Below are 72089 nucleotides of genomic sequence, written 5' to 3' on the forward strand. Positions count from 1 at the left end.
TTTTTTAACTCCTTTAACATATCATTCTGCATCTATGAAAGATTTTTTGAAGAATTATTTTAAGCTCATCCTCCCTCTCTTCTCCAGCTTTGCTGCTTCTCATTTCTTACTCTTTCCTGTCACCATTTCTCCTTACCAAGAAGTTGGGGGAAGGAGGGAAAATGACCACGTAAAGCTGTGTTAGTTTGTTGTAAACTCATTAAGCATTCATTATTTGGCTGGGTGCGGTGGCTCACACCTGTAATCTCAGCACTTTGGGAGGCCTAGCTGGGTGGATCACCTGAGGTTGAGAGTTCAAGACCAGCATGGCCAACATGGGGAGACCCCGTATCTACTAAAAATACAAAAATTAGCTTGGCGTGGTGATGCATGTCTGCAATCCCAGTTACTTGGGAGACTGAGGCAGGAGAATCACTTGAACCCGGGAGGCAGAGTTTGCAGTGAGCCAAGATCATGCCATTGCACTCCAGCCTGGGCAACAGAATGAGACTCTGTCTCAAAAACAACAACAACCTGGGCAACAGAGTGAGACTCTGTCTCAAAAACAACAACAACAACAACAACAACAACAACAAACATTCATTTTTTGAGTTAATTTTTGAATTTATTTCTTTGCATTCTGGGAAACTAGGTAGCTCATTTATTTAAATCTTCAAATCACAGTACTTTGTTTATATTCAACACGTTTTTGTATCCTGGGTTACATGCTATCTTGGTCTCTAAAGAGAGTTGAAGGAGGAAGGAGAAATAAAAAGGATGGAGAAGGTGGTCAGAGAGGTGTAAGGGCGTATGAAGAGGCAAAATTGCACCCAAATCCATGGAATTTTAGCTCAGTGTTACTTTCCCAGCAGAGCCTTGCTCTGTGCTTTTCTTTCTCTACTTCAACTATTAGTAAGAGAGGGTTAGTAAGATGCCTTTTCCTACTGGTTCTCTCTATGTACCATGTAAAATTTTATAATGACATAACAACTATCAGTGGAACATGGTGGCTCATGCTTGTAATACTAGCATTTTGGGAGGCTGAGGAGGAAAGATTACTTGAGGCCAGGAGTTCGAGACTAGTCACATAGTGAGACACCCATCTCTACCAATACTACTACTACTAGTACTCCTACTCCTACTACTATCAACTATAATTCACTGAACAGTTTCTAATACACCAGATTTTTTCCTTGAAGATATGTATTATTGGGAATCATAAAAACTGTGCAAGTCATTACCATCACATTTTATCAATGAGGAAACTGAGGTTCAGAGAGGTAAGTAGTTTGTGGTTCAGTCATTGGGTGACACAGATCCAAATTGAACAGACTGAACAGATTCCAAAACCAATTGTACATAATATTCCAGCTCTGTTGTCCCACCTAGAGGAGTGTCTACCTTGCTGGGAGTCTGGGACCAAGTAGGAAGAGATGAAGCCACTGTGGCAAGGACTTTAGGAAGAGATGTCTAGGGCCACATAGGTGCTTTCTCACTTAGCCTACAACTAGGGCCAGCACAAAAGCCCAGATTTTTTAAAATCAGAAGTTACTTTTTGAAGTATGTTTCAATATGGCCAAAGAAAAAGATCATCATGGTGAACTGAAACTAACAGGTATAATGTCACAGAGACAATTATTTTTGAGGTTTAATAACATATGTTAAGCTGCCATTTAAAAGAGATAGCAAGTCAGCCGGGCATGGTTGCTCACGCCTGTAATCCCAGCACTTTGGGAGGCCGAGGTGGATCTCCTGAGGTCAGGAGTTCGAGACCAGTCTAGCCAACATGGTGAAACCCCATCTCTACTAAAAAAAACCACAAAAAATTAGCTGGGTGTGGTGGCAGGTGCCTGCAATCCCCAGCTACTTGGGAGGCTGAGACAGGAGAATTGCTTGAACCTGGAGGCAGAGGTTGCAGTGAGCAGAGATCACGCCATTGCACTCCAGCCTGGGGGACAAGAGCAAGATTTTGTCTCAAAAAAAATAAATAAATAAAAATAAAAGAGGTACAAATCAAACACATTGAGAAATACATATAAAAAGTGGATCGCCTAGACTGAAGAGGAAGATACAAGAAAGTAGGCAGGAAAAAAATAACTACCTCCCTCAGAACAACTAGATTATAAAATACAATTACCTGAATACAAGTTTTGAGCAGTGATTTTTCACTGATACATTCTTAGAAACCAATTCAGTAGTTTTAAATAAAATATTTGAAAGTTCTCTCTATGAGACTGTACCACTAATAATCTACAATGCATGATGCTTATCATTACTATAAAAATTACAATTTTAAAAATGCCTTTCATCATTTTCATTTGCCCACTCTTATTAAATTAAATAAAGTTAATGGTCATTAGGAAATTTTCCTATACTACTGAATGCCTTAAAGCCTTCATTTGGAGAATACATGTTGGCCTAGAAGGAATGCATTCCAAAATTTTCCTTTCCATCATGGCGTGTGTCTGTTTATGTGTTGTGCCCTATATGTAACTACAAGTTTATTTTGTCCTGTCCAGAAGACGGGGAGGACGGTCCCAGCTGCAGGCTGTTCTGTGTGGGAAGAGAAAAAGGCTGATGCTTAAAGGCCCTCCAAAGGAATCTACTTAAGCCTCATACCAGATTTGGGAGGACTGGTTATACCTGCCTAAACCTGGCACAGGAAGAACAGCACTCAAGCAATTCCTACCTTGGGGTTAACTAGGAATACAAGTTTCACCTTGTGACTCTGGTGTAACTTTGGTTTATTTTTCTCTTAGTAACAGCTCAGCTTGCAAACGAAAGCACTGAGACGCAACTCAGTTACATGATTGAGGACTCAGGAAAATCAATTCTTACCTTCCACTCTTCCAAATGTAATGGTTGTATTCCAGTTTTACCATGCCCCATAAGCAAATGACTTGAGAGAGAGAGGTGGTTGGGGGCTGGGGGAGAAAAAGAAGAAGGAGAAGGAGAGGGAAGAAGAGGAGGAAGAACAGAGAGAAAGAAAGTGAGGGAAAAAAAAGAAACAAACAAACAAAAAAAGACAGGAAAAGTCTCTTAACCTTGAAGAGATTGGATATCCAGTGTCAGAAAATTTGGATTTTCTTGGGAGTACTTATTTTATTTATGGTGGTAAATAAAGCCCTCAAAGAAGGTTATTAATTTATCTGTCCTATTTAGTATATTAAATTATACTACTTCATATTCTAGTGGCCTGAAAAAGTTAATTTACCACTTGAATGGCATAAATGATGAATACTTACACCAAGTCCTGGAATTTTCCAATGCTCAACAAACATTTAGTACTTTTTGTTTAGGTCTCGCTTTTTTTTTTATTATTTATTATTATTCCTTTTTCTACGAAAAAGGAAAACAAAATTGTAGCATTCTGTTGGGGCTAACAGGACAGCTGTTGGCTAGGCTAAATGCCATCTTGGAGTAAGAGATACTTTAACTTAGGGCACTGGTGCTGAGGGATGGAGAGAATATCAGAAAAGAAAAACGCAGGGTGGAAGTGTTGAGAGGGAGGGAGATGATGTCAAAATCCATTGGCTTCCAGTGTTTCTGCTCTTTTTAGCTGGGGTGCAGTAACCTTCCATCTTACAACTTTGGGTTTCTTTAAACTTCATGCCTGCCCTCTCTACCAATGTTTTATGAGCTGTCATGTGGGACTAGAATGGGATTCTGAAAATTAAGACCTGATTTTTATTCCACCGGATATATCAGTTGCCTGGGGCAGTAAAATAATTTAGTTTTGAAATGAAATGTTATTCGTGGGAGAAAAGTGCACAACAATTTATTTAATTTAAACAATAGGATGAGGAGGAAGAGGCAGACACCCAAACTACATTTCATATGTAAAATAAGGTTTACATGACTTTTGGATGCTATAGAAATAAAATTTCTGTACTGAGGGGCATAATTATCCACATAAATCTTATATGAGGAACACAGACCAGTACAAAAGCAGCTGTACCTTTTGGTTATCTTGGAGGCAATATATAACCACATAAGGTAAAATTGGATGCTGCTTGCTTTCTCTAAAAGCTATGAGGATGTCTTTCTGTTCCAGAAATTGCTTAATGCAAGTAAATGAAAATATACTGAATACATGAGTAAATTCATAAACAGAAATACAAATGAAATTTCTAAAGTAGGTCCTGGTGAGCCCCAATTTTAAGAATTATTAGAAGACAATGCACCCAGAAACTAAGACACTAGCTTGAAGACTTTTTTCATTTCTTTTCTTTTCTTTTTTCTTTTTTTCTTTTTTTTTTTTTTTTTGTTGCTGATGTTGTTGTTGTTGTCGTTGTTTTGAAACAGTGTCTCACTCTTGCGCCTTGGCTGGTGTGAAGTGGCTCGATCTAGGCTCACTGAAGTCTCCATCTCCCAAGCTTAAGCGATCCTCCCCGCCTCAGCCTCAGGGAATGGATGGGACTGCAGGTGCACACCACCATACCCGGCTATTAATTTACTTTTGTATTTTTTGTAGAGACGAGGTTTCGCTATGGCTTCAAGATTTTAAAAGGCAACAATGACTCTTTTGAAATTGCCTACATTATCAAATGCCTGAAGTCAACCACAATGAATGGTGAGTCTGGTTTCTCCATGACACTAGCAATCCTCTGAAATAAAGGAAGTTAGAATTCCAGAACACGTTTGGGTCTCTGACTCTTCCTCGGTGGCTTCCAGGAGTTTAGGTCAGCCTGCAGGCCCGACGGGAACCCCCGACACCCCTCCACGCGGATTCTTTACATCTCCCTCCCTACCTTGTTTACGCCCTAGAGGGGAGGGAAATGAACAGTCAGTCAGGTGAGACCCAGCAGGGGGAGTGGTGAGCTGGTCCGAGGGCAGCCCGAATATGTCCCTGGGTGTGGGTATGGGTGTGGGGCAATTTGGGTGGGAGCAGCGTGGAGGCTCCCAGGATCAAGTCCTGCGCCTCTTTGGCGGGGTGTGTGCAGGAGGAGCGGGGATAAATAGGAGGCTCCCTCCTCCCGGCGACATTCACGGAGCCGGCCGGCCTCCCGCCCTGGGTGTTTCCCTGCCTTGTAGCCAGGGTGCCAGCCTGGGAAGTAGTTTCGTTTCCTTCTGGCTCCGGGATTAGTTTCCAGGCACCCTCTCAGGCGCCCGAGGCCCGGGAAGGGGGCGAAGAAGGAGGGAGACTTGTCTAGGGGCTGCCCGGCCCGGCAGAGAGGGGTTGATGGACCGGGCCGCCCGGGGCAGCGGCGCCAGCTCCCTGCCACTGCTCCTGGCCCTTGCCCTGGGTAAGTGGCCGTGCTGGGCACTGGAAACCAGGAGGAAAGTCTGGGGCTGGAGTCGCGGGGAGGGCGAACCCTGAACCGAGCTGGCATCTGGACAAGAGGGCGCGCTGGGGCTGGCAGGCGCGGGTTGGAGAACTTTGAAGGCTGGGAGAGCGCGAGGTTAAAGATCTGGCAATTGGGCACCTGGGGCTGCACCTGCTGGAGGCAGTCCCTAGACGCGTGAGAAGGCCCGAGGGCGGAAGCGATTCCGAGGTCCTCGCTGCCAGTGCTGCGAGCAGGCCGCCAGCTGCTGCCTTGTGCGCACAACAGAGGGCCTGGCGGCGCCGGCGGGCTGTCCACCGGGGTGAGGCGCTGTGCTCCCAAGTGAGGGGCGGGGGGGGGGGGGGAGGGGGGAGGGGAAGGCGGGGGCGAGCAGGGAAACCCACTAAAGAAGCTCACGTGGTAGTATAGACCAAGAAGCATATCCTGCAGGAGGCAGAAGAACGGGAACTCTTTGACTGAAGGTGTGATCATCTGGCCTTAGGGAAGAGTGCCAGCGGGAGGAGGAGTAGCAGGATGCCTAAAGCCCTCCAGAGGGTCTCTCCTGCCTCCTTAGGAGTCAGAACTCACAAAGCAGAGCTGGAACTTCAGATGCGGCTGGAAGCAGGCTTCCCCTTCCCCTCCACCGAGGGAAGGTAGTGAGAAGGCTTCTAAGTAGGAAAAAATCCCAACTCTTCAAAGCATGCTGTCTGCATCATGGTCATTTTGCGGGGCAGAGAAGGGAAGGGAAACCAGTAACATTTTCTAATCTTAGCTGGGCTGTAGACACATCTGGGTTTGGAGCATTTATGTGGTAGGAGGAGAGTCTCCACAGCTGAAGTGTCACCACGATATCACTCCTACCTTCAAGCCTGGGAAGGGGACACCACAAATGAAAAAGAATGGGAATTCCTCTTATTGAGGAAAAAGAGGGGGAGCCTAAATGAAAACTTTCATTTGACTGTGTCCTTGGAGTAAGAGAGGTGGCTAAAAAGGTACAGTGAACTTGCTTGGAGGTGGATCAGACTTAGGACCAAGGTTAGAGAAAATAAACTTATTTAACAAACCCTGAAGAGGAAGGAGTCAGTAACAATTTAGTGGTAGAGTGAATGTGTACATTCATGAAGAAGAGCAATGGGGCTGAGACTTAACCCTAGAAATAGTACTGATGCTTTTGCCAGCATTGCTTGCAAGTAGCTGACATTCTCTTCCTCCACCGTGTCTAAACTATCCAACAGTCAAAGTATTCCCTGAGAATCTGTCGTAGTCAGCAAGGTGCTGAGGTATGTAGCAATGGAGGTGGGGAAAGGGCTCATGAGATTCCTAAAATAAAACATGATTCCTGCCCTAGAACTTGCACTGAATTTGGAAATGCAAGCCCAGCAGGGTAACCTGTGGAAAAATTCATGGAATCAGAAAAGGGAGAAAGAGCTCAACAGCGGGGGCTGGAATAGTGGGGAAAGGCTGAATGGAGGACACGAATGCGTGCCTTGAGGCTTGGGTAGAGTTTGCAATAGTAGAGAGCAAAGAGGGAACAGAGACAAGGGAAAAAGCAATTAGTAAAGGGTTGGCGATGCGAATGAGCATGCTTTACTGGAAAGAGTAGAATTTCTGAGAGGCAGACAGATTATGAAGAACTGAAAAAGCCAGATTAGAATATTTGGAAAAGAATCAATAAGCTATTAAACACACACCATCACAGGGCTTGACTGGGAGTGATATGATGCAAACAATGGTTTAAAGGTGATAAATCTGTCAGTGAGGTGTGGTATAGGAAGCGGGGGCGCCTGTGGGCCAGAGGACCTGATTGTCTCATAGGTATAATCTGGGCATGAGCTACTTGGGGCCTAAATGAGGGTGATGTTTTAGCAGAAGTGTCATAGTAGAAATGACTATTGAAAGTCGATGGACATTCTTTCCCCTTTACTATCACAAAACTTGTCAAAAGACAGAAATGAAAATCAAAAAGCAAAACTCGAATCCAGTGCTATTGTACACTCAGGGTAACCTAAATGTACAACCGCCCTGTTAAATGATTGGCTTGGGAAATTGAATTTGGTCTCTAGATCCCCTTAAAGCTCTACTTCTTGCAAAATGCTAAAGAACGTAATTTGTTGGCATCGCTGTTTCCATTAAGTGGCCCTATTTCTGTCATACACACTTTACTTTTAAGTCCCCTTCCTAAATTATGTCACATGTTGTTCTATTTACTTTTTGAAAAGAATGTGAGCAATAAGATGCATGAGGCACTAGTGTGTGTGTGTGTGTGTGTGTGTGAGATGGTGGAAATGCGATGAGAATGGGCATTGAGCAGACATGAGCCCTGGTTCCAGCTCCGCCATTTCATGACTCCGAGATGTCTGTAAGTTACAACTTTCTGGGCATTGTTTTTCTAATTTGTAAAATGAAGAGGTTTCATTAGATGGTGATGCCCTTTCCATGTCACATTCTTTTCAAAAAGTAAACAAAATAACATGTGATTTAAATTAGAAATGGCTTATGTCTATTATAAATGTAGATGCTCCTTAAATACATCTCGCATTTAGTAGATGGATCTTTACAGGATAATTTCCATTCTAACATATGCAAATTAGGTACTACTTCCTTTGAGAAATTTTATAAAGACAGAAGTGGGGTTGGAGATATAAAAAGAAGGTATACCATAAGCAGATTATATGGTACAAATACATTTAATATAAATATAAATTACATGTTTATGTGTTATCGATATTCTTTATATGCATTAATTTGGTTTAATTTTCTAAAACTGTTTAAAGGCATTTTCTAAGTCAGTAGAAATCCTGAGCCATTTAATCTTACTTTCTCAAAAAATGAGATTTTCCAAAATGGGCTTGTATTTCTCTACTGTATTTTCTTTTTCTTTTTCTTTTTTTTTTCTTTTTTTGAGACAGAGTCTCACTCTTTCACTCAGGCTCAGTTACAGTGGCATGATCTCAGCTCACTGCAACCTCCGCCTCCAGGGCTCAAGTGACTCTCCTGTCTCAGCCTCTCGAGTAGCTGGGACAACAGGCACTCGCCACCACGCCTGGCTAATTTTTGTATTTTTTGAAGAGACGGGGTTTTGGCATGTTGGCCAGGCTGGTCTTAAACTCCTGGTCTCAAGAGATCGTAGCAGATAAATATTTGTTGCTGAATTAGGTAGGGAGAGATAGGACATTCAAGTGCAGAATGTCCTGTCTAGGGAGAGATAGGACACTCCAGTGCAGAGACGTTGCATTGCCTATAACAGGAAAAACCAATACTGGAAACCATTTCTTTTGACTTATTTAAAAAGCATGTAAGCTCATCCTAGCTGTCTCCTACACCTTTGCTTTCCCTACTGCCTACCCATACATCTGTGCCATCCCTGGCTCTGGCTATTCTCTGACAGATTCTTGGACTCCTGGCTCTTCCTTGCTTCCAGGAAACCCTGCTTCTCCTAGCTCAGGGCCAGGCTAGCCTGACTAATAATGTTCAGTTGGTATTGGTCAGACCAGGTGCTTTATTTTTGGACTGTGTCTGGCCTGTGTCACTCAGTGTCTATTCTGATTCTATTCTAGTCTGACTCTATCCTTGAATTTATGGGTGACTCCTGTATATTCTCCAGTCTGCTTAGTGCACCAACACCTAGGGGATGCTCCTTTGGGCAGATGGAGAAGGGGTGACATTGCTTCATAGTCTCCCTGATAGAACCCACATGGCAATTACTGAAAATGGGCAAAAAGAGCATATCTTGAGGCAGGGTCATGTAGTGGTCAAGCCTGTAGACTCTGAACCAGACCTTTGGGGCATGGCCCCCTGGTGCTGTGACTTGCTAGCTCTGAAACTTCGGGCAAGTCTCTTAAACCTCCTTGGCCCAGTTTACTCACCTGTAAAAGCTAATAGTAATAGGACCAATGCAATTATGTGAATTAAATGCAATACTATGTAAAGCCACTTAAAATGTGCCCCAAACATAGAATAAGCATGAGTTATTATAATAGACAGTAGGAAAGCACAGGACAAATCATTCATTGTTATCAATACCTCTTAAAATTTTTTGACATTTTGATTCTGGATACTTCCTGAATGTCATCAGGCTCTACTAATTAATGGGAAGACTTTCTGTTGCCTTCATTTCTCAAATTCCTGCTCCCGCTAGTTATGAAATAGGTAATAGATAAAAATCCTCAAAAAAGTTTTATTTTGACTGGGTTTGTCAAAAAGGAACAAATGTAAAAAATAAAGCTGCAAAAGTGAAATGCATATCTACTTTTGAAAAAATAAATGCCTCTACAGATTCTTCTTCCTCTGCCAATTTTGATCCTAATTTTATGCAATGAAGAGCTTTACTGCACTTGCCTAGCATTGATATCAGACACAAAAGTTAGACTGCACTAGCAGAGTAAAATAAAATATTTAGAAGGTAATTTTAATATTTTAGGAAATCTCATGAAAATCGGGTTGTCAGATTTATTTGAATTACATAAATAATTGCCTTAATTAAAAATAAATAAAACTGTCATTTTAGAAGAATGGATGATGATGCAATGTCAAAAGTTGTTTCTCTATATAAGAAAAATACATTAATTTAGGAAAGTTTTATTAGGGCAAAATAATTTTTTCAGATGCTCAAGAACAGATAGCCATGCATAAATATTTTTATTCTATAATGGTTGCCTTGTAACATTGAGAAAGTTGCTTAAACTCCTTTTGTGTAATTTTCTCACCTATAGAATGTTAATAAAGGTAACTATCATTTAGAGACACAGAATTATTTTGAGGATAAAATGAGAAAATGTAGAAAAAGATTTTAGAAGAATAATTGGCAAGTAATATTCAATGTATTATTACTATTTTAACTTTGTGAATATTCAGATAACTTTTCAATTATTTCATAGGTATTTGTCTAAAAAGAACTAGAATCAGTGTTTATTAAGCCAATTGGAGTGTTAGAGTTTGTACTTTGATCAAAGGAAACTGCCATAATAGTCACCACTATTATGGAGGCAAGCAAAGGAAAATAGGGCAGGAATTTGCCCACCATGGCCATGCTTTCAAAAGTGCTTTGAATTGTTTCCTTAGAATGTAAGCTCCACGATGGCAGGGATTGTTTACAGTTATAGCCCAGTTCTTATGTGTAGTAGGTGCTCAATAAATACTTGTTGACTGAATGAATGTCAGTGGGGATAGTCCAGGAATTCCTTCTAGGTCAGTAGCTTCTCAGAGTGTATCACAAAGATCTTGATGTGAACTTTTGTGTTTCCTCACGTACACACTCACATCCACTCCCTCTCTCCCGACACACACTTTCCTAGCTTTGATAATCAAAATGTAAGAATCGCTTTCTCCCAGAACTCAGTATCCTATTTTTAATGTCTTCAGATTTGCTAACGATGACTTACTTTTGATACACAGCTCCTTGCTAAGATGGCAGCTGACTCTGGTTTTGCCAAATAGGCAGACCAGGTATGAGTTTTGTTCATGAAAGTTGGTTGCTGACTATCGCAATTAGCAAAACATTGACATATCCAAATGCATAACTCTTTTGCTCATGGCACGGTGCTTGGCAGGTTGGTGAAAAGTACTATCATTATTTCTAAACATGTGATAGTGAGGAAGGCAGACCTAAAAATTTTTACCATGTTAAATTTTACCATTTTAAAGTATGTCTAATACTGTTTACAGTGTGTCTAAAACTGTATTAAACATTAATGAGAAAAGTCTAATTGTAGGCCATTGTCTTTCTAGAAAGACTTACATAGAATAGAAATGTTCATTCCAAATGAAACATTGTATAATAGTTCAATCCTTAAGGAAGTTTAAATTACATAGTACAGATTAAATATGATCTCAGAAAAGGATAATTTATTACAGGCTGGAATGATTAGGGGAAAATTCACTGATAGTGACAATTCTTCCTTGGTAGTGGTGAAGGAAAAAATGGGAGAAGAATTAAAAGGTGGACAAATTAATAGCTACCATTTTTTTATGTAGCACTAAGACTCAAATATCTCAAACAAAAAGTTAATTTTGTGCAGTTTTAAAGGAAATATTGTCTGGATAAGAATATGATTTCCAAAATGAGGGCATTAGTCGGAATCCTGAATTCTTGATACAGTTCTATCTCTGCAGGATATCCTAGGAATTGGAGGCAGGGGATTTTGTAATTTAGACAAATTCATGCTTTTTGTTACAAGATAGACTTAAAATATTACATGGTCTCCTATCTGGGGAATTTGTTAAAATACTCTGGAAATATCTAGACTTCCTTTTACCTTATTCCCTACAGCTGGGGGACAAGCTGTCCCCACCTTTTGTGTAAGGTCCAGATGAGTGGTTTGCTGGTTTGCTTCATGTTTCTTTTTCCCTGTTCCCTAATCATGTATTGCTAGGCTTTCTTAGGTTGGAGATGGCTCGTAATCAGGAGGTCCTCCAGGTCCATCTTAGAGTAGCAACAGCACCTGGGAAAAAAAAGACTTTACAGATGTGGGAACTAACACTGTGAAAGATTAAGTAGCTTCCCTAAAACATAGTATATGCCTAGAACTCAAATTCTGATCTTTTTGACTCCGTATGTGGTTTCAACCCTACCCTATCCTGCTTTTATGCTTATTGATCTTAGGCTGTGCCAGACCCCAGCTGATACTGGATCTGCAAAGAATCACACATAAGTTGGTCAAGAATGCTCACAAGTCAAATTTAAGAGGAAAGCAATTGGATTAAAATACGTATGTTTTATATTGCTCAAGATGGCTAGCCTTTACAGACATATTTATATCTTAAAAAAAATCTTAGTATTTCAACTGTATATCTAATTGTTATAATTTAAAGAAAAAATGAAAGACCTTTTTAGATGGTTGGAGGGAGATGCAATATTTAATCTTAATTCACATCAATTAAACAAGGTCAAATAACCATGAAATGCTTTCATTTATTCTCTACATTTTCTTTCCTGAGGATATGTAGTATGTTACTTACCTGACTCATAGACTAGAGGTATTAATTACAAAATGGGGATGGGAAGTTTAACAGTATTCATATTCAGCCTCCTTGTTTTAAAGTGATGAGCTAGTTGCATAACAGGATGAACTACTAATATAACATTTTCCTCTTTGCAAGATTGTGGATTTATTCACTTGTTTAACTTTATTTAGTTTTGAAGAGTTGCATAAGGAGTGCCTGACACATAGTAGGACCTCAAAATGTATTAATTAAATGAATGAATGAATGTAAGTGGCTATTGGTGGAAGATGCCCAGCCAGTAAAATGAGAACAGGTTAAGTAAAAAAAAAAAAAAAAATTATTTCTTGTTGGCAAAACACTGAGCCCAGATTCAGAGATGTGGTAGAAGGACAGGTTTCTCCATCCCTTGTTATATGGGACTTGCTGCTGGCAGTGCTAGAGATTCTTTCACAAAAGGCTTTTCTTTGTCCCATAGCATTTCTTCTATTTCTCATGTTTTGTATTGAGGATTCAGACTGCTACATGTTTGGTTCAGGGCAGATTTTACTGGTCGAAATGTAAACTTTTAAAATAAGTGTCTAAGTTGGGTAGGGAAGGGCAATGGACTCAGGACACTCTCCAGTGGTTTATTTAAAAATACCCTTGAATTCTGTGAGATGTCAGATGATTTTCTCTCTTGTGTGATTAGAATTGTTTTCAACAGAAATGGTTTTCATTAATGGCGAGTAATCAAATTGTTGTATTCATGGGTTTATATTTAGTATTAAAAAGAAAAACAAACTTTTGGCGGCTCCTATAGAAATGGAGATAGCTTTGCTTTGGAGGTTGACTGCAGCCTGAGTTGTTAGTGTTGAGAATCTCTAACTTATTTAGTATTACATATAACGATTTCATAACAATCCATTGTCTGAACTCTTTAGTGGTTAAATTTAAGCACATTACACACAGATCTTTGTTCTCTACTCTTTGGAGTGAGCTGCATGGTCCAGGCCATCCTAGAATAGGCGAGAACCACTTCCCTCTGTCTCCTGGTGCAGAAAGCCTGTAGCACCACCAAGAAATTGTCATCAGAGCTGAATTAAGCACTTTCAGGACACTCACACTTGACTTGTTCACGATCACCTTCCTACTGAAATGCCATCTGAGTTTCTGACACTCGACTGGTCTCATCTCTTAGAGTGACAGACACAGGATGTTACTACGTATTCAGGTATCTCCTTGACCTTCTCTATAGAATATCAACATAGTTACTTACATTTTGGGGAACCTTTATAATTGTAAAAGCATTTTAATACCCATTATCTCATTTGATCTTCACAATAAAAATAATAGCAGAACGGTTGTGTAATATGTGCCAGGCACTGTTCTAAGAGCATAATAATTCATTTCATCCACATAACATTCATCTAACACAGGAGCTAGGCTGATATCATTATTATTCCCATTTATAGAGTAGGATATGAAATACAAAGGGATTAAGCATCTTGCCCAAGGTTCTGGCTTTAGGAGAACTATATGTGTGAGGTGATGATAGTTTTTTCTTAGTCCTGATAAATTTACCACAGTGATATGAGATGATAACATTAGAGGAAGCTGAAAGTGGGTAAAGGGTGTGTGAGAATTCCCTGCACTTTGCAACTTTTCTGTAAATATAAAATTGTTCCAAAATAAAAAGTTTACTACAAAAAAAGACACTGCAGGAAATTCCAATTACTAGCCAGTTTGGCTATTCACCTGCTTAGAATGTAGGGCTTGACACATCAAAAATCTGGAAAGATCTCAAGTTAACAACCTAACATTACAACTAAAAGAACTAGAGAACCCATTCAGGATGATATTGGCTGTGGGTTTGTCATAGATAGCTCTTATTATTTTGAAATATGTCCCATCAATACCTAATTTATTGAGAGTTTTTAGCATGAAGGGTTGTTGAATTTTGTCAAAGGCTTTTTCTGCATCTATTGAGATAATCATGTGGTTTTTGTCTTTGGCTCTGTTTATATGCTGGATTACATTTATTGATTTGCGTATGTTGAACCAGCCTTGCATCCCAGGGATGAAGCCCACTTGATCATGGTGGATAAGCTTTTTGATGTGCTGCTGGATTCGGTTTGCCAGTATTTTATTGAGGATTTTTGCATCAATGTTCATCAAGGATATTGGTCTAAAATTCTCTTTTTTGGTTGTGTCTCTGCCAGGCTTTGGTATCAGAATGATGCTGGCCTCATAAAATGAGTTAGGGAGGATTCCCTCTTTTTCTATTGATTGGAACAGTTTCAGAAGGAATGGTACCAGTTCCTCCTTGTACCTCTGGTAGAATTCGGCTGTGAATCCATCTGGTCCTGGACTCTTTTTGGTTGGTAAACTATTGATTATTGCCACAATTTCAGCTCCTGTTATTGGTCTATTCAGAGATTCAACTTCTTCCTGGTTTAGTCTTGGGAGAGTGTATGTGTCGAGGAATGTATCCATTTCTTCTAGATTTTCTAGTTTATTTGCGTAGAGGTGTTTGTAGTATTCTCTGATGGTAGTTTGTATTTCTGTGGGATCGGTGGTGATATCCCCTTTATCATTTTTTATTGCGTCTATTTGATTCTTCTCTCTTTTTTTCTTTATTAGTCTTGCTAGCGGTCTATCAATTTTGTTGATCCTTTCAAAAAACCAGCTCCTGGATTCAACTGGAAGCATTCCCTTTGAAAACTGGCACAAGACAGGGATGCCCTCTCTCACCGCTCCTATTCAACATAGTGTTGGAAGTTCTGGCCAGGGCAATCAGGCAGGAGAAGGAAATAAAGGGTATTCAATTAGGAAAAGAGGAAGTCAAATTGTCCCTGTTTGCAGACGACATGATTGTTTATCTAGAAAACCCCATTGTCTCAGCCCAAAATCTCCTTAAGCTGATAAGCAACTTCAGCAAAGTCTCAGGATACAAAATCAATGTACAAAAATCACAAGCATTCTTATACACCAACAACAGACAAACAGAGAGCCAAATCATGAGTGAACTCCCATTCACAATTGCTTCAAAGAGAATAAAATACCTAGGAATCCAACTTACAAGGGATGTGAAGCACCTCTTCAAGGAGAACTACAAACCACTGCTCAAGGAAATAAAAGAGGATACAAACAAATGGAAGAACATTCCTTGCTCATGGGTAGGAAGAATCAATATCGTGAAAATGGCCATACTGCCCAAGGTAATTTACAGATTCAATGCCATCCCCATCAAGCTACCAATGACTTTCTTCACAGAATTGGAAAAAACTACTTTAAAGTTCATATGGAACCAAAAGAGAGCCCGCATCACCAAGTCAATCCTAAGCCAAAAGAACAAAGCTGGAGGCATCACACTACCTGACTTCAAACTATACTACAAGGATACAGTAACCAAAACAGCATGGTACTGGTACCAAAACAGAAATATAGATCAATGGAACAGAACAGAGCCCTCAGAAATAACGCCGCTTACCTACAACTATCTGATCTTTGACAAACCTGAGAAAAACAAGCAATGGGGAAAGGATTCCCTATTTAATAAATGGTGCTGGGAAAACTGGCTAGCCATATGTAGAAAGCTGAAACTGGATCCCTTCCTTACACCTTATACAAAAATCAATTCAAGATGGATTAAAGATTTAAACGTTAGACCTAAAACCATAAAAACCCTAGAAGAAAACCTAGGCATTACCATTCAGGACATAAGCGTGGGCAAGGACTTCATGTCCAAAACACCAAAAGCAATGGCAACAAAAGCCAAAATTGACAAATGGGATCTAATTAAACTAAAGAGCTTCTGCACAGCAAAAGAAACTACCATCAGAGTGAATAGGCAACCTACAACATGGGAGAAAATTTTCGCAACCTACTCATCTGACAAAGGGCTAATATCCAGAATCTACAGTGAACTCAAACAAATTTACAAGAAAAAAACAAACAACCCCATCAAAAAGTGGGCGAAGGACATGAACAGGCACTTCTCAAAAGAAGACATTTATGCAGCCAAAAAACACATGAAAAAATGCTCATCATCACTGGCCATCAGAGAAATGCAAATCAAAACCACTATGAGATATCATCTCACACCAGTTAGAATGGCAATCATTCAAAAGTCAGGAAACAACAGGTGCTGGAGAGGATGTGGAGAAATAGGAAGACTTTTACACTGTTGGTGGGACTGTAAACTAGTTCAACCATTGTGGAAGTCAGTGTGGCGATTCCTCAGGGATCTAGAACTAGAAATACCATTTGACCCAGCCATCCCATTACTGGGTATATACCCAAAGGACTATAAATCATGCTGCTATAAAGACACATGCACACGTATGTTTATTGCGGCATTATTCACAATAGCAAAGACTTGGAACCAACCCAAATGTCCAACAATGATAGACTGGATTAAGAAAATGTGGCACATATACACCATGGAATACTATGCAGCCATAAAAAATGATGAGTTCATATCCTTTGTAGGGACATGGATGAAATTGGAAACCATCATTCTCAGTAAACTATCGCAAGAACAAAAAACCAAACACCGCATATTCTCACTCATAGGTGGGAATTGAACAATGAGATCACATGGACACAGGAAGGGGAATATCATACTCTGGGGACTGTGGTGGGGAGGGGGGAGGGGGGAGGGATAGCATTGGGAGATATACCTAATGCTAGATGACGAGTTAGTGGGTGCAGCGCACCAGCATGGCACATGTATACATATGTAACTAACCTGCACAATGTGCACATGTACCCTAAAACTTAAAGTATAATAATAATAAAAAAAAAGAACTAGAGAACCAAGAGCAAACAAACCCCAAAGCTAGCAGAAGACAAAAAAATACCCAAGATCAGAGCTGAGCTGAAGGAGACAGAGACATGCAAAAACCTTCAAGAAATCAATAAATCCAGGAACTGGCATTTTGAAAAAATTAATAAAATAGACAGCTAGCTAGACTAATAAAGAAGAAAAGAGAGAAGAATCAAATAAACACAATCAGAAATGATAAGGGGGATATCACCACTGACCCACAGAAATACAAACAAACATCAGAGAATACTATAAACACCTCTATTAACATAAACTAGGAAATCTAAGATAAATGGATAAATTCCTGGACACATACACCTTCCCAAGACTAACTCAGGAAGAAATTGAATCCCTGAACAGACCAATAATGAGTTCTGAAATTGAACCAGTAATCAATAGCCTACCAACCAAAAAAAGCCCAGGACCTGACAGATTCATGGCTGAATTCTACCAGAGGTACAAAGAAGACTTGGTACCATTTCAACTGAAACTATTCCAGAAAATTAAAAAGGAGGGATTACTTCCTAACTCATTCTATGAGGCCAGCATCATCCTGATACCAAAACCTGGCAGAGATACAAAAACGAAAAAAGAAAACTTCAGGCCAATATCCTTGATGAACATTGATGCAAAAATCAACAAAAGACTGGCAAACCAAATCCAGCAGCATATCAAAAAGCTTATCCACCACGACCAAGTTGGCTTCATCTCTGGGATGCAAGGTTTGTTCAACATATGCAAATCAATAAATGTGATTCATCATATAAACAGAACTAAAGACAAAAACCACATGATTATCTCAATAGATGCAGAAAAGGCCTTTGATAAAATTCAACATCCCTTCGTGTTAAAAACTCTCAATAAACTAGGTATTGAAAGAACATACATCAAAACAGTAAGAGCCATATATGACAAACCCACAGCCAGTATCATACTGAATGGGCAAAAGCTGCAAGCATTCCCCTGAAAAAGCAGCAAAAGACAAGGATGCCATCTCTCACCACTTCTACCCAACATAGTATTGAATGTTCTGGCCAGGAAAGAGAAAGAAATAAAGAGTATGTAAGTAGGAAGAGAGGAAGTTGAATTATCTTTGTTTGCAGATGACAGGATCCTATATGTAGAAAACCCCATGTCTCAGCCCAAAAGCTTATTAAGCTGATAAGCAACTTCAGCAGGCTCAGGTTACAAAATCAATGGGCAAAAATCACTAGCATTCTTTTTTCTTTGTTTTTTTTTTTTTTTTTTTTTTTCGAGAGAATCTCTCTCTGTCAACCAGCCTGGAGTGCAGTGGCACTATCTCAGCTCACTGCAACCTCCGCCTCCCAGGTTCAAGCAATTCTCCTGCCTCAGCCTCCAGAGTAGCTGGGATTATAGGTGCCTGCCACCATGCCCAGCTAATTTTTGTATTTTAGTAGAGACAGGGTTTCATCATGTTGGCCAGGCTCGTCTCGAACTCCTGACCTCAAGTGATCCATCTGCCTTGGCCTCCCAAAGTGCAGGGATTACAGGAGTAAGCCACCATGCCAGCCTAATCCCTAGCATTCTTATACACCAACAACAGTCAAGCCAAGAGCCAAATCAGGAATGAACTCCCATTCACAATTGCTACACAAAGAGTAAAATACCTAGAAATATAGCTAACAAGGGAAGTGAAGGACCTCTTCAGGGAGAACTGCAAACCACTGCTCGAAGAAATCAGAGAGGACACAAACAAATGGGAAAACATTCCATGCTCATGGACAGGAAGAATCAATATCATGACAATGGTCATGCTGCCCAGTGTAATTTATAGATTCAGTGCTATCCCCATTAAACTACCATTGACATTCTTCACAGAATTAGAAAAAACTATTTTAAAATTCATATGGTACCAAAAAAAAAAAAAAAAAGAGCCAAATAGCCCCAGCACATTCCTAAACAAAAAGTACAAGGCTGGAGGCATCATTCTACCCAACTTCAAACTACACTGCAGGGCTACCGTAACCAAAACAGTATGGTACTGGCACAAGTACAGACACATAGACCAATAGAAGAGAATAGGGAACTCAGAGATAAGACCATACAGATACAACCATCTGATCCTCAACAAACCTGACAAAAACAAGCAATGGGGAAAGGAATCCTTATTTAATAAACGGTGCCGAGAGAACTGGCTAGTCATATGCAGAAAATGGAAACTGGACCCCTTCTTTACACTGTATACAAAAAATAACTCAAGATGGATGAAATACTTAAGTGTCAAACCCAAAACTATAAAAACTCTAGAAGAAAATCTAGGCAATAACATTCAGGACATTGGCATGGACAAAGATTTCATGACAAAAACATCAAAAGCAATTGCAACAAAAGCAAAAATTGACAAGTGGTATCTAACTAAACTAAAGAGCTTCTGCACAGCAATAGAAACTGTTATCAGACTGAACAGACAACCTGCAGAATGGGAGTAAAATTTTGCAATCTATCAATCTGACAAAGGTCTAATATCCAGAATCTACAAGGAACTTAAGCAAATTTACAAGAAGAAAACAAACCACCCCATTAAAAAACAGGCAAAGGACACGAACAGTCACTTCTCAAAAGACATACACATGGCCAAGAAACACATGAAAAAGAGCTCAATATCACCGATCATTAGAGAAATGAGAATCAAAACCACAATGAGATACCATTTTCACACCAGTCAGATTGGCTGTTATTAAGAAGTCAAAAAACTACAGATGCTGGTGGAGTTGCAGAGAAAAGGGAATGCTTTTACACTGTTGGTGGGGGTGTAAACTGGTTTAACCATTGTGGAAGACAGTGTGGCTATCCCTCAAAGACCTAGAGGCAGAACTACCATTTAACCCAGTAATCCCATTACTGGGTATATACCAAAGGAATATAAATTATTCTACTATAAAGATACATGCATGCATATGTTCAGTGCAGCAGTATTCACAATAGCAAATATATGGAATCAGCCTAAATGCCCATCAGTGATAGACTGGATAAATAAAATGTGGTACATATACACCACGGAATACTATGCAACCATAAAAAGGAGTGAGATCATGTCTTTGCATGGACATGAAAAAGTTGGAAGCCATTATCTTCAGCAAACTAATGCAGGAAAAGAAAACCAAACACCACTGTTCTCACTTATAAGCAGGAGCTGAATGATGTGAACACATGGACACATAGTGGGTAACAACACACACTGGGGCCTGTTGGCAGATAGGGAGAGCATCAGGAAGAATAGCTAATGGACGTTGAGCTTAATACCTAGGTGATGGGATGATGTGTGTAGCAAACCACTATGCTACATGTTTACCTGTGTAACAAACCTGCATATCCTGCACATGTACCCCTGAACTTAAAATGAAAAAAAAAAGAAAATAGGGCTGGAAATATACCTGAATCATTTCACTGATTATAATTTCAGGGTCTAGCATAGTGCCTGGCATGCAATAAATCCTCAGTAAATGTTTGATCAAATATTGATTCCATGGATGTTTTGTGAGACTATGTGACATTACAAAAAAGAAAATGACTGACTTTTTGGTCATGTCTGTGACTGAGACAAAGTCATAGAGATGGAAAGCAGAATGGGGGCTGGGAGGAGAGGCAAGTAGGGAGTTATTGTTTAATGGGTATAGAGTTTTAGTTTTGCAAGATGAAAAGAATTCTGGAGATGCATGGTGGTGATGGTTGCACAATGTGGATGTATTTAATGCTACCTTAAAAAAGGTTAGGATAATAAATTTTTTGTTATATGTATTTTACCATGACAAAAAAAAGTGAAAAAAAAGACAGAGGTAGATTATTTGTGACACACATATTTATGGTGTGGGAGTCAGAAAAAGAGCTGGCAAAGTTGAGTAAAAAGGAGAGAATAAGCCAGGAAGCCAACAATGGGGGTGGATTTTAGATGGAAGATTTGGGAAAGTCAACCATATCAAATACTCTAATGTGAATGTGAAGGAGGATGAGGCTAAAGAAGAGGCCACGCTTGAGTGAGCTATGAGGAAATTATTGGTGCTCTTGAAAGACAAGGGACAAGAGATTGTTGGTAACTGAAGCCACACACACACACACACACACACACACACACACACACACACACACGTGATGAGAGAATAGAAATTGGGGTTGTGGATGGAAAAGAGACAAGCTTTGGCTTATGAGAGTCAACTTCAAATATGTGAAAAGTCGTTTCAACCAAGGTTTCCCCTGTATAGTTCAGAGAACACAGCTTACATTAGTGAACTAAAATTCCAGGAAGGCAGCACTTACCTTCATTTGGAAGAAATTTTTTCCCAAATGGAGCTTTTGAAAAAAGTGGAGCCAGCTGCCTTGCGATGTGGTGAGCTTCCCCTGCCTGTACACACATGTGGTCTGGATGGTACATAAATGGAGTTGTGTAAAGGTGATTCTTAAGCTGGGTAGGGAGTGGGCCATGACCATCAAGTTTTCTTATGTTCTTATGAGTACAGGATGATATTACTGCACTTTGGCAATGTTTTTGAGGTTGAAAGATAGAATTTCAAAATACGAAACTCTCACATTGTGCACATGTACCCTGAAACTTAAAGTATAATAATAATAAAATTAAAAAAAAAAAAAAGAAACTCTCAGTAGACTTCCCTGGGAAGGACAGAAGACTCAGGCCACTTGGAACCTGGGAAACCAATAACGAAGAATTTTTAAAAAGACAATTGAGCTTTTCCCCCAAAATTGAATTCAGTAACTGTGTTCTCTTATGGTCCTCATCTTGGAATATAGCACCAATCCTATGCCCCAGGCTTAGTTTTTGCATTAAAGACATTGCATATTTCATATTTTACCATCTATTAAAATAAGGATGACGGACTGATATCTTACTATGAAGGGTAAAAATAAAGCACAACTACAATAGGTAAATGACATTGACAAAAAATTCAAATATTGTTACATCGGGAGATAGTTATTTGTAACATTGCCATCCTGTGATAGAAGACTTCTGTGAGGAAAATCCCTGCTCATTTTTAGGTAAATGACAATCATCATGTAATGGAGGGTCAGAAGAGTGATTGTAAGTTTGGTTGAGATGTGAGATGAGACTACACAAAATAATAAACTTCACTTCCATTTGCCTTTGCAGAAACATAACAAAGAATACACACCTCATTCTTAGTGATTTCCACACAACAGTTGTCTTCGCTGTTAAATACTTAGTGAGTGGTTTTCTATACTAGTCAGATTCTTAATTGGGAATCTGTCTTTCAGGATGTGGTGGGCAGTCATTGAGAAGCTTCAACTGGCAATATGTGTTGTGACTATTTCTTAATGAGTCTTCTTTTCATAGGCCACACAATGAAATCAATTGAATTATTTCATAGTCACACAAAACACACCAAGAAGGCCATTGTTTCTTAATCCTTTTTTGTATAATTCGTCACTCCAGCTGAACAGCTTTACTCATTGTCTCCCAAAGACACCAAACTCATTTCTATGTCATTTCCTTTGGTCCTCAGTTTCTAAGTTCTTCTGTGAAACTTTTTGATTTTTCCAGCTTAACACATTGCCACTTTTTGGAATTCCAAGATAATTTATGTTCTAAATACCTGATACCTAAGATATTCTGCCTAATATTTCTTTATTTATATTCCTAGTCTCTGCAAATGGTTTTATTGATAAAGATGATAACAAATTCGATGCTAAGTTGGGTTGGCTTACTCTAACTCATTTAAAGGGTTTAAGTTCTGGGGCTTTTTCAGGTTGGGTGAGCATCTACTCTGAAATCTTATGTTCTTTTCTTTACCATTATTAAAGTTTGATGACTGTTTCCTCATGGGTCAGAGACCATGTTATCACTAGATCCAGAAACCAATGCCACAGTTTCACCTCACTTTGCACTTGGATAATCCTCCTTGAAAACAAATTGTCCTTTTTCCTTGGTTCCTCCACCTCCTCTCTTTGAACTACTATAGAAATTCAGTGAGCCTAAAACTTTTCATTCAAATTGTCACAATGCCTAACTGCCTGGTTTGGCCTTATTATAAAGGAATGGGAATCAAAAAGTCAAGTTTTGACAACTGATGATTTCTGAGAAACTAGCTTCAGATTATTTTGGAGTTCCTATTAAATTTAGTCATTCAATCAATTTGTCACAGATTTAATAATGGTAATAGTAAAAAAAAGGTTGATTTACTGGCAAAGACATTGTCGTGTTGACAGTTTTCAGATACCTGAATTAGTTTGTGTATGACAGGTTGTTAAATTACTTTCCCTTCTGGGCTTTAAAAATATAAGATTGTGAAGTACTTTTATGAGTTAAAAATTGTATTATCAATCAGTTTTAGCCTTTCCTAAACACCAAGATATTATTTCTACCATTCAGAATAGAGTTTTACATTGGAGGAAGAAGGAGTTCATATTTTATTTTTCTGAATTTGAATGAACATACACTATTTGTAAAGACCCTCTTCTTTTTTTCTTTGCTCCTGTCTCTGCTTCCCATGCTGGCCCTGAAAACCCAGAAGCCTGTCTTTCAGTCTTAGAGAATAGGCAGTTCTCCAGATGATGTGATTTAAGAAAACTTGGAAAATCCCTCTGTCCTGGAAAATTGTTCCCCAGGAGATGTCCTGATGCCCAAATTGCTCACTGTGTTGGGACACAAATATTGTGCACCTCCTAAGAGTCTTTCAGCCACCTTCATTGTCTCTTGGTCAGCTCCTCCCCATGCCAGGTTGCTCCACTTTGAGACTTGGATAAAACACCATGTCCCAGGGCATGAGTTCTGGCCTCTCTGTCACCAAGGGATCAGAACTGAGGGAGTTCATACTCAGTGGGGTGAATTTTGACCAGTGGGAAATTGGTGATGAAACTGATTGGGTCTGATACATTCTTCCTCCTTTCATTTTTTTTTCTATTGGACTGCTTCAAGGTATGAATTTTTTTCTTGAGCCATTCATGTGGCCTACATACTAGTAAACATGCTGTCTGAGCAAATTTCTGTGTTTCTCTGCATCTCACTTTGGAACTACACACTGCATGATAGGTGCACACATTTTATTGTTTTGTCCCTTTCTTTGCTTCGTTTCCTTTCTTCCTTATTCTCACTACCCCAAGCTTGTAACTCTCAAATAAAGTGGTAATCCCTTAGTCTGTACATTAGGTTCTGCTTTCTAGGAAACCCAGGTTGAGGCACTCCAGATTTTAGCGTGTTTCTTTTGAGTTAAATAATTTCTCTCCTTGAAGGTCTGCTTTGAAAGCAAATACATTTAGAAAGAAAAACCTGCTCAAGAATTATGTTTTCCTTGGGGCCATGTTAAAGCAGAATGAGGACAATGGTTTAAAGGAGGGCAAAAGACAAGAAGAAGAAAAGATAGAAAAGGAGTTAACAAAAAAGGAGAACATTGTCACATTACACCCATTTCACAGTTTTCATCTCAGCTAACCACAAACTCAGTGTTAAAGATTATTTTCACTCCCTATTTTTTTTTTCAAACTCCACGTTAGATAGTGTCTCTTTTTGGACTTGGAAATTACTCTGTGTATAGTATGCATATTTAAGATTCTGTTTTCTTCCTGACAGTGAAGATGTAATAAGAAAGTTCCCCAAATGCTTATTGCTTTTACTCCTAGTGTTGATTTCAACTTAAAAACTTTAATTTTATTTTTTAAAAATTAGAGATATGATTTATAATTCACTTGATTTTTAGTTATTACTGTCTATGATCTGACTTTGTCAGCTATATTTGTATTATTGAATCATTTAACCAACCAACTGAATCAGTAATCCCAACTGACATAAATGGTATGCTGAGTCACTGGCAGAACTCTACTGAAAACACAAAGAACTATGCATGTAGAAGATGCCATATTTCTATTAATTAGCTGAGGCATATTAACTTCAAATTTCTTTCAAAAATTAGAAAGAAAGAACATGCAGAGAGGGCAAAATATAGTTTTGTCTCATTAAGTACATACAAAAAAGCATACTGTAGAAGGTATGCATATATATGTGTATTCATCTTTCGTAGTTTATATCAGAAACATATTTTATACACAGTGAAATCACACCATAAATGTAGAAATTTGTCAGTATCCACTTATGAGGCTGAGAATCTAGTTTTTGCCAGGGTAATTTAAATTTTTGTTCTTTTACTTCTGGTCACTTAACAGCTACTATTTTTTGAGCGCTTACCCTGTGCAAGGCATTACCTAAGTTAAAAACTCATAATTTCTACCCTCCACCTTCTTTTCAGCACACAGCTACATTTTTACCATGGCTATGTAAGTTAGGTATTATGAGCCTCAGTTTACAGAAGAGGACCCTGAAGCTCAGTGGTTGAGAAACTCAATCTTAATTATAAATCTCGTGCATAAAATGTAGATCTAGGATTCAAAAACAGCTCCATCTGACCCTAAAGCTGCCTTTTCTCCATTACTCTGCACTGCTTCTCTTTAATGTAAATAAAATGATAGAGGTGTGACAATGAAATATTCTTCTAATTTCTGCTTATGTTCATAGGTTGATACATTCTTCTTTGACTTAGAGCTGGATTTTCTAATAAGACATGGAATGTGATTCTGATCTTAAATGATATGATATGGCAAGGAATCACTGGATTTAGTATACATAAGTAGAAGTTTGGAGTGTATCTAGGAAGATGTCCTAAATCATCAGAATATAAATGAATGGACATTTTGTGATATTATATTTATTTTTAAAATACAAAATGCACTTGGCTCTAAAAATGGAAAATTCAGCTCAGAGATGAGGCAAATACAACGCACATGACTGTTTAAGTTGGTCATGTATGATCTTTTTAAATAGTTGACCCAGCTGGTGTACTACTTACCTCAGCATTAGCAGTGACTTTGAGACGGCGTGTCATGCTCCTTGTCAGGCTGCCTCTTTTTGAATGCTTGTATTGTTTACACTGACTTCATTCCCCATGCTGACTGATGGGGATAATACTTTTAATACATTCTGTAATATTTAACTTGAGAATCTCAAAATGCATAAAAATAAATACAGCCTTGATTCACTGAAGTAGAATTGGATTTCTTTTTCTTTTGTCTTTAATTTTATGAGTGGAGTTGATATTTTAAAACTATCCCCAGAAATAAGGACTAATTTCTAGTCACTTAGCAAATGCAGTTAACATTATTTTATTTTGTTTGTATTGCTTTAATGCACCTGAGAAATTCTTCAGGTTCTGCAAAACAGGGAGGAATGAATAATAGGTTGAATGAAGGGATCAGACAACAAACAGATTGTGAAATATTTGAATGATAGGTGAAATCTGACCCAAAAAACATTTAAAAGGAAAAAGTGTAAAAACTATTTTCTTAAGGTAAAAAAAAAAAATGCAACAAAACAGAGCTATAGCAATGAAAAAAAGAAACCATAAATACATTGCTTTCCAGCAGTATAAAAAATAGAGGAGCTTCATTTTATGGTAAGGAGAATAAAACCCCAGTATTAATGTGATAGGCAAAAAGGGCTGATATGCTATGGGGAGCTCCCAGTGTAGGGCTTGAAAGCCCCACTTTATTCTGTCTTTGCCAGACCCTGTGGGATGGCACTTCATTTTGACTTTGCATTTAGGACAGGACGACAAGGCTTATGAGGGGTCTTGATGATACCATAAAATATGATTGAAAGAACCGGGATGTTTAGCTTGAAGAAGTGAAATTCTTTCAGGAAGACTTGATAGCTGGCTTCAAATATATGAGAATCTGTCAAGGAAAAGAGAGCTTAGACTTATTTTAGGTGATTCCAAGGAGCAGAGTAAAATAACAGGAAGGCAAAAACCAGCTCAATATGAAGAAACATTTATGGAGCTTTAGAAGTAGTTGTTTAATTTTTTTGAATGAATGAATGATCATGATTGAAAGAATTGATGAATAGTCTCCTTGAAATGGCATATTTCAGAAGAGATTGAAATTTCTGTACGAAATTTTAAATACGGGCTTGAGGAACTTTCCCAGGGGATGATTTCTGGGGAGTTGAGGGTTAGTTGGTGGGAAATTTTAATACTTTTAGTTTTTACTAATTCTAAATTTTAACATAACCTATGATCTTTTTGAGTGGAAATCTTACTGTGTTTTCTACAGCTGAGTATCATATTTTCCTTCATCTTCTTTAAAATACAATTCATGCTTTCCCAGATAAAGATGATTATTTTAATAATGTACGTTCCTTTAAACTTTCTTATTTCACTGGATTTTCAGAATTCTGCCCTTAATCAGCATTTTCTTTTCACATTTCCTTTTTTGAGAAGTCTATTCTCATGGAATTAAATTCCAGTTTATTTTCCATGATTCCCCAAAATAGAACCTGTAGCTTGGCTTTGCTCCAAAGTTGTGGATCTATACCTCATCTACTGCCTTCTAGATGAGCCACAGTCATCTCAAACTCAGTGACCCAAACTGAATTCCTCTCTGTGCTCAACCTGTTTCCCTTCTTTATACCTTGTATCTTTGTGATTGGTACCACAATCCAGACAGTTATCCAAGCGGTAAACTCTGGGATCATCCCAGACTCCTTTTTTTCACTTCCAGTCACCAGGTCTTTCGTATTTGATTTGTGGCTATCCCTCATAGGCCTTTCTTTTTTCTGCATACCTGGTGCTATCATCCTGGTTTAGGTGTGTCTGAATCACCCATGCTGATATTAAAGTAGTCTTTTCAAAATGGAAAAAAAAAAAAGATGATTATGTTGCTTCTCACTTAAAACTTTTCAGTGGTCTCAACTTAGCTGCATAACAGAATCCCAACTAATCAACATGGCATTTAGAACTTTGGTTGCCTACGTGCTTGCCAGCCTCCTCTTCCATCACAATCCCCACCCACCCTCCAAACAAGCAGGAAAAGTTGTGCTGTTTCATGCCATGTCTTTTAACAAGTTATTCCTTTTACTTATTACAAGTTGTTCCTGTTTTTTTTTTTTTAAAGAATGCCCTGGTTAACTACAACTTTATTTGTCCTTTTCTTAAAAATCAGTTATATTTTTAATAAAGTGATAAAAAATCAGATAGTACTAAAAGGCTTATAACAGTAAATAGCAGATCTTTGCACCATACTTTCCTGCCTCTCTACCAACCACTTTTGACTCGTTTTGATGTTTCTTCTGGTATTCAAATGTTTACTGCAATAATTTCCTTATAATGCAACTTCTTGACTTGTCAGGCTTAGACTTTATCTGCTGACCTTATCTTCTCTCATAATTCCAAGACCAGTACTCAAAACATTCAAGAACTGGCAGAGCACACACTGATTAGTCACAACCAGTTATCCCATATGGTGTATGTGGGCTAATTACTGGCCCTGAGTTTCTGAACATATTTTGTTAAATTATCAATATTGACATTATTATGACCACATAAATATTATCCACTGCTGAAACAATTAACACATTATGATTGTTATCTTGCTTACACATTTTTTTGTTTTTGTAAAAGTTATTAACTGATGCTTTTAAAAATCATTTATTCCTCATTAAGAACTCATGGCAAATCTCAATTTCTCCATGAAGTCTTTGCCACTAGGCAGAGTTGATTCTCTATCCTATTACTTCTGCATTATCATCGTTGTTGTACATATTATACTGTACCTTAAAGATTTGTGTGTCAGGCCAGGCTTGGTGGCTCATGCCTGTAATCCTAGCACTTTGGGAGGCTGAGATGGGTGTATCACTTGAGGTCAGGAGTTCAAGACCAGCCTGGTCAACACAGTGAAACCCCATCTCTACTAAAAATACAAAAATTAGCCAGGCATGGTGGCAGGCACCTATAATCTCAGCTACTTGGGTGGCTGAGGCATGAGAATTGCTTGAACCCAGGAGGCGGAGGCGGCAATGAGCTGAGATTGCACCACTGCCCTCTATCCTGGGCAACAGAGTGAGACTCTGTCTAAAAAAAAAAAAAAAAGGTTTGTGTCTATCTTACCAGAATGCTATCTCCTTAAGGTTAATGATAATACCTGTGTCTGTTATCTTAGAGCCTTCAGTGTCTTGAGTCTTGCACCAGTGTCAAATACATCATGCTTAATAAATATTCATTGAATTGTGAATGAAGAGGAGTGTCCTTTCTCTTTATAGCAGCCTTTATTGTTTAGTAGATAGTTTTGTGAGCATTTATCTGATTTCTGAGTCTCTTTTTACAGATCACAAACTCAAATACCTGTTAGGGCCTGAGTAGTTAAAATAAACAAGTGCAGGAAGCCTCATGGGTTCTGGGGCACTTAAAGGAGTCACCTGCTTCTTAGTTGCAGCCAGCTGTTGCTAGGAAAGCATTTCAGATCTGTCTTGCTGGACCTTCCACTATTTCAATGGAAGAAGAAAATTCAGGTTTAATATGAACTGCTTTGATTCAATTATTAAAAACTGTGCAGGCCAGGCAAATGCTTCTTCAGGCTTGCTTTGGTTCACACCCACCAACCTGTGACCTGTAGGTTGCTGGGGTGGGCAGGAAGAGGAGCAGCTCATGCTCTGCTTGGTTTGGGAGCTGGCTTGGCTGAGGATACCTCCGCCCCAGTACTCTGCCTCCACCTGTGAGGACAGCAAACTCCTTTTGCCAACTGACACCAGCATGTGAAACAAAGCTTAGCGGAAGGAGCCTGGGCCATAGCCCCCAGCCTGTGGGGATGTTTGAAGGCCTCAGCAGGGTTTCAAAGGAATTAGAACTCCCTCTGTGAGCAGAATTGGAGAATAATGGGTTAAATTATAAGTGATAGTGAGAAGGCGTGCAACTGGACTGCAAATTGTATAGTATGTGCCAAGCCACGTGCTCTTTTTAAAAATAAACTTAAGTTTTACAATAACCTCGAGAAGGAGATACTACCATCCTCAGGTTGCAGATGCGGAATCTCTATGAGATTTAGAGTTTTTTTGTTGTTGTTGTTCTCACCATTAGAAGAGATTAAGTTCTCCTATTACTGCCCGTGAAGAAAGCCCATGGATGGGATTTTAGAAATGAATTAAACATATTTTATTATTTTCCAGTAGAAATTGCTCTTGGGATTTTTGAATATAAAGAGTTTTTTTCTTGTTCATTTATAGATTGATTCACTCAGTCTTTTAACATTTGTTGAATATTCATTAAATTCTGTATTAGGCACCAGGATTACAAAGATGAGTAATATAAAATTCCTGTGCTTCAGAAGCCCTAAATGATTGTTTGTTTCTACTTGTTCTAAGTGTGAAGGAAAGGGCAGGTGCTGGGAGTAAACGTGTAAATAATCTAGAAATTTGGTAGCCAAATTGCAATTTACAAAAGAAATACATGAGTCACTCCTTTTTTCTTGTTGCAACAGATAAAATGTGCTTTTAGAAATATTAGAAAGTACAAATAAGGAAAATTAAGAAAAATGTTGACTTAAGGAAATTGTGAGCAACTCTCTATTTACTTATTCACCTTTTGACTATATGGATAGGTTTTTACACTTATCACACTTAAACTCACATACACAAACAGATGAGTACATACTCCCACAAACAGATCACGCTATATTATTATTCTGTGGTCTGCTTTATTTAGGAACACAAGATGTTCTATTCATGTTTGAATATCATCTTTTAATGGCTGAATAGTATTTTATTGCATGAATTCATTCAATGTACTTAATCCTCTATTGTCAGTTATTTAGGTAATCTACATTTTTTTTAAACTCATGCCATTTTGCAGCTAAATCTCTTTATTTATCCTGAATTATTTCCTTAGGAAAAACCATTAGCCATGTAATTACTGAATTTAAGACTTATACATTGTGTGTGTATTTGATTTTATGTTTTGTATAGTGCTGAATTGTTCTCAAGAAAAGCAGTACTAATTTACCCATCACCAGTGGATTTGAGTTTCCATTTCTCTTCACTGTTACCCATGCTAGGTACATTTCTTTCTTTGAAAACATGTTCCAATTAGATAGGTAAAAAAGAGCCTCTCTTTCAAAAGACCCTTTTGAAAACTCTTGACCTTTGAACTTGCTGGCCACTGTTGCTTTCCGGTGCAGTAGTAGCACTTTGTGTAATGGTTAATTGGCTCCACAGCTTGGGGGCAACTTGAGGATCTAGCGATCTAGCACATCCTATTCACCTGTGTGTTCCTGTATGTTCATGAATGTTTGTTGAACCAAATTGAGTTGGAGAACATCCATAAGTTTAGAAATCATTAGATGTATAAATTTCAATACAACTGGTGGACAGGCTACTTTATTCTTGTCAGTTGCATAACAATAAGTAATTTTTATTGCACATTGATTACCTACCAGCACCGTGTTAAGTGCTTTTCATACTTATCTGGCAAAAACAGCTCTTAAACTCAAGACCAGCTAATTCCTAAGCCATCTTTCTCTTCCTTGACTTTCCTCCCTCCTCTCCTTTCTTTTTCTATTCTTCCCTCCTATTATTATGGACATGTTTAAACATATACGAACCAGAGAGGACAACATAATGAACCTTGATATACCCACCATCAGCTTCAGCAATTATCAATATGTGGCCAACCTTATTTCATCCATGCCTTTTCATCACTTCTTCGTATCCTCCTTCTCATGTTGGATTATTTTAAAGCAAACCCCAGATACATAAATTTTATCCATAATTATACACACACACACACACACACACACACATACACGATATAGACCCTGTTTTGTAACCTAAACCACAATATCATTATCATACTTTAAAATATCTATAACAATTTTTTAATATTATCTAGTGTCCAGTCAGTGTCAAATTTCCCTGATTATCTCAGAAGTGACCTTTTCTGGTTGGTTTGTTTGAATCAGTATCTACACAAGGACTGCACATTGTATTCTGAACCATTCTAACCACAGCATGGCATTCTTCTCTCCCTCGTAAAACATGTGGCCCCGTCCTTCTCAGAAACAGAGATTCTTGGCTGGAGGAGCCTAAAATTTTTAAAGAATTCTCATGGATCAAATATCTCCCCAGAAAGAAGCACATTCAGTTGTTAACACCTGGGAACGCTGGCTCTTTGTGGAATGGAGAAGGCACTTTGCTTGCCGTGCAGGTTCACCATTCACTCTCCCTGGAAATTCATCAGTAGTTTCACTCAGGGACTGGGAATTCAGCTGCTCTTACTTCTGCTTTTGTTATAAGGCTCTTTCACAAGCTATGACCAAGTTTCCTCCTTAAGATCCATAGTTAGATATAAGTGATGGTGGCTTGAAAATTCATTCTTTAGCAATGAGCTGAAAATGTGCAGCATGCTGGCCTCTGTATCCCTTCCTGGGAGTGAGTGACTTGGAAATGGAAACCATAGTCTTGTTATTTTCATAAATGGGTGAAATGGGTGATGACTTTGATAGACTGTTTCACAATAAGCAAATTTTCATGTTTGGTTTTGGTTCTGTTTTGAATTTGAAGGTCTAGTGATCCTTCACTGTGTGGTGGCAGATGGGAATTCCACCAGAAGTCCTGAAACGAATGGCCTCCTCTGTGGAGACCCTGAGGAAAACTGTGCAGGTAAAGTTTAACAAGTTTTATATTCAAATCTGAGTTTTAATTTTCTGATAATAATAGTACTCATAATACTAGGTAAATATTTGAACATATATTAAGGTACCAGTCACTGTGCTAAGTGCTTTATATACAGTAATTAATCACTACTCACAAGAGCCCCCTGAGCTAGATAATATTTTTTATTTTATTTCAAGGAGAAGCCTACAAAGATTAAGTAACTTGCCAAAGGTCTTACAGCTGGAAAACAGCAAATCTGGAATTCAAATGCAGGTCTTTCTGATTCTAGAGCCTCCAGTCAGCCACTATATTTTGGGTCACAGATGCATGTTCCAGAGTCTAGCATGTGATATCTTGGACTGGATTCAGGAAAAGCTGACATATTCTACCCAAAGTTAAATTCTTTTTTTCTTTTCTATTTCATAGTTAAAAGAAGGGAAGAAGGCAAGGATTTTACATATTTTACCTTGGAGATGCTTGAATTAGTGTTCTCAAACTTATCAGTCTAAGGCAGGATTTGGCCTTAGTAAAGGTTTTAGTGAAGGCCTTAGTAAGAGTTTTAGGCTTTGTGGATCATGATGTCTTTGTCACAACTACTCAACACTGCCACTGTACTGTGAAAGCAGTCATAGACACTATGCAAATGAATAGGCTTGGCTCTGTTTCAATAAAACTTTAGTTAGAGAAACAGGCTGTGGGCCAGATCTGATCCTTGGACTACAGTTTGCTGACCCCTGGTCTAAGGTTATGTTTGTTCTGTATAGATTGTTTGTTCTGTATAGATTGTATGTTCTGGTCTTCTACAGGGGTTATTTCTGACTTAAAAAAAAGAAAACAAAACACAGACCAATTAAAAAAGTGGGGTGCAGTAGAGAAGAGCCTCCTGTATTCCCTGGAAACTTCTATGAACTGGGAGTATGATGACTTGGTGCAAACTGCTCCTTTCCTAGCACCCTCGGGAAGTTGTAACAGAGCCAGGAACACACTGAGCAAGTCTTCCTGATGTGAGTCATCAGTTCCAGCCCAATTTTCCCCTTTCATCCCTCACAGTAGTGGGTGGTCAGAGGGTGCTCATCGGCTGTAGAATCTAATGGTGTCTTAGGTCATGTTTGGGTCTTGTCATCCATGTAGGCAGAAGAACAAGGCCAACTTTATGTGTTCATGTGTTTTTCTTCAGTCTGGTTTCAAATGTCTTCAATGATGGCATTTTTTCACATTTCCTTTGGGAAATTATCCCATAATTTGATGACAGACAATGTTCAAAAATCTTCCTCATCATCATCCTAAATGTGTTTTCTAATTTTATTTTTATTGTAGTAAGAACATTTAACATGAAATCTACCCTTTTAACAAATCTTAAAGTGGACAATACAATATTGTTAACTATAGATTAGCAGATCTCTTCAAATTTATTAATGTTGCACTAACTGAAACTTTGTACACATTGAATAGCAACTCCCCAAGCCTCCAGGAACCACCATACTACTATCTGCTTCTATAAATTTGGCTATTTTAGATGCCTCATATAAGTAGAGGCATTCATATTATATTTGTCTTTCTGTGACTGTCTTATTTCACTTAGCAAAATTGCTTTCAGGTTCATCCATGTTGTCACAATGGCAGTATTTTTCTCTTTTGTAAGGCTGAATAATATTCTATGGATGTACCGTACTTTCTTTATCCATTAATCTGTCAGTAGACCCTTGGGTTGCTTCCACCTTTTGACTTTTATGAAATAATGTTACAGTAAACATGGGCATACAAGTATCTAATTGAGATCTTGATTTTTATTAGGTTATTTGTTTTCTTGTTATTGAATTGTGAGAGTTCTTTATGTATTTTGGATATGTGTAATCAATATGTTTTGTATAGTGCTAAATTGTCTTCAGGAAAAGCAGTACTAATTTACCCATCAAAATGGATTTGAGTTTCCATTTCTCTTCACTGTTATAACTTCTAACCCTATCTCTGCACAGCCCAAACTCTGTTGTTTCTTTTGCTGTGAAGAAGCTTTTTCATTTGACATAGTTCCACTTGTTTATTTTGCTTTTGTCACCTGTGCTTTTGGTGTCACATCTAAGAAATCATTGCCAAAACCAATGTCAAGAAGTGTTATCTTATGTTTTCTTGCAGGAATTTTACTGTTTCAGGTCTTAAATATAAGTCTTCAGTCCATTTTGAGTTGATTTTTGTATAACAAGCGGGTCCAATTTCATTCTTTTGCATGTGGATATCTAGTTTTCAAACATCATTTATTCAAGAGATTACCCTTTCCTCATTGCGTATTGTTAGTACCTTTGCTGAAGATCAGTTGTTCATATATTCATGGGTTTATTGCTCGACTGTCTATTCTGTTCTATTGGTCTTTATACCAGTACCATGCTGTATATGATTTAAAACCAGGAAGAACGATAACTCCAACTTTGTTCTTGCTCAAGATTGTTTTGGCTATCCAGGGTCCTTTGTAGTTTCCTTTGAATTTTAAATTTGTTTTTCCATTTCTGTAAAAAAAAAAGTCATTGGAATTTTGATAGTCAGTCTATAGATCACTTTGGGTAGTATGGACATTTTAACAATATTAAATCTTTTAGTCCAGAAAAACAGGATGTCTTTTTATGTATTTTTGTCTTCTTTAATTTCTTTAATTAATATTTTATAGTCTTCAGTGTGCAAGTCTTTCATTTCTTTAGTTTATTCCTACTTGTTTTATTCTTTTTGATGCTATCGTAAATTAGCTTATTTTTTACTTGCTTTTTGAATAGTTCGTGATTAGTGTGTACAAATACAACTGGTTTTTCATGTTGATTTTGTATCCTACAACTTTTCTGAATTTGTGAATTAGTTCTTACAGTTTGTGTGTGTGTGTGTGTGTGTGTGTGTGTGTGTAGTCTTTAGAATTTTTTATGTATAGGATCATGTCATCTTCAAACAGAAATGAAATTATTTCTTTTTTTCCAATTTAGATTCCTTTTATTTTATTTTTTCCTAATTGCTCTGGTTAGGACTTCCTGCACTATGTTGCATAGAAGCGGTTAGACTGGGCATTCTTGTCTTGCTCCTGATCTTGGAGGAAAAGCTTTCTAATTTTTTACCATTAAGTACCATGTTAGTTAAGGGCTTTACATATAAGGCCTATTATTTTGGGGTAATTTCCTTCTATTACTAGCTTGTTAAAAGTTATTGTGAAAAGGTGTTGAATTTTGTCAAAATGAATTATGAATGAGTCTATATTAATTAAGGACATTGCCCTGTAGTTTTCTTTTCTTATAATGTCTTTGTTTAACTTTGGTATCAGGGCAATACTGGCTTCGTAAAATGGGTTTGGAAGTGTTTCTTCCTCTTCAATTTTTTGAAAGAGTTTAAGAAGGATTGGAATTACATATTTAAATGTTTGATAGAATTCACTAGTGGAGGCATCTGGGCCCAGGCCTTTATTTGTGGAGGTTTTAGATTATGACCAATTTCCTTATTAGTCATAGATCTGTTCATATTTTGTTTCTTTATGATTCAATCATGATTGGTTGTTTGTTTCTAGGAATTTATCTGTTACTTCTTCGTTATTCAATTTTCATGGTAGTCTAATATAATCCTTTTTATTTCTGTGACATCAGTTTTAAAAGTACAAAAAATAGAAAAAGCTTATAGAATAAGATACAAAGAAAATATTTTTGTAGAGCTGTACAGTGTGTTTGTGTTTTCAGCTGCTATTATAAGAGTCAAAGGAAAAATCAATTAAAAAGTTTATACAATAAAAAAGTTACAGTAAGTTAAAGTTAATTAATTATTGAAGAAAGAATTTTTTAATAATACAAATGTATTGTAGCCTAAGAGTACAACATTTATAAAGTCTACCGTGGTTTATGATAATGTCCTAGGCCATCATGTTCACTCACCACTCATTCACTGACTTACCTAGAGCAGCTTCTAGTCTTGCAAGCTCCTTTCATAGTAAGTGCCTTATACAGATATACTATTTGCAAACTTTTATATCATATTTTTACTGTACTTTTTCTATGTTTAGATATAAAAATACTCACTATTATGTTATGATTGCCTACAGTATTCAGTACAGTAACATGCTGTATAGGTTTGTAGCCTCAGAGCAATAAGCTATACCATATAACTAAGGTGTGTATAGGCTACACCATCTAGGTTTGTGTAAGTACATTCTATGATGTTTGCTCAATGAAAAAACTGCCTAATAATGCATTTCTCCAAACATATCCCTGTCATTAAGTGATGGATGACTATATATCATCCTAGTCCTTTCTGGCCTACAAAGTTTCTGCTGAGAAATCCACTGAGTGTGATGGAGGTTTCTTTGTGCGTGAAAAGTAATTTTCATCTTGCTCCTCTCAAAATTGTCTGTTTATCTTGAACTTTTGACAATTTGATTGTAAGGTGTCTTGGTGTAGATTTCTTTGAGTTTACGTTTTTGAAATTTGTTGGTCTTCTGAATATGTATGTACATTTCTTTCCTTAGATTTGGTAAGTTTGGGGCATTATTTCTTTGAATAATCTTTCTGCCCCTTTCTATTTTCCCTCTTGGACTACTATCAGATGTATATTGGTCTGCCTGTGTTATGGTGTTTCATAAGCCCTTTAAGCTTTTTCACTTGTTAAAATTCTTTTTATTCTTTTTGCTCCTGTGATTGTATAATTTCCAATTATCTGTCTTTAAGTTTGCTGATTCTGTCTTTTGCTTGACATAGTCTGCTGTTGAAGCCATCTGTTGAATTTTCCAGCTTAGTTACTGAATTATCCAGCTTGAAAATTTATATTTGATTTAAAAAAATATTTTCTATCTCTTTGTTGAAAATTTCAATTTGTTCATGTATTGTTCTCCTGTCTTCATTGAGCATCTTTATGATAGTTATTTTAAATTCTCTGTCAAATAAATTATACATCTTCATTTCATTAGTGTTTTTTTTTTTCTTTCTTTAGGATATATTTACCTGTTCCTTCATTTTTCTTAACTTGCTGTGTTGGTGTCTGTGCATTAGAGAAAACAGCTACCTCTCCTGTCTTCATGCACTGGCCTTATGAAGGAGGAGACTCATTAATCAGTCTAGTTGAAGATTTGGGGGCCCTTCAAGCCTTTGTGCTAGTCCAACTCTCTTTGTTCTGAGACCTGGGAACTTTTCTTCTGATCATATGGTGCCGTGTTAGGGGTAAGGATAATGATGAGAGACTGTCTCAGGTTTTTTTACCTTCTTCAATGTGGCTGCTTTTGCATTTGCTTAGAGGAGAGGAGCTTCTCAACTATTTTCTGAATTTCTTACAAGAGAATTTGTCTGTGTTTTGTAATGTTGACTCAGTGTGTTTATGGAGGGTAGGATAGTTGAAGGCTTTCTATTCTGTCATCTTGATGACATTACTCCTCTGTTTTCTTTTCTTTAAAACAGTTTTTATTTCAATAGTTTTGGGGGAATGCCCATCAATGATAGACTGGATAAAGAAAATGTGGCACATATATACCATGGAATACTATGCAGCCATAAAAACAATGAGTTCATGTCCTTTGCAGGGACATAGATGAAGCTGGAAGCCATAATTCTCAGAAAACTAACACAGTAATAGAAAACCAAACACCACATATTCTCACTCATAAGTGGGAAACGAACAATAAGAACACATGGACACAGGGAGGGGAACATCACACACCAGGGCCTGTTGAGGGGTGGGTGGCAAGGAGAGGCAGAGCATTAGGACAAATACCTAATGCATGGGGGGCTTAAAACCTAGATGACTGGTTGATAGATGCAGGAAACCACTGTGGCATGTGTATACCTGCGTAACAAACCTGCACATTCTGCACATGTATCCCAGAACTTAAAGTAAAGTTAAAAAAATAGTTTTGGGGGTGCAGGTGGTTTTCGTTGCATGGATAAGTTCTTCAGTGGTGATTTCGAAGATTTTAGTTCACCCATCACCCAAGCAGTGTACACTATACCCACTATGCAGTCTTTTATCCCTCACCCCACTCCCATCCTTCCCTTCTCAGTCCCCAAAATTTATTAAAGCTTTCTTGTGCCTTTGCATCTGATATTGTTTGACTGTGTCCCCACCCAAATCTCACATTGAATTGTAATAATCCCCAGGTGTCAAAGGCAGCAGGGACAGGTGGAAATAATTGATTCATAGGGGCGATTTCCCCCATACTGTTCTCATAGTAGTGAATAAGTCTCACAAGTCCTGATGTTTTTATGAATGGGAGTTCCCCTGCACAAGCTCTCTTGCCTGCTGCCATGTAAGACATGACTTTGCTCCTCAATCACTGTCTGCCATGATTGTGAGGCCTCCCCAGCCATGTGGAACTGCGAGTCAATTAAACTTCTTTCCTTTATAAGTTACCCAGTGCTGGGTATATCTTTATTAGCAGCATGAGAACAGACTAATACAGCATCTTCATAGCTTATCTCCCACTTATAAGTGAGAACATACACTATTTGGTTTCTCATTCCTGCATTACTTCTCTTAAAATAATGGCCTCTATCTCCATCAGAGTTGCTACAAAAGACATTATTTTGTTCCTTTTTTATGGCCAAGTAGTATTTCATGGTGTATATAAACCACATTTTCTTTATGCATTCATTGGTTGATGGGCGCTGTTTTCTAATTTTTTATGTACTACAAATAGATGTAGTTTTTATGTCTCTCTAACACCCTTTAACAAAAAGAGGGGTCTAAGGAAATCCTTGAACAGAATAATTCCCAGTCTCTCATTCTAAGCCATTTTGTTGTCTTAGGCAGTTTTCTGCTTCCAGCACCAAAATTTTCATTTTGGTCTATGCCCATCAATGCAGACCTTCCCATCACACGTCTTCCATGGTAACTCAGTGACAAGTTGCAGCCTGCCTGGTCTTAGCGTGCCACAGGTCTAATCACTCATTGTGTAAAAGCCAGTTTCCCACAGTGTAGAAGCTACAGTATGTGATCTTTATTTTTAATTTTTTTAAATTCAAATACTCATTTTTGCATTATTTGCATAATTTTTAGCTTTTACATTTATCTCTAATTTTTCCTCTGGAGGATCACTGAAGAAGTAGTTATTTTTGTTCACCCACTCAAATCCATAATTTTCTCTGAATTAGTTGTAATTTCTTTTCTGAGACTTGGTCTGGGGACATTCCCAGATAATTATTTTTTGGTGTATTTTCTGCTTTCTTTAAAATTTATTATTATGATTTTTAATTAACACAATAATTATACATATTTATAGGATACAGTGGGCTATTTTGACACATGTATACAATGTGCAGTGACTAAATCAGGGTAATTAGCACATATCTATCACCTCAAACATTTACCATTTTTATGTGTTGAAAATATTCAAAATCTTCTCTTTTAGTTATTTCAAAACGTGCAGTAAATTATTGTTAATTATAGCTACCCTACAGTGTTAGAGAACATTAGAACTTTATTTCTCCTATCTAACTATAATTTTGTATCCTTCAGCCAATCTCTGGCTATCTCCCCACCTCCTCAGCATCCGTGAAAAGTGAAATTTATTAATCCCTGATTCTTTTTTTCTCACTATTGTTGTATGTTCCCTTTCTCTCCCATTCAGGAGGTTAAGCCTGCATTTATAGATCTTATAAATATTTTAGTAAAATTATTGTAAATATTGTAAATTATTTTACAATCTTAAATATAAATGTATTATTTATAAATAATAAATGTAAGAGCCGAAAACTATGCAAATAAGGCAAAAATGAGTATTTGACTTTAAACAAATTAAAAATAGAGACCATATACTGTAGTCTCTACATGGGGCAAACTGGCTTATACACAATGAGAGATTAGGCCTGTGGCACACTAAGACCATGCAGGACGCAACTTGTCACTGAGTTACGATAATTTTAAGAAAATATTATTTGTAAATTATTTTGGTAAAGTTATTGGCATAATTAAAATACAAATACATTAGTGACTTGGTGGAAAATCACTTTGCTTAAATATCACAATAATAATATAATGTCAAAAAATTATTTAGTATTTTTCTGTATAGGATATAGAATTTTTTCTTGCAAATGGGCTTAAAAACAGTTATACATTTTACTATTTGAGAAATATTATCTAGAGATGGAGAGAAAACAGACTTCGACATGTCTATGTGTGGACAAATGTTGAGAAATCAATGAGAAACCAGAAATACAGAGCAAAAATGCTTAATTATTTCTTTGGTTTACTCTTCTTCTAGTAGCCTATTAGAAAACAGAAACAAAGCAAACAAAAAAATCTCAAGAACACAATTCCAGAGGTGTTGAAAATCAATTGATTTGATTTTGAAAATTCTAATTAAGGATTGAGCTTCTGGAAATTTTTGTGGCATTGAGTAGTGTTGTTTATGTTACCACTGTCCTTTCACATTATCAGGCTAAAATAACTGCATTACCTTAAAACATCAGGTAAAATTAATAGGTAGACTATGCTAAATATAATTGAGCTTGATCTCTCAGAATCTAAGGTAGATGGGTCTACTCTTATATGATGGTCACAATAGCATTAATTATTTAAATCAATATTCTTCCCCTTTCCACCCTCTTTCTCATTCTCCTTCCCTCTTCACTTTTTTGTTTCCTTCCTTCCTTCCTTCAGCCCTCCTTTCCTTCCTTTATTTGGTGATTTATTTTATTATACTTTATTCCTTTGGGGTATAGCATCATCATCAACAAGTACACTTTTAATAAAAACATAGCATCCATCATCTATTTATCTCCTACTATGTGCCAAGGACTGTTCTGAGTGCTTTATGTATATAAATTCATTTAATCCTATGGCGTACCTACATTATTCCCTTTTTCAAATGAAGACACTGCAGCACAGAGAGGTAAAGTAATTTGTTCAAGATCACACAGTAAACAAAGTAGCCTGACATGAATTCAGAGACACCATCTCTCTAGAAAGTGTGTTGTTAATCACCATCCTAAACTGCTTAGAATCACATGGGAAGATCAAAATGTGGAACATGTGAGAAAAATACTAAAAATAATAAGAATAACAATAATTTCCTGAAGGCAAAATGCAAATGAGAACAGTAGGTTCTTGAAAAATAAATAAATACGGTGCAGGAACAGATCTTATGTACTGACAGTATCATTTTCTAACTTGGGTGATGCATTCATTCATCTTACTAATATTTATGAGCACCTACTATGCAGCAGGCTGTCATCCAGGTGTCAAGGATGCAAAAATGAACAGTGGTCAAATATGAAGTCAGAAAGGTAACAGAGAAAGAGAGGTAATGAGTAATGTATAATAGAGCCTTGCCAAGGAGTATAAGGCCTTCAGCTTTTTTCTCTGAGTGAGTTTTAATGGCATTACTCTGGTTGTTGTATGCAGACTTGATAGTCAAGTGGGCAAAGGCAGAAGGAAAGAGACTAGTTAAAGGTGTCGTCATAGAAGCTATTTCCAGTCTGAGATGCTACTGGGCTCAGACCAGGGTAGTGGAGATCGTGAGGTTATTCTGCATGTATTTTGAATGCAGCCGGCAGGGTTTGTTGATGCATTGGATGTAGTGTAAGAGAGAAATAAGTCAAGATAATTCCAAGATTTTTGGCTGAAATAATAGAAGAATGGATATGATTTACTGAGATAAGGAAAGACCAAGTTTGAATGGGAAAATCAAATATTCTATTTTGATAGTGTTAAGTTGAAATGCCAGTTAGATATCCAGGTGAAGATGTTAGTTGGACAGTTGGGAGTGAGGGATGATGTAAACTAGGATGTAAACTCAATTTAGAAATTGTTATCATAAAGATGTGTTTAGGACAGGAGTCTTGATGCGCTTACCCAGGAAGGAGAAGAGATGAAAGAGTATCCAGCCCTGCTGTATTTGCAAAATTTTAGAGGTTCAGGGAGGCGAGGAGGAGCCTGCAAAGGAGAATGAGCAATGGATTCCTCATGGACACAAGAATTCCATAGCATGCATTCTTGGAAAACAAGAGAAAGATAAGTTTTCTTCCTGTCCCTTCATTTTCATTTGCCTCCAGCCATGAATATTTTTAAACATATGCAAAGATACCCATGCTTCAATATTGATTCTTTTTTTTTTCCTCCAAAGGGATTAAATGAAAAAGGGCAGCTCTGGGTGAAGGCCCATTCCTATAAGCTCAGAAATGGTTGGCAGGGCCCTCCTAGTTAAAAGACATGCTGGCCAGGCGCATTGGCTCACGCCTGTAATCCCAGCACTTTGGGAGGCTGAGGTGGGCGGATCACGAGGTCAGGAGATCGAGACCATCCTGGCTAAAACGGTGAAAGCCCGTCTGTACTAAAAATACAAAAAATTAGCCAGGCGTGGTGGCAGGCACCTGTAGTCCCAGCTACTCAGGAGGCTGAGGCAGGAGAATGGCGTGAACCCGGGAGGCGGAGCTTGCAGTGAGCCGAGATTGTGCCACTGCACTCCAGCCTGGGCGACAGAGCGAGACTCCGTCTCAAAAAAAAAAAAAAAAAAAAATGACATGCTAATCTGTCCATATCATGCTACTGAACTCCTACATAAGCAAATTCTAGTAGCTCAGAAAAAGTTAACACGTACCTCTGTGAGATGTAACGTCCCCTTTCACTTTTCTGTAGGAAATGTCATTGGATGCAAGACAAATGGGAATCCTCAATTTAAATAAATTTTCAAAGTTTGTATTTCTTCAAGGACACTGTGAATTTACATTTCCCTGACCAGAGATAGCTGGCAAGATAAAAAAGAAAATTAACTTTAAATATCTAAAACTTTCTTCTTCACATTTTGGCCTAAGAAATTTGTAAAAGGAGGAAATCCCTACTGGGAAGATGCCTGGAAGCCAAGGAGTAAAATAACAAAGCCCTAGGCTCTACTTCCTATCTGTGTGGGAGGATGAATTTATAGTTGTTTTTCTTCCTCAGTCTCCTTGTTAAGACCTGAGACGTCTATTTCAAAGTTTAGCCTTTCCCTTTACATTTGTACATAGAGATTTAACTATGCATCTAACTACGGAGCTGGAGATACTATAAGGCTATAACTATTGTAATAGGTATTACAAAAAAGCACTGTAATAACAGTTGTAGTATTGATTGCCCTTTGAGTTGACTTCAGAATACAGTAGCTGATATTAATGTCATCTACAAAATTATTGAATACATTTGGATGAACACTGTTAGAATAAATAAGCAAAGGTTTTATGAAAGATACACCTAACGGATCTACTCTGAAGAGTTTTAGTCACAAAGGCATCACAAAGCCTCTTTTGTCTTGAGTACTAGAATCATATAGAGACTAAGGAACTATCCTATGTTTAATCAAAACATCCATCAAATTGAGGAAAATTCCATATGGAAACTAAGTCATTTAGGTGTCTGCCATATTCCTCCACTTTGGCTTAGCCCAAGGGAATCCAGTACATCTCATGTAACTACCCATATGACCCAAAGAGGTTGACTACTTCTTGTCTAATTGCTGTGTGATCTAAGAAAGATGTCCTTGCTTCCGATTCCTTTTGCAAACCCTTAGAGTTAGGTTTTTACATCCACTGACCTGCAGTAACCCTAAAGGTTTCTTTTTTTTTTTTTAACATAAATGTCGTGTCTTTATATTTATACTTTATTTATACTTTATCTCCATTAAAGTGACATTTATTTTAAAATATATTTTAAAATTATTTAATTGGTGTTTAGCATCTTTGGAATATAGAGTCCTGTGAAGAGATTGGTATATATTACCTGTGGTGCCCATCCACTTATGAGATTGTGTTGCAGCCTGGCCCACTAGTGGATGTACTTTTCCAGTGAAATTCTCTGGGAAAGGGGCATATTTTGTTTTTGGAATTTGAGTTGGAAAAGGGTAATGTGGGAGGAAAAAAATCGATTGCGTCCCACCACCTCTAGGACCAGAGGGATATTTCTGGTTGCTACATTGCTACATTTTCAAGACTATGTCATTCACTTTACAGCAGAGAAACACGACACTTAGGACCAGTCCCTATTTTGTCATAGGATTAACTTTTCCTTCTTGATAAATATCTCTGGAATGGATGGGTATATTCCCCCTCCCATGCCCTATATTATCAGGTCTCATGATGGGCAGAAAACACTGGGTTCCATAGTTCAATATTTAGATAACATGAACTTGATGAATACTGGATTATAAGGCACTGAAATTTTAGGTGCCGTTCAAAAAAAGAATGCTGATAAGCTTTCTCATTTTCACAAGGAAGAGACGATCCCATCTGGGTTTGTGTATGTATGTGTGTATGTGTGTGTGTGTGTTTATGTGCATGTGTGGCAGTATGTGTGATTTATTTTTCTTTCAGGTTTTAAAGTTCCATAAAGAAATCGCTGGACATTTTCTGCCTGGTGGCATGGAAATGTTTTAAAATCTAAATAATGCTGGGAATATTTAAGAGCATGCTTACTTGGCAAAGGAGAGAGCTCTGTGAGCGATCAAAACAGGACCTGGCAAATATTTCCTTGGCATAGATTTGTGCTGCTTGGATGAACAAAGGCTGATCAAATCACTGCATTCAGCAGCTGCTGGTTAATTTGCTTTTTGGTATCACACTCTGCATGGTGTTTATCAAAAGTCTGGGTGCATTTAAAGGGGCACAGCAACTAGAGAAATAAAGTTTAGGATACATAGCCAAATGACTTTGATATTTAAAGGCAGGTATGCTTTGCAAATCTGGAAAAATCTTTCCGGTTCATACAAGATCTGTCATTAAGTCTTCTGCCTCTTGAGTTAATCTCCTTGCCTTCCCTCCCCTTCGCCCAGACTCACATTGTATGTGTCTGCCCTGGTTTTCTCTTTGCCCCCACTAAGAGCCCAGTCTATACTCTCTTATATAATATGGTGACAAAATGGTCCACAGTTTAAAGTATTTTTATGTAACCATTTAATTTCATCCATAGGAATCATCTTCAGCTCTCTCTTGCTTTGTGTTTCAAGTGTAAACACTTCAGCCTACTGATATCTGAGATTTCTAACTTTCATTTGCAGCCATTCTTTGCTGTTCCCCTTCAGGACCCTTCCATTCCAGTGAAATCTGCCTCCCACTGCCTGCATTAGACCTGCATATTCTTGACTCTGTGCCTTTGCTCTTGACATTCTCCATAACTCAATTGCTTGTTCACTTCCTCTAAAATCTACATTTTCCATACATTTCTCTTTGATTAGGTCAGCATTCTTCATACTTATACGAGATTGCTGTTAGAATTGCCAAGATTTTAAGATTCTGGGATTAACTCATTTACTGAGGAGTTTACTGTCCCAGGAATTCTGCTATGAACTTCTACATATCCTTTTTATCTGCACCTCTCAACAGCCCTTCAATGTAGATGTTATCATGTCTATCTTACAGATGAGGAAACAAAGGTTCAGACAGCCTAATCAGCTTGCCCAGACTCATACAGCTAGTGAAAGGCATAGCTAAAAATTAAACACGAATTTTCTTTCTCTGAATCCAGTGTTCTTTCCACTGTTTCCAGTGTACTAAAACTATTATCTGGTTATGATGGTTGTTTTTACTGGTTAATTGCCTATTCTTGTTTTTTATTTATTCTATTCTACCAATTTAAATAGTAAGATAGGGTATCCTTTATTTCTTCGATGTTTTCTAGTGCCTATTATAGAGCTCTGGAAATGGAAACACTCAACAAATGGAAGTTGACATCAATTGATTTTTCAAAATACAGAGGTCTTTGCCTTTGATACATTTTGCAGTTATTTCTGGAAGAAATTTCAGTCCTTCTGATGAGTCTTATTGGTTGACATGTATCAAGCAAATATCTGGCATGTAGTTCAAGCAGTCAGCATAGGTGGTTATCAAGTCACCAATCAAACCAGGTTAGCCAGTTCCTCAGTGAGATTCTGCCATCCCCTGAAACTCTGCACTGTGACCTGGAATCACAGGAATTTGCAGTATTTAGATCATCCTAAGTCCTTTGAGATTCCTCTCTCTGGTGGCCTGGGGCAATTATATCTACCCTTTTCATATTATTAATTAAGATGTTTAGTAGTCATTGCTATTAATAAAATGATTATTCAATGTCATTGGGATGCCAGGTGCCATTCCAAACCTAGCGTGACATGCTCTTCTGACATGAACACACTATGGTCCTCCTGGCTCCACAGGCATCTGGATCCTGCAAGCTGTTGGTTATACCATGAACATGGAAAGTTTGACCCTGGGCTGGAGCTGGCTTGTTAGTTGTTTTCTGTCTTCTGTGGGTGTGGGCATTATGTCCCTTGTAAATTAACAGATGAAACAGCTAGTTAGTATTTCTGTTCTGTTTCTCTTGATTGTTATTTACTGAAATTTTACATGTCGGTGATGGGGAAATGGCTACATATTACTATTCTCAGTTGAAAAATTAGGCAATCAATTAGGCCTTTACCTAAAAGCGTAAGGCAAGGAAGTCAGTTCAGGATTGAAATCCAGAGCATGAAGTTTTCAGTATTTTCCTCCTCCTTCAGAGCAGCAGAACGAATTCATGGGCCAAATGAGAGACACAATTGCCCACGGAGGCAGGTGTGACTTGTGGATGCATCAGGCTGAGAGTCGGTGACAGACACCTGGTGAGCAGCTGGCTCAACAAATGCCAGAGTGTATGTAGCAGTCAAGAACGTGGACTCAGTGGCTGACTGCCTGGGTTTGAGTCCCACTTTTTCCACTTTCTATCTGTGTGATCTTGGAAGGTGACTTAGCCTCCATGTGTCGTGCTTTGTGCATCCGTAAATTGGAGATTGGAGTGGTGCTTACCTCACAAGGCTATTATGAACATTAAATGAATAATATACAAAAAGCAAAGAGACCAGCATCTAGCACTCAGGAAATACTATGTAAATGTTTAAGTTAAACAACCAAAACCAAACCCCAAAACCAACCAAACAAAAAACCTCTCTTCTCTAGCATGGCTCTGATAACTTTCATGGAATGAAAGCCTTCTCTCTTATTATACTTGTGTTTTACCCTTTAAATGACACTAAAGTTTCTGAAAGGTAGGTTGAAGTCAAATCTTAATTAAAGTAGGAAACATTCTCACCACAATCCCCATTGTCCAATCTCTAGAGCTATTTTGGAGTCACAAAAGTCTGACTTTTATCCCAGTGCAGAGAGAAAGAGAAATGAGAGATTCAAATATATTCTACAGAGAAACTGGCAGCAAGAATATGATTCTATTTACAAGTGAATATTTAAAGAGAGTTGATTTATTGAACTTTTTCTCATTTTCCAGCTACCACCACACAATCAAAGCGGAAAGGCCACTTCTCTAGGTGCCCCAAGCAATACAAGCATTACTGCATCAAAGGGAGATGCCGCTTCGTGGTGGCCGAGCAGACGCCCTCCTGTGTGTAAGTGGAGTGTCCTCAGCCAGCAAGCAAAAGGGTGCAGAATGGTGCCCGCCTGGGTCTTGCCAGGACTGGAAAGTGTGAGCTAACCATGCCATCTGTCCGAACACAGTTCTGCCTGGTCCTGCCCCCAGCCACTTGTTTAGGGGCCCACTCAGCAACTACTTATGGAGAAACTGACGCACACTTTCCTCCTGAAACATGAGTATGTGAGAGTCCAGCTCCACTTCCGGGCTGGGCAGTGTCCTCTGATTTCTTGCGCAAGCAGAACTGATTCTTTTTGGCTCAAATAATCTCCTGGGTGGTTCAAATGGAAATGAATTATTCTGGCAAGTGTTTGGTGGTTTATAGTTAGTGTAAATACGAGGAAATTCCTGCCAAATTAAGAGCTACTTTTGTAGGTGTCACTTAAGTAGAAGGAATTAGTCCTATTTATAAATAAGAGATTAGCGAAGCCTGTTTAGTATAGTGGGGAATTGGGAGAAAAGTTTTCTTTTCAACTCTTTGTATTTGAGCCTAGCTTAATTTTACTCAGGCATACACAAATTTCTTTTTGCATCTTTTAAATATGTGTTTTCTTCCAAAAAGATATCCCACTAATGTGCTTCCTGGGACCTTTCCTTAGAGAAGTGGGAGGAGATTCTTCAAGTGCAATTTTGACTTAAAGTTCATAGAATGTTTATGTTCTTCTACACAGTTGCCCCAGTATATAAGTTTTCTTTCCATAAGTATCTCAGAAAAATGATTCCAAATCCTAATTTTGTGGAAACTTTAAGGGTCATGAACTTTTTAAAAACTTAAATATATTTAAGTTAAAAAAGAAATATGCATGGATAATACATGGAGGCAGATAACAATTGCTAATGTAAGAAAATAAGGAAATGTGTGTGTGTGAGTGTGTGTGTGTGTGTGTGTGTGTGTTGAGAGGGATAGATCTAATTTTTTAAAAAAATTCATTTAATTGCTCCCTGGCTTGGAAGCACATATTGAATTTTAAAAATATTAATGATCTTTAACCCAATACATTTCCCTAATTGGTTCCTATGTCTGCAGATTTATTGTTCTTAGATATTGCTGCCCTCTAAAATGAAAACCACAGTGTGTAATCTACCTGCCTAAGATCAACACATAGATTGTTCCCTTCAATGTAAAATTTAAACTTGTTTTCTTAGCCTTCATAGATCATCTGATCCTGGCTTAATTTTCTAGCTGTATCTCACCATATTCCTAAGTGCTTTTCTAAAATTCTACGTTTCATTTCATGATTTATTATATAAGCTCTTCTAGTAGCCCAGAAAGCTTATTCTTGCTATGGTTTAAGATGTACTGCACTCATCATCTCCTTGTGGACCCCTTCACTGACTTCCTCCTTCTCAGGCATACACTCAGGTCTGAGTTAGATGTCCTTCCCCTGTGATCTAGCCACACCTCTATGAAAGCTCTTATCCACTGGAGCATAACTGGTGGTTTCTTTAAATGTGCCTTTTGTGACAGTGAGCTCCTAGAGGGCAGGGCTCATGGCTTATTCATTTTTTGTATTTCAGTGTCAAACACAGTCCTCAGAATTTACTAGGTGCACAAGAAATGACTGATGCCTGAACAAATAGTGCCCCTATTACAGTCCATCTAATGCTATACTAAATTTCCAGACCAAGGCCTTAATCTGAATGGAATATCTTCTTAGTAGAGGAATAATACACAGTCAATGGGAAGCAGAATATCATAGCAGACAGGGCACAGATTTTGGAGTCAGATAGACCTAAAGTAAGATTTTGCTTTTGCCAATTATAAGCAGTGTTAACAATGGGTCAGTTACCTTTTCTGAGCCTCAGTTTTATCATCTACAAGAGAGAGTAATAATGCTGTCCAGTCAAGTGGTGAAGATGGCAAAATAATAAATGCGAAAACACTAATTGTGGTACCCAGCAAAGAGCAAGTGTTTCATAATTTTTAAAGTTCCAACTTTTTAAGAACATATTTAAGTATGCCATAAATAAAAAGTTCCCACTTTTTAAGAACAATATTATTATTTTTTTTTTGGAGAGAAGGTCTTGTTATATTGCCCAGGCTAGACTCAAACTCCTAGGCTAATGTGCCTCTCCTGCCTCATGCTCCCAAGAAGCTATGAGATGAGTGGTAGATAATCAACCTAGGACTGATGTTTCAGGTGATATAGCACAGATTCAGGCAAAACTCTCTTGCCATTGGTGATAACATTGTCTTGAGAAACCAGAAATATCTCCTTTTCTTGGGATCATGGGAGTTTGTGGGTTCTTGTTTTTACATGAAAAACCAAAGTGTGTTTCAAATAATGGAGATCTTCTCCTCTCAGTAATCTTCTCAGTATTTCCTTTGAAAAGGGACAGTTCATTTCCAGATACATAATTTTTATTTATACATGCAGCACAGCACATTTACTATGCAGTTAAGAGCATGAGCTTGAGAGCCAGACTGCCTGTTTGAATCCCCATTCTCTTAACTTCTCTGTGCATCAGTTTCTTCATCTATAAAATGGGGTTAATGATAACACATACCTCAAAGGTGGTAATAAGGATCCAGTTAATATTCATAGATCTTTTACAACAGTTTCTGGTGGTTATTTCAGAATAGTGATCCCAATGCCCAATTTTGCATTGCCCTTAAGGATCATGAACATCTTTAAAAATTATTTTTGATTTTAAATAGTATAAGATGCTTATTAAATAAAAACCCACTTAGTCACCATTTAATAAAAAAACTTAAAATCTGCTCTATTTGCCTCTTCTTCTACATGAGAGATACACTCACTGAAAATAAACACCAGCTGATATGTTATTGGTTTGCTGAAGGGCAAAATAACATGAGAACCACTATAACCAGCTATGTTAAGGTTTGACCTTTTAGCATGGATTCACTGGGGTACAACTTACAGGAAGTACTGCTTACTGAGAAATTCAATTAAAGCATTGTTAAGCCACCAATCCCACAGCATATAATTAGAAAAACATTCTAAAAGAGTAGAAAATAATTGCCATGCATTTTATGGGCAAAGCTATTGTTTAAAAATACCACATTTAGTAAATTTGTTAGAGGAATATTTAAGCTAGTTGGAAAAGATTATATTTGTAAGATTTATTTCCAACCTTATAAAAACTCTGAAAAATCTCCCTCCTATACATGCAATTAAAAGTGATTCCTGGCCAGTCACGGTGGCTCACGCCTGTAATCCCAGCATTTTGGGAAGCCGACGTGGGAGGATCACGAGGTCAAGAGATTGAGACCATCCTGGCTAACATGGTGGAAACCCTGTCTCTACTAAAAATATAAGAAGTAGCTGGGCATGGTGGCGCGCGTGGTTTAGTCCCAGTTACTCCGGAGGCTGAGGCAGGAGAATCGCTTGAACCCGGGAGGCGGAGGTTGCAGTGAACCGAAATTGCGCCACTGCACTCCAGCCTGGCTACAGAGCGAGACAGCGTCTCAAAAAAAAAAAAAAAAAAAAAAAAAAAAAGTGATTCCCCCATCCCTAGTTTTATGTATGACAGATTTTTTATATCTCAAGATATTTCTAAGCTCTCTTCCTGTAATTTTGACCTCAGAATGAAGATACTTAGCTATCTTGCAGGAAGCAATTTTCTTTCATTCATCCTTGGGTCCTTTTATAATAGATGCCTTTAGTTGTCTTTTCTCCTTTGCTTGCATTAAGCCTCACCTTTCAATTGATGGCTGTTACTGAGCTTGTTTTTGTTTATTTGTTTTGAAGCACTGTCTCAGCTACAATATTGGCATTAAGGGATCTCTTCACTTGAGAAATACAGGCTTTGTGAGGATTAACTGCCTTGGCTTTTGTCAAGCATAAACTATAGAACAGCCCAGCCGTAAATCCTTTCTTAAAGGAAAATGGGGTTGCACAGAAGTTTTCTAAGGAGTAGAATTTAATCTTTTTGACGTTTGAATAATTATGTATATGACCAGTATCACTTTGTGTTTTAACTTCATTTGAAGCATTCTCTTAAGGAAAATATTTATTAATATTTTTGATCACTATTTCCCTAATATTAATAAAGGAAAATGTTTATTAATACTAAGGTACTAAGGTTACAACAGATAATTTTGGTTAAAATGTCCCCAAACTTTTTATGTACCTTAATTCTCTGATGCAGTTCAGATAATTCTATGGGGAGTACTCAAATCACTGAGTTGTTAGCTCCCTGGGTGTTACTCAGACAAGTCCCAGCTTGGTCAAGTGGATGCATAACTGTAATCTCAGATTAAGGACATCTGTTTATGTTAGATGTATCCTAAGGCAGATTGATAGAAAGCTGAGAGAATGAGGGAAATGAAGAGAGACTGTTGATTTCTGGTCATTCCCTTGAAGAAGGCCATGGAAAAAAGGGAGGGCATTTAGAGGAGAGTGAAGGGAATGGTGAACAGATCTGCAAATGTGGTTTTAGGAATCAGATAAAGGAGCTAAAGAGGACAAGACTTATGTGTTTGCAGGGATGTAATGAAGGAGGCGGTGAACAGAAGAGTAATAGAAGGGCATGACCTAATCTGTGATGACCTCAAGCAGTAGAACTAGAATCAATGGGTAGAATTTACAGTGGAGGAAAGAGGAAAGAAATTCTGTAGAAATAACACTTACAGAACATTCTCTCTATCTAACGTTTATGGAACATTGTGTTACGAACTTTCACATGCATTAGCACGTTTGATCATATAAAACCATACAATTTTTATATAATTTATAGGAGAGCATGAGAACATCAAAACTATTTGCATTATCCTGTGATGAAATGGGAAGTCCTGGGGATTTTTGAGTTCCTTGTCATGGAGGTATTTAAGCACTGGGAATGCTGTGGAGGGAATTTTATCCTCCTTTCCTTTTTGAATTCAGAGACTAAAATTTTAAAATACATTTTAGTTAATTGTCATCATCCTTGTGTATTTATATTAGACATATTAATAATGTCTAATGATCAAGTGATGACAGGTATTCAGCAAAGCAAAAAAAAATTGAAATTACTGGTCAACAAAGTAGTGCATCTTTTTTAAAAAAGGGAACTGTGTTCTTTATTAATTTCAAGTAATGAGAGCTGTTAATTTCTTCGGAAAAGAAGTAGAGATTCTTAAAAGTCTTGCAAGTTTTACTTCCTTGCCCTCGTCTTGTTTTATAGCTGTGATGAAGGCTACATTGGAGCAAGGTGTGAGAGAGTTGACTTGTTTTACCTAAGAGGAGACAGAGGACAGATTCTGGTGATTTGTTTGATAGCAGTTATGGTAGTTTTTATTATTTTGGTCATCGGTGTCTGCACATGCTGTCAGTAAGTATTTTTAAACTTAATTTTAAGTAAATCTGAGAAACAGTATTTGCTCATAGTTTTTCTTCTTTTCTTCCTCCTTACATTCTCTTTTGCTTTTTCTTTGATTCAAATAAATCTACTTTTTGAGCTTTGCCATTGTTGATATAGAAGTGTTCATAATAAAACACATAATACATGATTTTTATCATTTACTGAATAAAATTGTTGTAATTTAAAATAAAATTTGTATAGTAGGCTACATAAGACTTCTATTTTCTAAAACTGTACCATAACACAATAACATTGAAAGATAAAAACAAAAATTTGTTTTTGCTTTGCCACATTAAAATAATAAACTTTATGTGTAAACCATGTTACTTTGTTTTTCCTTTTACTTTCTATTATATACCAGAACTTTGAAAATCAGGAAACATCCTGCTTTTTCTCTGAGACAGAGTGGCTTTGCACAATTTTTATTTGTATTTATTTATTTATTTTGAGACAGAGTCTCGCTCTTTTGCCCAGGCTGGAGGGCAGTAGTGCAAACATAGCTCACTGCAGCCTCAAATTCCTGGCCTTAAGCGATCCTCACACCTCAGCCTCTTGAGTAGTGGGGAATACAAGTGTGTGCCACCAAGCCAGGCTTTTTTTTTTTTTTTTTTTTGTGGAGACTGGCTCTCACTATGTTGTCCAGGCTGGTCTTGAACTCCTAGCCTCAAGTGATCCTCCCGCCTCAGCCTCTTGAGTAGTGGGATTACAGGAGTGAGCCACTGTACCTGGTCCTGGGACAATTCTTAATTAAATTAGTTAAATTAGTTTCTTTTTGGAAACTTTTTTTTTTTTTTTTTTTTTTTTTTGCAGAGCAGGACTAACACCAAGTATGCTACCAAAAACAACAACAACAACAACAAAAAAAAAACCAAAAAAAAAACAAAAAACTATCTTATTAAAGTGGTATCTTTTTGTCTTGAGAAGCTTGCCCAGATTCCTAAACTCTTGCATCTACCCTTCACTGTGGTCCACACATAAAGAGGGTTCTCGTGATTCCTTTCTTTGCAATGTGCTAGGGAAAAAAGCACTACGGTAGAGGGAGTCTTTGATTATTTATTTATTTATTTATTTATTTATTTATTTATTTATTTATTTTGAGACAGAGTCTTGCTCTGTTGCCCAGGCTGGAGTGCAACGGCGTGATCTTGGCTCACTGCAACCTCTGCCTCCTGGGTTCAAGCAATTCTCCTACCTCAGCTTCCTGAGTTCAAGCAATTCTCCTACCTCAGCTTCCTGAGTAGCTGGGATTACAAGGGCCCGCCACCACACCCAACTAATTTTTGTAGTTTTAGTGGAGATGGGGTTTCACCATGTACACCAGGCTGGTAACTCCTGACCTCAAGTTGATCCACCTACCTCGGCATCCCAAAGTGCTGGGATTACAGGCATGAGCCACCGCGCCCGGCCGGAGTATTTGATTTTTGTCTCGGTTCCTCCGTTATGTATCTTTGAGAACCTGGGCAAATTTCTTAATATCTATGAACTTTTATTTTCTGTAAAACAAGAGTGTTAAACCAAATAATCTGTCAGATACTTTCTAACTATAAAATGGAAATATATATTTTTATTTTACCTACTTTAAGGTAGGAAGAAATATTATGCCAGGTTTAGGGCAGAGAATCAGTTGGGCAAAGCTGGGAAACGGCCTATTTTGTTATATCAACTTGGAGCTGCACTTTAGGAAAACAGTAATGCAGTCTGGAATATCTAACACATTTCTTAATGTATCTAGAAGCTCAGTTAATATATCCAAACGCTGTGTCACTCTTGTTTTTCTTATGCCTGTTTCCAATTTGTACTGTTTCTTTTACACTACGTGTACACTACATAATACTCATTAGTCTGTTTTGTAAAATAACTTGGCCTGAAAATTTTTCTTCTGCTAACTAAACTCCATCAATATAAGTGACATTTTTTCTATTTAGATAACTATATTCTACCCACACTGTTGCCTATTATACCTATCATCTGAACCTAGAGAAAGAGATGGGTTAAGAGAGAACTCTAATTTTTTGTGTGTGTGACGGAGTCTCACTCTGTCGCCCAGGCTGGAGTGCAGTGGCGCAATCTCGGCTCACTGCAAGCTCCGCCTTCCGGGTTCACGCCATTCTCCTGCCTCAGCCTCCCGAGTAGCTGGGACTACAGGCACCCACCACCACGTCTGGCCAATTTTTTGTATTTTTAGTAGAGACGGGGTTTCAGCGTGGTCTCAATCTCCTGACCTTGTGATCCACCTGCCTCGGCCTCCCAAAGTGCTGGGATTACAGGCGTGAGCCACTTCGCCTGGCCTAGAACCCTAAATAATTTTTTTAAAAAAGAAACCTGATCATAGGATCTCTTGATGGATAATTTTGTGTTCGCATGAACTACTAGGCCCATACTAACTTCTAACACGTATTTTCTAAGCCCTCTTCGGAAACGTCATAAAAGAAAGAAGAAAGAAGAAGAAATGGAAACTCTGGATAAAGATATAACTCCTGTCAATGAAGATATTGAAGAGACAAATATTGCTTAAAGTAAGTGAGATAAACTTGCTGATAGAAAACTATTCAGGTGACATTTAACTGGTTAGATTGGGCTTACTTGCATCTAGTAAATCATTCATTAGAATTTGATTATATTTAAAAACATCTAAAATAAATCAATGGTTTTTTTCATAGAATCTGAAGCCAGATAAAATACCTCCTCATATCTTTTTTCTGCATGTTACCACAGAGATAGGCATTCTAATTCTGCATGGTTGTGGGGATATTTATATAATTTTTTCTTTCTCATTTTTGGGCACAGGAAAGAGGTATTTTAATATAGACACTTCACATTGAAAGAAAATAACAATAGCAATAATAACTACATATATTGAGCATTTACCACAGTGCCAAGCACTGTTACAAGCTCTTTAAATGTAGCATCAGTAAGGATTGTTCAGGAATCACAAATCTTCTCAGATGATCCAATAGAGAGATTGTAATGCAAGAACCATGGATCAAGGTTAAGAAAAGGTACACTGAGTCTCCCTGAGCTTGAGAATTGTTGGGAGCTGTTGCCCTTCCTCTACAGGAAGGGCCGAGGTAAATATTACCTTAGCATTCAGAGGCAAATTGGAGGAGGGGCCCCTAGGCAGGAGCTGTGGTTGTGGAGGGAGTAGCCACTGTCAGATATAAACAAGGACAGAGGGAGGAAATAGGGGAAGAAGGATTCCAAACTCTCTCTCCTTTTGCCTTCGGATCTTCAGCAGGTGCCTCCTACTAGCTAAACCCACCAGAAACCAGAGGGCAATGGAGCCCTGGTGATGGAATCTGAAGTGGTCAGTCTCCTGGAGACAGAGCAGGGCAGAGAAAGGCTCCAAGAAGGCACATGACGCGTAACTAGCACAACAAAGCAGGATAGTTTTGGTTGTAATAACATAAAATCCAACTCAAACTGGCTTAAAATGAAGGCAACGTATTGGCTCACATGAATGGCAGTCCAGAGGTAAGGTGGGCTTCACACTTGTCAAACCAGAGGCTCACACATAAGGAACCAGATTATTTCCCTCTTTCTGCTCACTATTCTGAGTTGGTTTTCATCCTTGGTCAGTTCCTCTTAGGTCCTAAGAAAGGCCAGTAGCAATTAGGGCTACAAGCTTCCTCGTTTACATCCAGTATGAGAGAGTAGTGTCTTTCCACAGCTCAGTTGTACAAAGAATCTCTTCCAGAAAATCCCAGCAGCTTAATGGGGTTGGTAAATGCTTGATGAGAAATTATATGTGCTCCTAACTTATTACAAAAACAACATTATTGAATTGAAAACAAAATGGCTGGCTCTGGATTTTTAAATTATTATTAATATTGCATAGTCCATTTCTTTTAAGTGATGTGCTGTTATTTTCTTCATTCTCAGAGGCTATGAAGTTACCTCCAGGTTGATGGCAAGCTGCAAAGTGCCTTGCTCATTTGAAAATGGACAGAATGTGTCTCAGGAAAACAGCTAGTAGACATGAATTTTAAATAATGTATTTACTTTTTATTTGCAACTTTAGTTTGTGTTGTTTATTATTTTTTAATAAGAACATTAATTATATGTATATTGTCTAGTAATTGGGAAAAAGCAACTGGTTAGGTAGCAACAACAGAAGGGAAATTTCAATAAACTTTCACTTAAGTATTGTCACCAGGATTACTAGTCAAACAAAAAAGAAAAGTAGAAAGGAGGTTAGGTCTTAGGAATTGAATTAATAATAAATCTACCATTTATCAAGCATTTACCATGTGCTAATAAGTTTGAAATATATTATTTCCTTTATTCCTTTCAGCAATCCATGAGATAGCTATTATAATCCTCATTTCCTACATATGGAAACAGGGCCAAAGAAGTCAAGTCAAATAATCTAATCCAGATTTAGAGAGTTGGAGATTGGTAGAGACAGACTAGAAATCAAGATTTATCTAAATCAAAATCTATGCTCTTAACCATCATTTTTGTTAGTCTGAATCGGTGCAACCTAACTCAATAATATAACCCAAGGTTTTATACTGAACTGTGTTTTGGTATGATTGTGAGATGTCAAGACCGTCTTCCCACAGGCACACAGAATGAGAAATCCTGGCCTATATTGCTGTTACCATCATGCTTTCTATAGAATTGACTTTTATTATGTTTCTTTGCTCCTTTATAAATTCTCAATGATGTGACTACATTTTTACATTATTAAAGCAAATAGGTTGGCCCCATAACTAGGGAAATGAATAGAGATGGAAAAGTAAATGCTTGGCATTCCTTAAGCCCTGGGTAAGTGTTTATGCTCAATAAAATATAAATAATATTACTGAAAGAGGCTGTTTATATGGGAGTAATGGTCAGTGACAACACTGGAGAGACCAGGTAGGGACCGGTTGTGACCATATCCTCATTTATGTTCTTGATGACAGCATCTATGATTGCTCTCAGGTAAATTTTGATGCAGTAAATTCATGACCATAACATCTATTACTTGGGACCATCTTGCCAAGTGCTCCTTTACTCCATGAAATATTTAATAAACACTGCTTTAAACCTGGAAAAGCACAATCTGCATTTAGTGAATATTTCATAGAATATTTAACTTTTTACATTGATTATGTGGTTCACTTACAAAAATCGATGGAAGATGCCCCTCAACTTGTGCCTGTCAGCCAAGCAGCTTCTTTTTTAGAATCTTTGCAAATTTTACTTTGCAATGTAGATTCCATAGCGAAGTGGAGAATTCAGACAAATGCTGAAATCGCATATTACCTTCTAGCATCCATGGTGTTTTGAGTGAAGCTGGGGCTGTACTTACATATGACACAGAAATAGCTCCCCTATCAGTAAAAGCTAAGCCAAACAACTGATAATTTTCAAAATCTATTTTTTCTCCTGATTTAATGGTCATACTTGAAACACAATTATATCCAACTGATCCATGTTGTATATGCCTTATTTTCAAAAGTCTCATTTAAGCTCATTCATGCCCTTTCTCTTATGTAGTCTTCTTCGATACGAAAGGAGCTTGGAATAAATATCCATCAGAGCTTTTAAAAACACAAAACAATGCTTTAGTGTTTCTTTTTTCCTGGACTGAGTTTGGCTGACCAACAAAATCTCTCAAGCCATTTTGTTTTGATCCTAAAATATCAATGGTGGCTCTCGAAATTTGGTAGATCTGATATCAAGAAAGAATTTCAAAGATTTTTATATCTTTTCAAAATGTATTTTATAGTTGCTTTGCATACACTAAATAACTTTGTTTATGTAAACTGTCAATATTATCATGTAATAAAATAAATTTATTTTTAAAACAAAGTAAACGTGTGGTTACTTGGGAATTTTTTATTTTACCATGAATTACTAATGAAAATAAATTTGAACACTATTGCTTTTAAACACCTTATGCTTTGTAAACCCTATCCATTAGTGTACTTGAAAGAATCCATCCTGACCATGTGTTTTCTTTAGGAACTAAAGCATCTGGGAGTGTGTTGGACATCTATGGGACTGTCTTCCCAATATCCTGGCCATATTTTTGAACTCCACCTCCAGCTGCATTTGATTGGTCTGAGGTGGGCACTTAATAAACTTGGGCCAATTAGAGTCATTCCCAGAGAAATTGGAAACTTGAACTGAAGTCAGTCTTCTTTGGGTTCTTGGGGTGAAAAAATATGCATTTTGAAGCTATTGGCAGTTACCTTTTGCTTCATGTGGAAAAGTAAAACAAAGGAATCTGGTCAGCATATAGCAAGAGAAGATTTAAGCAAACGCTGAGTGAAAAACAGAGAAAAGGCACAAATTTCCCAACAGAACATGAGTCCTGATTACAGGCATTCTCAGAGTTTAGCACCATTCCTGTCTATGGGCACTATGAGACATGTTAGTGTCTTCATAATAAATTCTTCGTCTGTCTTAAGCTAGTTCTGTTTGTGTTTCTGTAACCTGGAACCAAGATCCTTACCAACTCAGGTGCATCCTGAGATTGTGGACAATGGTTTCTTAAAGAGGAAACGACATCTTCTGTAAAACAAAATATCAAATTATTATTTTCAAATAGTGTCTTTTATCATATTAAATGAACATTTCCAGCAACAGCATTCTGTTTGCACCACACAGACATTCATGGGAGCATGGAGAGGGAGCAGGGAGTTCAGCAAGCATTGATTGGGCACCATTGTATTTCCGGTCCTGTTCCACCCACTGTGACAAATGCTAAGAAGGAATGACTCTTAGAAGTTTAGAGTTTCTAAGTGGGGGAAACAGCTACTCACTGAACATTTCAATGCAATTTGTTGCTCCGAGAGAAGCTCAAGGTATTAAGGAACAGAGAGGAGTGTCACTTATCCCTGCTTAGTAAGAATCAGGGAAAGCTCCTGTAGGAAATTACATCTGAACTGATGATTGGCTCTGAGAAATAAAGGCCTCTGTCCCAAATCTTTGGTAAGCTCAAATATTTCTTTTTTCTTTTTTTTGGAGACAGAGTCTTGCTGTCCCCCACGCTGCAGTGCAGTGGCACCATCATAGCCTCAACCTCCCAGGCTCAAGCAATCCTTCCACTCAGCCTCCTGAGAAGCTGGGACCACAGGCATGTACCACCATGCCTGGCTTTTTTTTTTTTTTTTTTCCTTGAGACGGGGGTCTTCCTATGTTGCACGGGCTGGTCTTGAACTCCTGGACTCATCAAATATTTCTTAAGTCTTTGTCAAATTCTACTAAGTTCCTCTGAAAGCACCAGAAGTGGAGGGACCAGGAAGTGGTGCTTCAAGGGAACAAGTGAAGAGAAAGAATCAAGCCTTCATCCCTTGTTCCAGGCTGTCCTGGGCATAGCAGGGTAGAGCATGTGGGCACGTGAGCTGTGAGAGTAGATGTTTCTGGTCCCAGTGATGCTATCTGATTAAGTGATGTCCTGAGGTGGTGGGGAGAGATTTTTGTAGTTTCCTACAGTTAGTTATTTAGGGCTTTCCCATTTTCCACTTTATTTTATTGCCCATGGTAAAAGCAAGTCACATTGAGAGTGGAGTAAAATGTTCCAGGTCAAATAACCTTATTTAGATAAGACCCTGTTTGTGCAATATTTTGTAAATGGAGTTCAGAACATATTTCAAAACCCATGGCTCTAAGACCCAGCTATAGCTTTAATGAAATCTTCATTTGAGTATATTGTGAATGTACCTTGGTATGCCTAAACATATTGGGGCACTGCTTTCATTAATTAATTCATACAAAAATATTTATTAGGTTTCTGCTAAATGCAGAGTACCTTAGGTGCTAGGGGTATACCACTTGCATAAAACAATTTAAAAAACCCTATGACCTCATGAAGCTTATCTTCTAGTGGATTTAATCTTTCATAGCATGGAATTTAAAACAAGACTTATCCAAGAAGTTATCTTATACTGAGGACATTGCGTCCAGACTTTAACTTAAACAAGTGTCTTAGAGCATAAAACTCAAGATGAACTCATGGAAGATCTCAGTATATCATAGGTTTGGCAGATTTTCCTTGACTGAATAATTTTCATATTTTAATAATGATTATATAGAACAAACAAAGTGTAACTATGTTTTTGCTGTCAAATATTTATTTTTGCTATGCTTAATATTGGTGCTACATTTGGGCATCTGCTCTTCTTCAAAACATCTTCTATGCTTCAAAGCATTTTTCTACAAAGGAACCTGTTCCCATGTGATCATCTTTGTTAACTAAATGTTAATGCCAGAACGTAATGTGCAAATAGTGTACTCTTGCCTGTTTGCTAATGTCGTTGGATCCTAGCAATGTGTATCTTATAATAATATCTAATTGGAACTTCTGTAAGCTCCTCATTCTTCCCCAGGATGTGTCAGCTATTAGTGTTTGAAGCAGTCTGAAATTTTATATGAGGAAACTGTATAAACTATACAACTACAGAAACTATACTAGTGATTATTTTCAAGAGCTGAATGATGGTTTTTGGAAATTTAAAAATATGGACTTCAATATGTTTAATCAAAAATTATAGTCAGTAATTGTACTCAAATAGAAGTGTTAACAAAACATGTTTTTAAAGAACTTTCCTTTTATATTTTATTTTTTTATTCAAGTTTAAATTACAAGAAAAAATTATGCAACAGAGGTACTCCAGGCTTGTTTTCTTTATTTTGTTTCTAATCAATTTATTTTAAAAATGTCAAACAAAATTATTCACAAACATAGAACTCTAGTGTTGCTTTCTCTAGCAAGTATAATTATTCTTCCAAGATATATGCAGAATAATAAAATATTCTGAAACTCTGTGATCCAAGCTAAATAATGATTTACAGTATTTTGGGCTTTAGTAAGAAGTGACAGAAAAACTTGTATCTCTGACTTGTTCTCTAATACCATTTTTGAAATACTACAGTATGTAAATTAATTAAAATAAACTTGTTGCTAGCACATTCTTTTTAACATTCTAAGAACATTTCGTTTATCCAATGAACCAGAGCTAGCAATTCTAAAAAATCATTTACACGGTGTTTTTTGTTTGGTTGCCTGGTTTTTGTCTGTTTTACTCTTAAATTAAAGATAATCTGGTCTCAGGTGTTGTATCACTATCACTCTGCCTCCTAACTTCAACTGGACTTCAAAATATCTGAGCTCTTAGCCAAGCCAGTGCTCCTGATAATTCTGTGACTGCAGTAGGGATAGGAGAAATTTGCTACTGAACTATCATAATACAAAGGTGATGGACATAGGATCTTTTATTCAGACAGATGTAGGCTTCAATTCTAGGTCTGCCACTTACTGTGAGGCCCTGGGCAAGTTATTTAACCTTACTAATGTTTTTGTCAGCAAAGTCAGAATAAATAATAAATAAGGTGGGTTGACAGACTTAAATGAGATAAAGTCAGTAAAATGCTCAGCTCAGCACCTGGAATATTTTAAATATTCTCTAGGTATGGGCTCAATTGATGTTAATTATTATTACTAAGATCAATAATCATAGCAATGGTGATAGTGATGATGATGATAATGATATTCTCTAATTACTTCTGTGGAAAACAAGAAATTATTTTCTGAAGTTGAGTCACTGCACTGATACATTGAAAAGTTTCTGTATTTTTTAAGAATTCATGATCCCTGTGGAAAAGAATGTCTTTCTATTCCTATTAGAACAAGTTATGTTTAGGTGAAGAATTCCAGCTCAGTGACTAGTCCTATGAAATTACTTCATTTTTTTCTCTCCACATTCTTCCTTTCTCCCTTCCCAACTCCTTCCTTAAAAGCACCCAATGAGAAAGAATAAAGAAGAATCACTCTAAGGCTATTGAAAATAACTGAAAGCCCAATAATTTTCAAAATTATGCTGAGACAGAGATATGATAGATATTTTTGAAGGTGGAGTTACACTCTGTACTACTTGTATGTTCAACATTAAGGGAGATTTTAAAAATAACTTGGGCAGGGACTGGGAATAACCTCTGCTGTTTGTTACTCACAATTGGCCTGCACAGTAAGTATTACGATACCGTCTTCTGGATGATAAACCTTATGCTCAGGAAGCGTAAGTACCCTGCCAAGGGTCATACAACTTGTAAATCATGCTCATCTGCCTCTCAACTTTGGCATCTCCATCTTGAAATGAAAGTACACTGGAATTATCTATCTTCTAGATGGAAAGAAAAAGAAGCTTATTGTTCTGGACCCTGCCAATAGGCTAAATAAATGGTTACTGAAACTATGTATTTGACAGATCTTTAAAACATTTTAAATATTGAAAAACTGTACAAGAACAGAAGAATCTGAGAATTTTGTATCAGTCAGATGATTGTTTTTCTATTTAAAGAATTAAAGCTTTCAATCAGATTTAACAGGCTTAGCAAATATGAGAAAAGAACATTGAGTACAACATATAGACTGAGCAGTACAGTTTGCACCCTTGCCAAGGGATGCTCTTACTGAAGAGTAACACAACTCGATGGGATCAAACTATTTTTCTCAATCAACACATGATATGAAGAAGTGGACCTCTAGGAAAGTATCCGGATGTTCCTAAAGCTTTTGCAAATAGTAAAGTTTTATACACATAAATGTAATTTTAAAAGTTTTATACAAATAGATGTAATTTAAAAAATATGTTTATTGATAATCAAAATTAACTCCATAGTGCTTGAGTCTCTTGAATTCAATGTCATGTCATTAATTTAGGCCCCACCAGTCTGCAAGTTGTCACCAAGGCACTAACTAGGTAGATGTTTACCTTCCTGATAATTAAGATGTAGTAATTTTTTTAAACTCATACGGGAGATATTATTGTTATAAACGTTTCCAATACATCGAAAGTTATACTTCAGCAGCAGCAGAGTCTTCTTAATTTTGGTGTGGTAATAAAATCACCTTACATGACATCTGTAACATGTTTAAAATCAAACTCATTATTTTTGTAAACTACCTTCAGGTTCTAATTTAATTATTTAAATATAACTGAACACTGACAATGGGCACATACACAAAAGTGTTCTAAGTGCAAGGGGAGAGTTAAAGGAGATTAAGAGACAGTGCATTTTTTTCAAGTGGGAGAAAGACATATACATAAATAGCTATAATAAAAGGCCAAATAGTTCATTCATTCATCCAGTGAATATTTAGCATCTATGGTATGCATTACGCAAAGTGCTAAAGGGAAAAAGATGAACTAGACTCAGTTCATGCTGCCAAGAATTTTGTTCTCCGTTAAAGATGAGAGTTTTACATGAACACACAATACTTTCTAGTATAGATTATAGACTGAAGGGATTAGAGAACACTTCTCTGAAGAGGTGGTGTATACCTAGACCCGAAAGAATAAATGAAATGTGATTGGCAAGTATAAGTGAGGAGACGTTCAAGTTCTGGGTCAGTTCAAGAACAGAAGAATTTTCAATTAATTGAGAAGTGGTGAATGCTGCTGGTATAATTCAGGTGCCTAAGATAGCCCAAGAAATGTCCTGGTGCAATGTTCATACAGATAATGATGAATGTAACAAGTGCTCATTTTGTTATCCAAATGACTGTCTGCTTCCACATACAGTTAATTCTGTCTATTGGACAAAATACTCTTTGGGATTTTATGGACAGAGTGGGTGTGTATCACCAATTTCACAACATATGGAGCATATCATGAATCATAGGCCTTATGTAAATTGATACTCAAGAATACAATTCGTTGTCAACAGTGTCATGCCAAGCCATATTGGAGCTTGAGGCAAAAAGGAAAAAATATGTTCCTCTTAAATATACACATCAAAATACTCTCCTATATTTTGAACCAACTAGAAAATGTTAGTAAGCACTCTATAATCAAAAAACATGACTATATACATAGTCATGTTTAAAATTACATCTATGTGTATACGTACATATAAAGCCTTTCATTGTCCACCCTGTTCACATACTTTTGTCAACCCTCATAAAACTTGGTGTCTCACAAGCTTCTGGGGACCTGATAGCCACAGGCCAGGGAACTGCAGGCTGATTGGAAACAGACTGTTCACATTTCATAATAATGCAAGGTTGTAAAACAAATAATCATTGCCTGTCTTTATCTACAAGTTTGATATTTTGTTCACTGTGAATTTTTAAAAAGTAATTTAGATTTTTTAGAAGATATCACATTGAATATTATTTACCTTGACTCCTGAGTTTTTTTAAACCCTTAAATTTTGGGCCAAAGCAAGTGGGTACCTCACTCTTCATACTCTGATCCCAGAACTGGTTATTGACAAAAGGCAGGATGGGAGAGTAAAACTGGCAGGCTCTATATGCAGTTTTCCATAAACAAACAAAATATCCACTAAAATCTAAAAAAATTACATTTCAATGATTCCCACCAACACTCTGGAGATTTCATACAAAGTCCTTTGGATTGAGTTTTAATGTAAACTCTAGTCCTTGCTAGTGATATGAGTTCTAGTAAAGAACATAAATTTACCCAGGCTCTGTTCCTTAATCTGTAACTTGATATAATGTCTTCCCCATGGGTTGGTGTCCAGAGTTTTTATGAGCTTCATGGATGTGTGACCTCTGCAGCCCACAGCCTCTGTATAGGGATGACACTGTAATTGAAATTCTCAATAATTTTTGAACAAGATTCCTAGCATTTTCATTTGGTACTAGATCCCCCAAATTATGTAGCTGGGCCTGGCCATGGCAGAGTACCTGAGATACACTATGCACTCAGGAAGCCCTAGTGGGACCAGCTGTATTGTGGTTGATTTGTGGACACATGTTTATGAGTATTTTCCCTGTTCTCAGCACATGAGAACCTGGAATTTAAAGAAAGCATTGCATTAGTTATGGTCCTTGCCTTCTGTGCAGGGAAACCAGAATGGAATGGAAGGAGAAAATGGAGACAATGGAGAATACCCTCTCCCTTCCCTGTTTCCTGGGTTCTTTCCTAATCAAAGTTCATACTCCTTAGGTTCTCCTGCTGTCTCACAAGCTTAGTGGCCTTAGCCATACCTGTGTCAGGATGCCTATGTGTTTTCACAGAGAGAGATGGCTTTGTCTTGGGGTATGCTGGTTTCTTCCCTACCCACTCCCCAGGCAAACACGGAGGCCTTCGACTATACCCCTATTAAGTATCTGATCAAGCAAATCTTGCCATTAAAGGGATTTATTCTCTGCCATGCCCCCTGAGAGATATCTGTATCCCTTTTATTAGTGAATTTTTAAGTCTATTTTTTGAAAACCAGTACCTTGGCATTATTATGTTAGGCAAACATCTCTGACTCCCATCCCCCTCCCCTTGAGTTATATTGTAAATCACTTTATCTTTAATAAAGGCCACCTTAGGAAAGCAGAAAGTCAAGTCTTAATTGTATTCCCCTATAGGTCTTTAGACAAGGTCCATCCCAGGAGGAAAGAGGAGATGGATCTTGTCTATTGGTAAAAAAAATCTATAAAACGGATGAGAAATTAATAGGTGAGAGAGTAAGTGAAGAATTCCATTTGAAGAGAACAGCCATTACAAACAAGATCACATGGGTTTGTAAATGTACGGCACATTTGTAATATGCTATATGGAATAGTGTTGCCAGATAAAAGAAAGACATCCAGTTAAATTTGAATTTCAGATAAAAAAATATTGCAGTGTATGTTCCAAATATTGCTGCTTATCTGGGCATCCTGTATTTTTATTTGCTAAATCTGACAACCCTCACATGGAATAGTAGATTATGGGATGCAAAGGGTCATATGCTTAAAATGAGGCTGTCTGGCACCTGATATGTCATGGCAAGTTTTCTTGCACTTTACTGAATGGCAAAGACAAGGTTTTGAGCAGGCTAGTGACGTGATAAGATGCATGGTTTAGGAAAATAATTCTGCAGGCATTATAAAGGCTAAAATGAAAAGTTGAGAGATGGAAGGCAGGGGAAATGACAGGAACTGGAATTGAGAGGTAGAAATGGAAAGGCTGTAATATGCTCAAGATGTTTTGGTCAGAGAATCAACATGATTTTGTGATCTTTTGAATTTGGAGATGTGAGGGAGGCCAGATTCCTTGAGAAGACTGTTAGCTCCAAACTGGTGACCAGCAAGTTCTTGGTGTGATTATTTGAGATATGGATTAGAGGAGTAGGAGCTGACTGGGAGTGGGCACTTGGATGCCATAGTAAAGAAAATAACTTTGGTTAAAAAAAAATAGACTTGAGTACACTGGGGACATCTCTGTAGAGACATCCAGCAAGCAGTTGGGAATGTAGCCCTGAAGTTCTTGAAAAAGTCTTGGTAAAGAAAAAACAATCTTGGGCAGGGAAAGATAAAGTAAAGAAATCACAACTTCAAGAAGAATTACCTGAGAATGTTGGAGATGGACTAACGGGACCAGATACTGAGGTCATGAGGAGAAGCTGAGAGGATTTGCAGCGTCTTGATTTGCAGCAGTAATGTGAATGTGAAAATGGTGAGATAAGGGGTAATACCTAGATATACAGTAAAAGAAAGAAAGCATCAGGATTTGACATTAGGTATGGTTAGAAATAAAGCAGAAAAGAAGGAGACATAGGTAACTTCGATGCTGTGGGCAACGGAAACTGGGACACAGAAAAACCGTGCTCATGACAGCAGGAATGAGGTGAGATGGAACCAACTTTACACTGCGCATCCATTGAGTTTCAGCTTGCCTATGAAACATCAAAGTTAAGATATCTTGCTAGTATAAATTATACATTTGGGTTGAAAATATGGACTTTGAAAAGGAGTGTAACCATGTTGAGTAAATGGTATTTTGAAGGTATGAATATAGAATAGGAATCTTAACCATCAGAGGTGCTGTGTGAATGCCTGAAAAAAATGCCAATTTTTGTGTATGTTTTGATTTAAAAAGTGTAACTCACATTCTAAATTGGTTGTGCAGGAAAAGGAAGTTCAATAAATTAATTTAGTCCATTACTAATCAGTTTTTCTCTCCTGAATGCTCATCTGCTAGTAAGTGGAAAATTAAAACAATTAAATGTCCAATCTGGTTTAAATTTAGCCTATTTGAGAAATGTGAAAAGTCCCTTCCAGCAATTTCCTAACTTGCCGGGAATCCAAAGCATGGGCTCTCCGAGAATCTGCATCTCCTGTTTCTCTCACTACCATGGTACGGAGGGGATGAAGAAAGGGCCTCACGTGGGTCTTCAGATTGTTATGGCAGGTGTCCATAGTTATTCAAGAACATGGTCCCTCGCCCACCTGACTGATGCGCAGTTCTGTTGGCCTTGAATGCTGAACTCTGAGGTACAAGTATGATCCCAGGGAGCAGTGCATCCTGCCCTTGCTGACTTGACTTCTCTCATATCTCACTGGCTCTCAGCTCATCCTCCCTCCGGCCTCTGTCTATCACAGCCTCTGTGGTGTTTGCTCACCTTGCCATTTGGCCTTTTGTGGCAGGGCAGGCCACATGGCAGGGTGTTTAGTTATCAACCTAACATCCATACCACATAAGAACTGAGGCATGCAGGGTAACTATGCTTCCTCATTGGCAATAGCTGACTGTTATGACCAGGGGAGACTGGCACAGGGCTGTACGCTCAGTGAGGCAAAAGAAGAAGATGAAAATGTGGAATTAACTCCCTTCCCTGCCTCTTTCCAATACATGCTCATGTGAATTTTTCTGTGAATTGAATGTCTGTAGGTTGATCAGAATCTCAAAGTGATCAGTTCTCAAAGTCATCAGTTATGCTTTCAAGTGTTAAGGACCTCCATAGAGATAGAGGCAGAAAAGTGCAGGTAAAGCCTGGAAGGAAGAAAGGGGATGAAACAGAAGGAAAGGCTGGAGTTTGGAACAGAACAAAAGAAGTTCAATGTAAGGAAAATCAAAGCAAAAAAGGAAGGAAATGAGCAGGACAAGGTGATCTGTGGTAGCACATGACACTGAAAAAAAGTTGGAGGTTTATACCAGTCAGAAGCAATGATCCGTTTTGTAGAAAATATGAAAATATTCACTTTTCCCTCAGTCTACAGATGGTCCCACTTGGAGTAAAGCATGAAAGAGTCAGCTCTCAATAGGTGCCTTAAAGTATATGAACAAGTATATGCTTACTAGACTGATATAACTTAGAGTACTCCTCCGGGAGGATTTAGGAGTGATAGCAGCCATAGAGGGATGGAGTGGTGAAAATGATGTAAGATTTGGATATACTAACATGTTTTGTAAATGCTTGGCTGCAAAGCCTCTGTAGGGTTTGCTGACCAGTCAAGGGAACTGGGTATGTAAGTTTTGGACAACCTAGTTGTTATAGACATCTCTGATGGCCAAACTAGAAACTCTCTGCCTAATCATGTCAAATAGTATGATAGATGATGGTCCTCATGGAGTGTAGAAAAGAAGAAATTGGGTAGCAAGAATTTGTCAGTGTTTATTCAGCACTGTCTATGTGTCAGGCTTCTGGCCTCTGCAGATTCCACCTGGGTGACCTGAGTTATTTGCTATACACATAAATTTACCACATTCTTTTCTGCATTTCCCTCTGCATCGCAGGGCAGAAACCTGGAACCTTTTTTTCAGAATCCTTTTCCTCTTATAGATATAGATTACGATCTTCTAATCTGCACAGTATTTGGAAGGTAGAAGAGAAGGTGCCATTCTCCAGCTGCAGTTGTAAGCTGTTATCTGAACAGATGGCAGCCATATGGTTTGCAGTGGTTTCCAGGTGTGTGCCTGAGAATCACATGCTTCTAGCTGTAGCTTTCCTGACCTTTGATTCCCTAGCTTTTCCAAAGGCTGCATGGGCCTCTAATGCCCTGCAGTACAACTCTTCTACATGGAGACCTAGGGAGATTCTGTTTCCCTGATGGAATCCAGAGTGAAGCATTGGAGCAGTGTTGACCCTCAAAAATATTGACTTCATTTTGCTTTAATAATCAATAATTAATAATTATTAATAGTAATCTAATTATTATTATATTGCAGACACACTGATGCCAAGAAAGGGATATGCTAGTATCTTGGTTTGAATTCACCTAAAAGAAGGCTTTGAGATGAGTACTTGGAAGAAATTGTTTATTTGGGAGCTAGTTCCATGATACACATGATGAAATGAGGCAGAAATGGGGAAAATGAAGTGGAGAAGCCACTGAGGGTATGTTAGTGAGATAATTACCTCTGTGGACAGCTGAGCTTAATTCCACTTGAATCTACCTGAGGAACTGTGAGATTGCCCCTAAGAAATATTCCACCAAGGCTGGTGTCAAGATGGAGTATTTATTCACATACACCTGTTCCTCCATGGCTGAGGGTTACCCCCGGGGGTGACATTCAATCCCCTGCACCTGTAGGGTCTCCTGCTCACAGGTAAAGAAATGCTCCTCTGTGTTGGAAAAGGCCCTCAGGCAGAGAGGCAGAGAAATTGAGGTGGGGAAGGGTAGTTTCTGGGTTTGTGGCACCGACGTCAAGGCCCCTGTTTTACCATCGGCATATGGCTTCCCTACAGGTCAGCCAGCCTCTTCTACTTCTGTGCAGTGGCAGAAGCAGAAGTCAAAGTGCAGAAGGATGAGGGGGTGGAGAGAGGAGTGAGTGCAGACAAAATGCCCTAGGAGTGTGAAGGCAAGCACTGAAAATAGCAAAAATTTAGCTAGGAGCCTCAGGGGAGCGTCACACACACTCGCGTTTATTCCCTTCCATCCTCTCTCTCTTTCTCTCTCTCCTCCTCATCTTCTTGATAATAATTTATGTTTCAGATAATGCATACAACAGAGTTTTAACTCAGTAACTTTTAAAGACTTTAGTCTAAGAGTTCCCATAACATTAAACAAGATTCCTTCTTCTAAATGGCCTCTCTCTGGACTGCTTCTTCCCCCAACCCCCACCAGGCTGAGGGAAAGCAATCACCTGCCTTCAGCAAATACATATAAAACTGCTCAGAAAATATAGGTTGCCTTGGAAACCAAACCAAAAGAGAAGAGAAAGGATGAATATTAAGGATTTGTTAGGCCTTAATGACTTATTTTTCCCAAATCTGAATTTTCTTGGCCTTTGAAAAAGTGAACCACAGTCCCCTTTCAGGCATATACCAGGTGAATCCTAAAGTCACTCCTAACCCCAGGTTTCTACACATTTTAGTGCTTTTTCACCAGCCCTTCTATCTCATTTTCTCTCTTCCAGGAAACTGTAACAGAACCATTGCAAATAACCCCTGGTGGCGCCTGCATTGACAGGAGTGCTGTGGTGGACAGCACAAGAGTTTGGAGTCAGACAGACCTGGGTCTGACTCAACTCTGTTGCGATATTTTTCCATCAGCGTTTGACACTGACAACTTATTACATAGGGGCATCTTTTTTTAAATATTTATTTAATTTTTTCTTTTTTTGAGATGGAGTCTCGCTCTGTCACCCAGGATGGAGAGCAGTGGCATGCTCTCAGCTCCCTGCAATGTCCGCCTCCTGGGTTCAAGCGACTCTCCTGCCTCAGCCTCCCGAGTAGCTGGGATTACAGGCGCCTGCTATCATACCTGGCTAATTTTTGTATTTTTAGTAAAGATGGGATTTCACCATATTGGCCAGGCTGGTCTCGAACTCTTGACCTTAGGTGATCTGCCTGCCTTGGCCTCCCAAAGTGCTGGGATTACAGGTGTGAGCCACCACATGTGGCCAGGGCATCTTGACTATTTATTTTATAAGTTAAAAAGCTCTCATTTTTGCCTTATAAAATGAAGAGGGCTTCAAGGTCCAGGGCATTTCTTTTTGTCTTTTCATCTTACTGTTTATATTCAAATCTGAGACTTATTTCTTGTTATAAGCATGATTTTCTTAGTGCTGTAGTTAAAGTATTGTAACACAAAAAATTCAGTTATGCAAAATACACATACACATACAACTCCTTTTATTTCCCCATTTATTTCTCCACAGCTCAGGACTATCTCAGACAATTAGTCTTTACTGATTTGGAAAAGAACAAGGCACATTATTGCCAATGGCAATATTATTATGTCAATTATCCAAAGGTCCTTTCTTGAAGTTCGAAGATGACGTTTTTTACCTAGGCTTGGGGAGGCCTCATGGAGCGAGTTTGGAATCAGAAA

General features: G+C 37.9%; 1 protein-coding gene across 2 annotated transcripts; it reads left to right on the plus strand.

Annotated features, from left to right (window-relative positions):
• Window positions 1-3435: 3435 nt before the first annotated feature.
• BTC (betacellulin) lies at window positions 3436-58897 on the plus strand. Of its 2 annotated transcripts, XM_008957722.6 has the most exons (6): window positions 3436-5225; window positions 32357-32455; window positions 47654-47771; window positions 52922-53068; window positions 55505-55614; window positions 56978-58897. In XM_008957722.6, exons 1-5 carry the CDS (start codon window positions 5162-5164, stop codon window positions 55611-55613), a joined length of 537 nt encoding a protein of 178 aa, XP_008955970.1. In that variant the 5' UTR covers window positions 3436-5161; the 3' UTR covers window position 55614; window positions 56978-58897. The 2 variants fall into 2 exon arrangements, with proteins under 2 accessions (XP_008955970.1, XP_024784352.1); XM_024928584.5 differs by lacking the exon at window positions 52922-53068.
• Window positions 58898-72089: the final 13192 nt, after the last annotated feature.

This window comes from Pan paniscus, chromosome 3, assembly GCF_029289425.2.
Source record: "Pan paniscus chromosome 3, NHGRI_mPanPan1-v2.0_pri, whole genome shotgun sequence".
NCBI lineage: Eukaryota > Metazoa > Chordata > Mammalia > Primates > Hominidae > Pan > Pan paniscus.

Coding starts and splice junctions, on each gene's coding strand:
- BTC (XM_008957722.6), top strand. CDS start 5,162: ATGGACCGGGCCGCCCGGGGCAGCGGCGCCAGCTCCCTGCCACTGCTC. Junction 5,226..32,356: donor GCTCCTGGCCCTTGCCCTGG/GTAAGTGGCCGT, acceptor TTGAATTTGAAG/GTCTAGTGATCCTTCACTGT. Junction 53,069..55,504: donor GGTGTCTGCACATGCTGTCA/GTAAGTATTTTT, acceptor GTATTTTCTAAG/CCCTCTTCGGAAACGTCATA.